This window comes from Zingiber officinale, chromosome 8A, assembly GCF_018446385.1.
Source record: "Zingiber officinale cultivar Zhangliang chromosome 8A, Zo_v1.1, whole genome shotgun sequence".
NCBI lineage: Eukaryota > Viridiplantae > Streptophyta > Magnoliopsida > Zingiberales > Zingiberaceae > Zingiber > Zingiber officinale.
In genome coordinates, this window is record NC_056000.1 from 7,675,822 (window position 1) to 7,747,910 (window position 72,089).

The following is a 72,089-nucleotide window of genomic DNA, read 5'->3' on the forward strand; positions in this document are numbered from 1 at the left end:
TGCGCGTCGTGCCTTCTCTTATTTTCTTGTTGTAAATTAGATTTAGACTCGAATGTAACTCGAGTTTCAAATTGTAATGTACAAATTGGAGCGGTGGAGGGTCCACACGAGACGGAGTTCCGAGGCGGGCACGAGCAACACAAGGTGGTCAAAGGGAGGAGCTTGGAGAAGCTGTTGACCCTAGGTTGACCAATCGATCTTCTCATTGGCTTGAGAAGATCGTAGTAGGGCCATGACTAAATCACAAATAGATTAATTAATTGCTTGTGTATGTGATGCATATTTAATAAGTAGTTAATTAATTAGTGCCTAACGATTAGATTAGATCTAAGTCGTGCACATGATGCACCCTTGCGATTAGATTAGATCTAAGTCGTGCACAAGATGCATCCTTTTTCGATTAGATTAGATCTCAATCGACTCAACTCTAATGCCTAACCGTGCCGTGATACCTATCACTACCTCGATCACATGTATTGTTGAATCTGCCAAAGCAGAGCAATACATATTATCTTGGTAGGGTACGGAGGGACAATCTTGGTCCCGCCTATCAACGCATGGGTGAATACAAACTCAATTAGATTGAGTATTCATAGTTACTCGGTTGGATCGAGTCAACTATAGACATTCTTCCAATAGTTGGAAAGATAGGTCAATATCACATCTATATTAACTCTCGGGCGTATTAGCCAAAGATAACTCGAGTTCTAATATAAATGCGGATATTGATTCTATAAACAAGAGTTGCATAGAGATGTAATTGGTAATCGTTACCTACCGATCATACTAAGCCTTGGGCGTATTAGCCAAAGCTAACTCAAGGGTTAGTATGATGTGGATCTTGTCCCACAAGAATTATAGAATTCAGTGGGAGCATCATTTAATTAAAGGCCTAATTAAATGATTTTAAAGAATATGATACTTATTTTTGCATTTATTTCTGTTGTAGAATTGCCATGACGTCGAATACGAACATTTTCTCCCTGCGATCTGTCCTTAAGAAGGACAAGCTCAACGGAGCAAATTTCCTGGACTGGTACAGGAACCTGAGAATAGTTCTCACTCAGGAACGTAAACTGTACGTTCTGGAGCAGCCCATTCCGGAGGCTCCTCCTGCCAATGCCCCGCGAGCTGACAAATATGCTTACAAGAAGCATCAAGATGACGCATTAGATATGTCATGTCTAATGCTCGCGACCATGAACTCTGAGCTTCAGAAGCAACATGAGTTAATGGGTGCTTACGATATGGTTGCACATCTTTGTCAACTATATCAAGGACAAGCAGGGCACTAGAAGAGGAACTTCACAGGATACCTGGAAGATCTTAACGAGAAGAGAAATAAGATTTCTACTTCAGGTATAAATGTTATAGAAGTCAACCTCTCTATTTCTTCGTCGTGGGTATTAGATACCGGATGTGCTTCGCACATTTGTACTAGTGTACAAGCACTGAGAAATAGCAGAGCATTGACAAAGGGCGAGATAGACCTACGAGTAGGCAATGGAGCACGGGTTGCTGTTGTTGCTGTAGGGACTTATTTTCTATCTCCACCCTCTGGGCTTATACTAGAGTTAGACGATTGTTGTTATGTGCCTGCATTGACTAAGAACATTATATCAGTTTCTTGTTTGGACAAGAAAGGATTTTCGTTTATAATAAAGAACAAATGTTGTTCTATCTATTTAAACGATATGTTCTATTGTAGTGCACCTCTGATAAACGGACTCTATATTCTAGATCTAGAGAGCCCTATCTATAACGTTAGTACCAAGAGGTTCAAATCGAACGATATGAACTACACCTATCTCTGGCATTGTCGCTTAGGTCATATAAATGACAAGCGCTTATCCCAGCTTCATAAGGATGGTTTGCTGGACTCATTTGATTTTGAATCATATGAGATATGCGAGTCATGCCTACGAGGCAAGATGACCAAGACTCTTTTTAGTGGGCACAGTGAAAGAGCGACTGATTTGTTAGGACTCATACATAGTGATGTATGTGGCCCTTTCAATGTCGCTGCTAGAGGCGGTTATAGGTGCTTCATCACATTTACTGATGACTTCAGTAGATATGGTTATGTGTATTTGATGACACATAAATCTGAATCCTTTGAAAAGTTCAAAGAATTCAAGAATGAAGTACAGAACCAGCTTGGCAAGAGTATTAAGATACTTCGATCAGATCGAGGTGGTGAATACTTAAGCCATGAGTTTCGTGACTACTTAGCTGAGTGTGGGATTTTATATCAACTCACTCCTCCTGGAACACCACAGTGGAATGGTGTATCCGAAAGGAGGAATCGTACCTTATTAGATATGGTACGATCTATGATGAGTCACACAGATCTTCCGACATATCTATGGGGATATGCTCTAGACACGGCAGCTTTCATTCTCAACCGAGTTCCATCCAAGGCCGTGATAAAGACACCATATAGGATATGAACTGGGAGAGATGCCCAGGTGTCTTTCATGAGGATTTGGGGTTGTGAGGCTTACGTACGATGTCAAGTCTCAGACAAATTAGGACCCAAATCCGACAAGTGCTATTTCATCGGATATCCCAAGGAAACTAAGGGATATTACTTCTACATTCCCAGTCAGCACAAGGTAGTTGTGGCAAAGACTGGGGTCTTTCTAGAAAGGGACTTTGTTTCTAGAAAGACTAGTGGGAGCGCGTTCGATCTTGAAGAAGTTCAAGATGCGAACAATAGCACTGATGCCTCGATGGAAGTTGAACTGGAACCACAAAGTGTTGTGGATGATGTTGTTCCACAAAGAGTTGAGGAACAACAACCAGTTCAAGTAGACATACCTCTTCGCAGGTCTGATAGGGTACGTCGTCAGTCTGAGAGATATTCATTTCTCTTGTCTGACCATGATGACGTTATGCTCATAGAGGATGAGCCTATCACCTATCAGGAAGCTGTGATGAGACCAGATTCCTATAAATGGCTAGAGGTCATGAGATCCGAAATGGAGTCCATGTACACCAACCAAGTATGGACTTTGGTTGATCCACCTGAAGGGGTAAAACCCATTGGGTGTAAGTGGGTCTTTAAGAGAAAGACTGACATGGATGGACTTATTTATAAGGGTCGCTTAGTAGCTAAAGGTTTTAAGCAGATTCATGGTATTAACTATGATGAAACCTTTTCTCCAGTAGCGATGTTTAAGTCTATTCGGATCATGCTTGCTATTGCAGCCTACCATGACTATGAGATATGGCAGATGGATGTCAAAACTGCGTTTCTGAATGGAAACCTACTCGAGGATGTGTACATGACACAACCTGAGGGTTTTGTAGATTCACAGCATACTAGTAGAGTATGCAAGCTGCATATGTCCATTTATGGACTAAAGCAAGCTTCTCGGAGCTGGAATCTTCGATTTGATGATGCAATCAAACAGTTTGGTTTCATCAAGAACAAAGATGAACCTTGTGTCTACAAGAAGGTTGTAGGGGATATAGTTGTCTTCCTCACATTGTATGTGGATGACATACTACTCATTGGGAAGGACATCCCTATGCTTCAGTCTGTCAAGACCTGGCTAGGGAGTTACTTCTCAATGAAGGACTTAGGTGAGGCATCCCGCATTCTAGGGATACAGATCTATAGAGATAGATCTAAGAGATTGCTTGGCCTAAGTCAGAGTACATATATTGACAAGGTACTCCTTCGGTTTGCCATGCAGAACTCCAAGAAGGGATTTCTGCCGATGTCACATGGCGTGAGTCTTTCGAAGACTCAAAGTCCCTCTTCTAGAGAGGAGAGAGACCGCATGGATCAGATCCCTTATGCCTCAGCCATAGGATCGATCATGTACGTCATGCTATGTACTCGACCTGATGTCTCGTATGCTTTGAGCATGACGAGCAGATACCAGTCAGATCCAGGTGAAAGTCACTGGATAGCGGTCAAGAATATTCTTAAGTACTTAAGAAGGACTAAAGAATATTTCTTGATATATGGAGGCAATGATGAGCTAGCTGTAAAGGGTTACAGTGATGCTAGCTTCCAGACCGACCAGGATGACTATAGATCGCAGATCGGGTTCGTATTTTGCATTAATGGTGGCGTTGAGGTGGAAGAGTTCGAAGCGGGATACGATGGCGATTCTACAAGCCGAGTACATTCTTGCATCGAGGCAGAAGGAGGCGGTTGGATCCGCAAGTTCATCACGAACTTGGGGTGGCTCCATCTTGACCCCATTGAGCTCTATTGTGACAACAATGGAGCTATAGCACAGGCGAAGGAACCTCGCTCATACCAGCGGACCAAGCATATACTACGGCGCTTACATCTCATTCGAGAGATTATCGATAGAGGAGATGTGAAGATTTGCAGAGTACCTACAGAGGCTAACATCGCAGATCCCTTGACTAAGGCTTTGGCACAGAGGAAGCATGATGGTCACACTAGGTCTTTAGGCCTTAGAGCCTATACTGATTGGCACTAGTGCTAGTGGGAGATTGTTAGTTAGAGCCCTAGAGCCAATCATTTGATGATTGTATGGACTCATGTATATCATATTCTTAATAAAGACATTGGTTTTTGGTTATTATGCTTATTTATATTAGTGTCAGATAAAATAAGTATAGTAACGTCCTTGAATAGAACGTTCATACCTATATCAATCGATTAGTTGAATCGATAGTGAGATGATATAGGGAACACTACTCTAAATCATTCCTAGTCGAGTATTAACATTCAGGGACAATGTTAATGCAATAAGACTAGCATGTAGGTCAGTTCGATGACTTGATCTCACAATTCATGGATATAGAGATATAAAGCTGACACATGGGTATGCATTAGAGAATGTATACTGAATGACCCGCCATGAGAAAGTATCATGGATCGTTATATGAGTGTCATATACTTTCTCATGTGGCTATTAGTATGACTATTAGTCCTTTGACCTGAAGTCACCATGGATCCCTACATAAGGAGTTATGTACTTTGGTTTCGTCAAACGTCACCCGTAACTGGGTGGACTATAAAGGCGATTACCGGGTATGTAACAAATTATGCAGAGGGATGTGAGTGATGTAGATGTGATCTATCCCTCCCATATGACGGGAGCGACATCAATATTCTTGATAGAGTGAGACCACTAAGTGCATGGCCATGCCCAAATGAGTCAACATTAGATGTTGAGCTCATTTGATCGAGTGAGTCTACTTGGAGTTCAAGATTTAGATTGATTAGAGGATGACACGGTCTATGCCTCATATTGATCAATCTAGATGTCTAGGATAGAAGGAAAATGTCACATATTGTGAGGAGTCACAATTAGTAGTCACAAGGTGATGTTGGATCTTAACATTTCTTGTAACTTGGGTAGCAATAATGTATTGCTAGATGCCGCTCATTGCTTATGTTTCTAAAAGAGTTTAGAAACATTGCCAACGTTACAAGAACCTATTGGGTCACACACAAAGAACATGTGGATGGAGATTAGGTTCATATGATGAACCAATTGGATTAGGTTCATATGATGAACCAATTGGATTAGGTTCATATGATGCACCAAAGATTGGATTCAAAATTAGACTTATTGAGTTAAACTCAATTAGATTCAAATGTTGAATGAGTCTAATTTAAATTTGATTCATTGGGTCAATTTATATTAATGAATTAGATTCATTAAATTAAAATTGACTTGAATCAAAGGTTGGATTTAACTCAACAAGGAAGAGAATTGATCAAGTTTGACTTGACCAAATGGAAGTTGAAACATCAAGTTTGACTTGATGTCTTGCCACATCATCATGAAGGTTGACTCATCCTACTTGGCATGACCAACCTAGCCACATCATTAGCCACATCACCACCTCATAATGGTATGCCACCTCATTGGAGGTTACACATCCAATTGGTTTTAATGTGATCGGCCACATTAATGAGGGGCTTTATGGTGTGGCCGGCCACACATTAGATGGTGTGGAGGTTTTTGTTTTGGGTATTGATGTGGTGTCATTATTTCTTCTTCTTCCTTGGGTTCTCCTCTCCTCTTGAGTTGCTGTGGTCGTGGCTATCATGGTGAGGAGAAGATGTTGAGTTGTTTCCAAGAGCACAAGGGAAAGTGAAGGTCATAAAGGAGGGTACTAAAGGAGTGTATGTGATTCTCTCTTCTATTTCTCTCTTTTCTCCTTTTTGTTCCCATCCGAGAGCTCTAGAAAAGTGCTAGCACACTTGGGGCTCTCTTCTCCATCTTTGAGTGGTAGAAGACCACTCCTTGTTCGTGTGGATATCACTAGAGGAGTGTCTACATTGACACTCTCGAGATCCAACGCTTCCTTGGACGAGCGGGACTATACGAAGGGCACGCTTCAAGGGTAAACTCTTAACATATAGATCTAGGAGTAGATCTAAAATTATGAAACTCGTACTCGTATTTTTCGTTTGGTTTTCCTTGCACGAGATCCGTGGCTTGGGCGATTCGGGGTTTCCGCGACGCGAAAAGCGGTTTTCGCGGCCCGAAGAACCCAACACTACTACAACTAAGTTGTCACATAGTTATAATAGTTATGGTTCCATAGCTGTTACATTATGGAAAAAAAATTTAAGAGAAATTATTCGGAGCTTCTGAAAATAATTTAAATGACACTTTTTTAACTTGAAATTTTGTTGTTACGGGTCCCACCTTATAACAAGTTGTAAATATCTGAATAAGTTTCAATTTGATATATTATACGCTATGTGGTTCAATCCAAGTTAAAAATTATGACCTCTCAATATTTATCCAGTATAGACATTGTATCGACTATAAAATTATAATTGCTACAATTATATAACAACTTAATTGTAACAACTATAAAATTGTACCTTCTACAACTGTGTGACAACTCAGTTATAGTAGTTATGAAATTGTAATTGATATAATTATAAGTTCAATTTTAAAATATCGTAACTTTTGATTCAGATTAAACTACGATACGTATAATATATAAAATCGAAATTTATTCAGATATATACATCATGTAGCTCAACTCGCGTAAAAAATTATAACCTTTCAAAATTATCTCTTGAGCGCAGGCCTTTAGATTTGTTGAAAATTATAAGGATTAAGGGACCAACTTGTCAGGGACTTACTATTTGGTTATTCTTTCTGTTTGTTGGTAGCGATTTAATTATGTTCGTATGGATCCTTCAATGAACAAACACATGACAGTGTGAGGTTAAGTACAGATAGTTGCTTCTCGAATTCATTGTTTAATGCTTATACATCACACTAGTCGAATTCTGACCAACAAACAATAGACATTAAATCAACCAAGTTTAGGTCCCCATGGATTAATATCACTTTAATACCATTAATACTAATATCGCTTTAACATCGATACTCAATATCAATGAAGTGGATGCATGAATCCGCTGCTTCAAACATTCATAGATCATATTTAATAACCTTTCGATCGAGTTAAACTTAATTTGGACTACGATTTGACAAAAAGAGTCAAAGTTAGCTGGTGGGTGGGCATCGTAATCCAAGAATAAAGACATAAGAAGACTATATATATTTAACTACACCTTTGTCAAATCAAAGTTTGAGTATTGAATGCTTTATTTGCTTTAAAGATAGCTTTTATGTGGTGTTAAGGCAGTAGATCTCTTTGCATCGTATCTTCTTTATTAAAATCATGACTTTCCTATTGTTTCAAGTGTTGGGTCGATTGATTTAATAATTTTTGCCAACCAAATGAAGTTTTAACTTGATCGAAAGGTTATTAAATATGATCTATGAATGTTTGAAGCAGCGGATTCATGCATGATGCATCCACTTCATTGATATTGAGATACCCATGTTAAAGCGATATTAGTATTAATGGTATTAGAGTGATATTAATTCATGGGGACCTAAACTTGGTTGATTTAATGTCTATTGTTTGTTGGGTCAAAATTCGACTAGTGTGATCTATAAACATTTAAACTTAAAATTCAAGAAGCAACTATTTGCACTTAAGCATGCACTGTTGTGTGTGTTCATTGAAGGATATGTAAGAGGTTCCCAAGGCATAGCATAACGGGGTGCATGATTTCGTGATCGAGAGATTCAAGATTTGATCTTCGGGATGTCATTACCTGAGATTAACGTCTCGACCATGCGTTTTCATCTGTGTATCTACATTTACTTTCCTCCATATTCATGAGACCGGCTCTAGAGGGACCGCTGATATGATAGTTCCACATTTATTGAAGGATATGTAAAAGGCCCACGAGATGACACATAGACCTCACTCTCAGATCGATTCTCAATGAATACAAAATATCTTGTAGATTATCTCAATCCTTCTCAATTCTTAACTAATAATCAGATTCCTATCTTGCCTCATACATCATTGCTCGGGTTAGTAATCATCTATGATTAACAGACTATGAGAGATATTTCAAATGAACATTATCACCTTTTACCACCAAGAGATTTGTAAGAACTCTGTGATTTAGCTCTTTTTCAAAAACCACCCTAGAGAAAAGCCTATGAGATAACAATTTCACCTTTTTTTTATTGCCAATTAAAGGATCTATAAGAAAGAAGATAATGAAATCACCACCAACAAACAGAGAGAATAACTAAATACTAAGTCCCTGACCACTTGGTCCCTTAATCCTTATAATTTTCAACAAATCTAAACCCCTATGCTTTGTACTTGTTGGGGCATTCCCAAAACATGCTAAATAAGATTCATTAAAATCAATAAACAGGTAAATCCATATCTACTATGGTTTGCCTCTGAACTTTCATCTCATTCGGACATACCAAAATTTGTGAACAAGCAGCTACAATTCTACAAACATGCACAGAATAACTTATCCTAGAGCACAATGATTGTACAGGACTATTGCAAAGGAGAAGGAAAAAATGCAGATGATCCAGGCTGTAGTTCGGTGTGCAGCTGCATGGATCTGGTGTATTATGTGTCATGGTTCTTGGCTGTTCACACGTTTATGGAGCTCCAGCATTTCCTGGTGGTTGGGATCTAATGAAAGTGCAGCACGGCAGTCTCGGAGGGCACTGGCAATATCCCCAATATGTTCGTAAAATGCAGCGCGGAGGTGCAAGAGGTGGAGGTCGGCCTTGAAAGCTATAGCTTGAGTCAACTCAGCTATTGCTTCTTTTTCCTTGTGGTTGTCCATCAGCACTGGAGACCATTGATAGATAAGATTCAGATGTGAGCAGAATAAGTTAGCACGGTAGGGACACAGAGATACTGGTGATAGAACCCAAAGCGCTATCAATTGCCAATATGATGCAAAAATGAGTGGACGAGCTAGAAACAAAAAATTATGCAAAATAAATGGGACCATGAGGGCAGAATAACCATGATGAGAATCTTATATCTGAACACAGAAAACAAAACAATATTATTCTTGCTAATTATTCTCACCTATCATTAATTGTTCTTAATCTAAATCAATCTAATATAGATGCTGACTTGCTAAGCAAATTTTCTCTCTCTCTAAATCTCTTGTAATAATAGTATGAGGCTAAAAAAACTCTCTACAAAATTAATGTGCTGACCAGTGACCACCCTTAGATATTGTCATCTGTCAGTTAATTTACCTATACAAACTAAGCACAGAAATGGTGATGTCTATCTAAATAATGGTTATGTATAAAAACAACAATTGCACAATGGTATTGTTTGGATAAACACAAAAATTAATTGTACTTAAATAAATAAAATGATGTATGCATGTGTGCAGCACATTTGGTTTAAATTCCTGGATATCTCCTTTTCCTAACAGCCCCGTCAGGACACCTACAGACCAACATCATGTGAGATGAGATACAATCCACCCAAATGGAGCCAACCACCAGTCCTGATCTTCAGTACCCATATCAATGCAAATGCCATTTTTCCTATCTATTGATAAAAAAAAGTAAATAGCACCATGAGTCATATTTGGCCTTGAACAATAAATATCGAACCGGTGATGTGTGTTTCCAGCACAATAGGTTCATTGGTGCCTTGATTTTTTTCATCAAAACATGTCCTCCCTTTAAATCTCTACGAACACCTGTTTAAGATGGTACCTCTTGGTATATAGCACATAAACTAGATGAAGGATGCCACCAAATATGAAGCATGTCAAACATCAATGACAGTTCACACAATGCTAGTACTTTGGCTCTCACGTGGTATCATGGAAATAAATTCAAAAAGGTCCAATCAATAACCACAAATGTTTTAAAGTCGCCAAGTTATGCTAGAAAAACATTACCTGTTAATTATCAATTAATTGATTAGCCTAGATTTAACAGTTAAATGTTCTTCCACAAGATTTAGCCTCCTTTAACTAAATAATTTATTTACTATCCATTTAGTATTTTTCTTTAGATGCTGATTACTCGTTTCAAGCTAGATAATCACACTAATTCCAAAGATGCATGATGCTTATGGATAAATTTTCTTATTTATTTGTTGTATAAAGATTTTCATGAAGAAAATGTTTGCAAGAGATTTTTTTAAAAAGCAAGATCATAAGAAAAGAAAACAAATGAATGTGGAAGAATCTAACCTGCTGCTCTGTATCTATAAGGATAAACACGCAAAGGATCCAACTGAGTCACCATTTGCAGATCCTCTTTAGTATGTTCACGTTCACAATATTCAGACCTTTTCTCATATGCTGATGCATTGTTTCTAGCCTTCTCTATTAATTTGGTCATTTCCTCATATGCAGCCTTTCTGTCATTCTTAAGGAAATGAACTCGAGCAAGGCCTTGATGTGCCCGAGTGTGCTGGATTTTAAGGGCACTGATGTAACAATCGGCTGCCATATCTATATTCCCAGAGTCAACATATACACTGCCAAGATTGTTCAATGCCTGCAAAATGAGTGAATGAATTAGAAGGGCAATAATAAACCCTGAGTGACTAAATTATTCAATCCATTAAGTGAACAAAAATTTTATTAAAAAATGCTAGATAATTCAGAATACAAGGGTGTTACCTGGCCCTTCCGAAGCCTATCCGAAGGGCACTTTAATGCATCTTCTAGAAGTGAAACAACAGTGGCAGAACACGAAGGATCAAGACTTGAATCTGCCAAAGCATAGGCCTTCAGAAAGAAAGCCTCAAATGATCTTTGAATGGAAATTGACTCCTCAGCTTTACGAAGTCCTTCTTCACAGTGACCAGTATCATATAATATCCAACCTTCATAAACCAAGCGTTCGTGTTCTGTTGCAGCATGTTGGCGTGCTAGCTGCAAGCTGCGCATTGCAGCCTCAGGGCAGTTCAACCTGATTGATTAGAAATGTGAGTTGGCTATATGAAAGAAATCAAGTTTGCCAGAAAGAGTTATAGAAAATGAGTGAAAATTTAGTTGCAATATTAGATACGAATAACAAAATTTACCTAAGCAGGAGCAAAGACTGCCTGAAGTATAACACTCCTTTTGCAGCATCGGATTCAAGCATCTGATAGATTACTGAAAGGGAGCCTATGTCATCTACAGATGACCATCGGTCATATAATTGAAGCCAACAATCAGCAGTAGTCCACTGATCCACATGCTCTCTAACAAGCGTCCGCAGCTGGGAAGCAGGAGCACGTCCTTCAAACATCCGATATTCAGGGGAAAGTGTCAGGATGGCTTGAACATCACAAAGTGCAGATTTATAATCTTCAAGTGCCAGATAGAAGCAAAATCGCAGTTCTAAACATTCTAAAGACAGTTTGAACCCTAATAGCCGATTTATTTCAGCCAGAGCAAGTTTGGCATCTTGTTTTCTCATGAAAGATGCTGCTCGATACATGTATGGGTGAGTGAGAGTAGGATCCAATTCTGTCGCCTTATCAAGGTCTTCAAGCTTCCTATCACCTTCACAATATAAAGCTCTCTCCTGATACATCCATCCTAGTGGTTGATAGGAAGATATTACAGAGCTAAGTTTCTCATGAGAAGAAAGCTTGTCACCTCTGATGTAAGCCAATCTAGCCAAACCAGCAACTGAATAGACATGACCAGCAGTCAAAGCAGCACTAAAGTAGTGTTCTGCTTCACTGTACTCTTTTCTCAACAGTTTCACACAGCCAAGCTGATGAAAGGCGAGTTGCTTCTGCCTAGTACTTGCTGCCGATTCCACCAACTTCTCTAAAAAACATACTGTGACATCCGACTTTGGATTGATATTCATCGTGACTTGACATAACAAACAGTATAGTGCAAATGAAGCATGACCAGCCATGGTTGCCCTTTGTTGCTTGTTGACATTCAAGAAGGTTTTGATAACTTGCTCATCATTCAAACATTGAGGAAGCTCTCTCAAAAGCACTTGCAAGCATGAAGCAGCAAGCACGGGAGCATCTTCTTCCATTGCACATTCCATAAGCTCTACAGCATCTTGCCGTGAAGAAACTAATGATGCCAATTGCCTATCACAAGCATCTTTAAGTTTTTCACAACAGAATGTATTAGCAAATACCATGATCTCCAACAATATTTCAACTGACAAATCATCTAAGTGCTCTTCAACACTGAAGTTAGAGACTGCTCTCATTCCTACTGGTGATATGCCATTCTCTGACAAATCAATAACTTCAAGTATTGACTCTGTGAAGGATCCATTCAGCATTGTATTAAATGGAGCAGACAATGCTGCAATTTTCTGTCTCTCACAAGCTATCATCTCACCCCTGATCTGAAAAAATACCATAGTAGAAATCTGATCAATTTGATAACTACATCGACTGATTGTGTCAACAGTCTTAGAAGGAAACTGAGAGGCAACATTCAGAAGTCCAAATTCTTGTGAGCACTTTCCGCAGGAAGCAAGGAGGTCAGAAATAACTTCTTCCCCTTGTTTCTCGTACCGTAACCATGACGCATATATAAGTTTCTCATGAACTGTAGTAGCATTCTGCCAAGCAGAATGAAGACTTCTTTGGAGCAATTTAGCTTCCCCAAGTCCACGAAATACCTGAAACTGGAGCAAATACAGGTTTGACATTTCTTGTGGAGCGCACCCCTCAAGTTCTTCATGGATCTGAGCTAAGACTTCGACATAATCTACAGGCTTGAATAGAGTGAGAACAGGAGGCTCAGCGACTTTAATAAGAGATTCGCTGTGTAAAAAAATAACAATCAAGCAACTTTTTATTATTTAACTAAAAGACAATAAGAATCAATCTAAGAACAACACCAATAGAGAGAGTGACATAGAACACGATCTTACATGGAGGACGGAGAATATGAAGTAGATTTGTAGAGTTTGCCTCTTTCCACCTGAAGCCACGACTGGGGATTAAGAGCGTGAAGTTGTGTCTCTTTGTAGGACTGTGAGAGGAAGAAATTCCTCATTCTGCATAAGTGAGAAAATATTTCCCAGATCTCCACACTATCCGGATTCTATTTACCAAAAACAAGGAAAAGAAGATTGGATAAAATAGGCAAAAGGAAAACCTTTGACCCACTCACGACAAGCTCTATCGAAGAGGACCTCTATCCAACACTCACGAGCTCGAAAATTGAGCACCTACGTCTAACAAGAAAAAAGGGAAAAGTATTCACAATAAATAAACCCTAGGATTTACAGAACCGAAAAGAAGCTGAGGCAAGACGCCAAATTTTCCCTAATCCCAATTACAAACCCTAGTTCATCACCATAAACCGCCTCGAATCCTTAACGCGAAGCGGAAGTTGTCTCCAAGAATAAGAAAACGAAGCAAAGATGCCTCTTAGTCGATCTAATTCCCAGCGAAAGAAGAAAAATCAGAGCTTGAATGAAGAAGAACGACGAACAGACAGAGAGGGGCCCCGACTGCCGAACATCCTATGAAACCAGACAGAAACAAAGATTTTACGAGATCAATACCCCAAAATGAAGCACCGTTACAGGCAAACAAGAGGCGAATGAAGAGGGGAACCCCACGGACCTTGTTTGGTTCTGACAGCTTCAAGGACACGCTCTCGCGCGCGCAGACCTACAAATATCGAGATCAGAGCCGAATTCAGCGAGGTTGGTGGTGAGAGAAGGGATCCAAGGCCAACCAGCAAATCCCCAATCTGAGCCGAGATTTCGTTGCCGCTTGAGGAAAGAGGAAAAGGTAGCAGCGGCGAGAGTCAGAGAGGGCTAGTGACGAAGGAAAAGATGAATTTATGTTTTATATAGAAAAATAAAATAAAAACAAAGGCATGCTGGTTTTACATATATACCCTTAAATATATAGATACAATAACATATTCAACCTTGTAAGCAATGATTCTCTTTCCAGAATTCTTAAAATTTTTGATAAACCACAAATACTTTTGAGTAGTCATTTTAAAGTATTTTTCCTTTCCAATAATTTGCTTAAAATAAGTGCAAACAATTGGGAAATATTTTTCAAAAATCGATAATTATTAGATGAAATATGATTAAGTCAATAAAAATATACAATTTTCAATTTTGCATCAGTTTTGGATAAACTTTATTTTCCACTGTATTATTTTGACAGCTTATTTAAATTCTGTATTCAATTACAAACCTTCCTATATTAGAATTAAAAAATTAATGAAATAAATAAATTTTATATTTTTTTTATCCTATTATAGAAAATGTTAAATTATCAACGACAAAGTATTATTTTTTATATATTCAAATAACAAACTAAACTAATAACAACACAGTAATGTAATTATTTATAATCAAGGGTGGCCTTCAAATTTATATATATAATTAATTATTATCTTAAATTCAATATCAAAATATTATTAGAATCACCGTTTAGGTATGATTTATTGTCATGATAATTTTAGTTTGATCCGTATTAGTTTTAAAAATTAAAAAGATACCCTTTATTTTTAATGTCGTCAAAAGGTGTTTCATTTTAAAAATATTTTTATTTCAGTATTATTAAAGGCTATAAGTATAACCAGTAGAATATAAAATAAAATTATTTTTAAATTTATCAAAATTATTATAAATGAAGTTTTATTATACTAAAATATTCTTTATCAATTTTAAATCACTTTAAATTAATCAAATTTACTTCAATATTAAAATTATTATAGAAATTATGTTCACTTTAAATTAACAGAATATCTTTTGGTTAAAAAAAAAATCAAATCTGTTTACTTTAACAATAACCGTAATAACAATTATTTTCAAATTTAAATAATATATTTAAATGACGTGTTTTTTTAATAATAATGCAAATAAAATATGCTCTTTTAGTTTTTATCTTAAATCATAAATAAAAAAAAATGCCTCGACGATGAGTCCTTGTTAGCCGACTCAGTTTCTACCAACACTTCACATGGACACTTTTTTTATTTAATTAATTTTCTCCGTCGTTTAATTTATTTTGTCCGCAGTCCACGTCATTGATAATGAAACAAAACTATAAAAAATGATAATGATAATTACGAAATCATGCACAAAATGCGGATATGGCACGGACCAAACCACGCACCTCATTTAATTTTGGATAGCACATCGCTATTTCTGATCGCTTTGGTTGGCTTGCCCTTGTCCATGAGGTTTTTTCGAGTACGTCAGTTTGCAATTTAATGTCCAATATTTGGGAAACATATCACCCTATCTCAATTTTTTTTTTAATGTTCTGCCAACATGTTCATCATCGTATCCGTGCCGCTATGCAAGACTGGACCAATTTTTTATGGTCCAATCTTTATATTGGTGAGGAACAATGACCCTCCACTTATTAACAGGTGGGAATCATTATCTTCCATCAATTCCTTTGTCCCGGTCCAAGAACAGACCAGGATAAGGGGACCAGAGGATCATGTCCTCATACAGGGTACCCACGAGCCACTGTTGACCGCACGTTGCCACGTGGATAGCACGTGACAACTCAATCACTGACGTGTGTGTATATTTTTTGATCTGTTCGAAAATTGTGAAGAACGTTGGTTGAGATGTGGCTCCTCGATTGATTTCGTGAAGACTTGGCTTCGAACTGTAACACAAGAACACATGAGTGTCGGGTCAGGGAAAGGAGTCTCCGGTGTTGGTCCTCCAACGCTCAAGTCAATCAGCAAAATAGTAGAAGAAGATGGAGCAACTGCACCGAAAGCACAAGCGTGAATAATGAATAGTACATACCTCCGTCAGTGTATGGACCCCCTTTATATAGTTCTACAGTATGCGACGTGCATGCTCCTTAAGGCGCGGACACGTTTTTCCAACCATCTTATGAAAGAATATGCTAGAAAAGTGTCTCTGACATTATACCTTATCAACCATGCAAATCTCTGACGTGACCGTAGAAACTTCCGTTGTAGCATGCTGTATTGTCAGCGGCATTACTTCCCAAAGGGATATTATGAGATATGGAAAGGGCCCCACTGTTCGACCGAACGGGGTAGCCGCTCGGCCGAGACTCTCCACCCCAGTCGATCTCAGCTACTCTTCTTCATTGTAGTTTAGTTCGGTCGATCGTCTCTAACCCGACTGGACATGAGCTCCAGTCAGGTCGGTACTCATTTGGTCAGTTGTGCATCATCTGATACTCTTTCTATATGCCGCTATCCGGGAGAGCTGTCTAATTCAATTAGCTTCTAGCCGATTGGGCCTTCAAGCTCGATCGACAGCTGAAGTCGACCTCCTATCGGTCTACTTTTAGTGCACTCGTTGGTTTTCTAATGTTGATCATTTTGACTTTAACCTCTATATTGATCTTAACTTTAGCTTCCACATCCATCTTAGACACGCACTCGATGGGTCCCCTTGTCACCGCATAGCATTATATAATCCTTGCAACATTTTTCATTGGAGTAGGTTTTGGTCATAATAATCTATCGACTTGATGATGTTGAGGTGAGCTTCGTTTTTCCAAACAATGACCATAATTTTCTGAGTTTTAAATAAAATAAAAGCGAAGTGGTTAAAGGCCAAGGTGGTTGGATTATGTGGTTTTGATGTACATTAAAGTAAATTAGGTAGACCAGAACCCTAACTAACATGCAATGCCTTGTCCCAATGATTAGTAGAGTTGTAGTTGGTGACCGAAATTAAGTTTGTGGGTTTTTTTTTTTAAATAATAATGTATTATCTATGATTAAAAATGGCTAAAATTAATGATTTAATAAATGTTTGGCTTAGTCAAGGAAAATAATGACTGTGATTAAAATTCGAATTGCATATAAGGGCAGAGCTGAAGGCTTGTTTCTCAAACGAATAGATAAATTAACATGAGTTGATAGATACAGTCTTATTTATTTTATTTATGTATGAAAAAAAAAGAATGAAAAATGAAGTGATAGGTCTAACTGTTCGTTTGTTCTATTTTTCTCGTCTATCTAACTCACTTATCTTGCTCAATTTGATTTGTTTGTTCGATTCACCTGCACGAGATTTTAAGGTTGAAATTCAACACGTCTAAATATGTATTCCCCCTATGTGCTATGTCTTAGCTATCTATATTAATAATTAATAATCATTCATATTTTTTTTTCGTATTAATCTAGGGATGGATTGGCGGGACTAGAGGCGAGTGAATCATCTTTTATCACATGTTCAGACTCATCTAGTATCTTCAGGGCGATACGATGGTTAAGACATGAGGTGTTGGTATATGAGATCTTAGAGTTAAAACTCGGTGCGTCCGAGTATACCTTTCCTCATGCCTTAGTCACATGTACTAATGGCTAATAGCCACCTGTGATTTATCTTCTTTGTGTTGACCTAAGAACGGGTTGACGGGGGCGCTGGGGACGAGCGAATCACCTTTTGTCACATGTTTAGACCCATCTAGGTTTACTCGGAGCGGTGCGATGGTTGAAATATGGGGTGTTGCCACATGAGATCTTGTGGTCGAAACTCGGCACGTCTGAGCATGTCTTCCCTCATGCCTTGGCCACATGCACTAATGGCTAGTAGTCACATGTGATTTACCTCCTCCGTGTTAGCCTAGGAATGAATTGGCAAGAGACACTACGGGCGAGCGAAGCGCCTTTTACCACATGATCAGACCCATCTAGTCCCCGGAGATATGGTACAGTACTACAGTAGCAGGGTATACAAATTATCACTCAGGTACCCACGATTCAATCCCCAACTATGATAAATTTCTATGAATTATTTTAACAAAATTCATATTCTCAGATTTAAAAATATCTTACAGTGTTATTTTTTGTAAAATTTATTTTTTTGTAAAATTTTATCATTTTCTCTATCTAAGAAATTTTTTCTGAAATTTATTGAAATTTTATAACTGTTGGTGAAATTTCTATGAATTATTTATCCAAATATAAAATTTTAATATTATTTATTTTTAATTTAATTTTTTAAAATTTAATTTTTATGAAAAATTACTTACGATTATACATTCTCATGATTTTTCAAAGTTAATAACTATTTTTATTTATTTTTTTTAAATATGTTTTTATGCCGAAAAGAATTTATTTCCACTTAAAATAATTTTAATCTTTTGTAAAAAATTTTATATCTACTTAAATATATTTGTTCAACCGTTATAAATTTTTTTGAATTTTTCAAGTCTAAAAACACTTTTTAAATTATCTGCTATTTTAAAAAAAAATTTGTCTTTATCCCGAATTCATTTTTTTTTATATTAATTCACGTTTTTTTTTACCCCTTCCACGTTACTTTTTCAAAATTGTATTTTTACTTTACCTTTATTTTTCTTGGGATCAAAATGGAAGAATTAAAGGTTATAACATTGATATTTTTTTAATAAAAAATACTGTTATTTATGTTTGATTTACCCTAATTACTTTAGTATTATTTATGTTTGATTTATCCTAATTTAATCTTACTGTTATTCATTCCCCCCTCTAACCGACAACGAAGGGGCCAATATAAGTCTTATCAATTTGTGGTCTGATCGACTATATGCTAATTGTCTGAACATAAGTGGAGCATTAGAACTCTCCCATCTGATCGACTCTTAGGTTAGTCGTCCTTATATTGAGGGCCTGAGCATTGAGAAGTGATGAGCTAATCCCTGTTGAAAGTGATACTTTGGCTACTGTCTCATTTTGATTCTAATTATCATTTCATCTTGATTTTAACTGTTACATCACCTCTGGATCCACTCGCAATATATCATATTCCATATACTTGACCAAATTGGCAGCTTGGTTAATCCATATCCCGAACTGCCTAACTCACCCAATTCAATCCATCCATTTAACTTGCTCAGCCTACCTAAACTACCAAACTAGCTTTACTACTATTACATTAGACTACTTATGGGTGGTCCTAGTTGGTCGAAGCTAACTTTAACTGTACATTAGGAGGTGGATGAGGGACCTGATCACGATCGTGCCTATAATTTTCATACTTCCTCTCTTTTGAGCAGTTGGCTCGCGGTCCAAGCACCCCTTCTCCTTTCCAAAAGTATTTTAAAAGTGTTTGAATTTATTTAATAAGATAATTGCATCAAATCAAATTAAATTAAATTTAAAATAAATTAATTGTTCAAATTTGATTTAATTATTTATATTTTAAATTTATTTAGTTAATTATTAAATTTAATAATATAAATTTATTTTTTTATTTTTATTTTTATTTTTATTTATTTAACATATTAATAAAAATTATTGATCAATATTATTTATAAATATTATTCACGTACTTTCTGTTTAGGAACGTTATTCATACATAGATGTGCTTAAATTTATTTATTTCGTTTAATAATTTATTTAAATTTATTTATTTAATTAATCATTCTTTATGTATTAAACGAACTAACGAAGGACTCGTATGACCGTCCAATCGAACAACTGCGGCTCAGAATCGTTGGATCTGTTATTAATCCTCTGCGCGTTCTATTCCAGCCGTATAATATATCTTACGGTGGTTTTTTTCCATTCAGAAGCGGCCCCGCAACAAAATTGAATGCACATAGTTTTCCTGTTTTCTGTTCTGAGTAAAACACGAACTCGCGATGGATGCGCCGGTTATAAATATCGCTCCGCCCAAATTTTGAACCTTCGCGCCGAGGACGACAGCGAAACTTTTGATCGATCGGCCGGCAGCAGGAAACCTAGATGAAGCGTCCAGACTCATGAATTTTTGCCCCGGAATATGTGGAAGTGGGAGATCCCGGGGGTTTCGAAGGCAGGGGACTCGGAGTTCGGCACGCAGCCGCTCTACTCGAGGATGCACGGGAGCACTGATCTCCGCCGAGCTCGTCAGTCGCCTCCGTCGACGCTGTTGTCCGTCCCATCTTTCGATTCCTTGTCTCGTCGAGCGCCGGATTGGCAGTTTTATGTGCTCCTCCTCGTCCTCCCGTTCATTAGTAATCTTCGAAATCTTTCACTCAGGTTACTTATTTACTTAGTTCCCTTGTTATGCTCTGTTCTTACATCGTTTGCCTAAGGATTTTAGCTTGTAATTCCTTGAAAAGACTCTTGGTAGAAATAGTTTTGACAAATATTTGCGGTTGAGAATTCCAGTGCTACTTTTCTTAGTATATTAATTTAACAAAATATAACTGATCCGGTTTGAAATCGATGGAGATAGCACGTTAGATAGATAATTATGTTGTTTGTTGATTGAGAGGAGATTCTGATATGGAGAAAAGATGACACTTAACACTCCTTCCTACACATACCGTAAAGAGAGCAACGGGAAACATTAGAGGTAGAACCAGGGGTGGGGTCCCTGATACATGCACTTCAACGCTCAAGTCAGTACAGTAGTCGAGCGAAAAGTCGAGAAGAAAATGAACAGTAGAACAATAATATTGATATTGTAGGGATCTTATGCGTAAAAAAAATAACGCATGCAGCAAAAAAAGGATTTTTCCAAAGATCCAAGCAAATATCGTATACTACGTTTTGCTACTCTATCAGATAGAATAGTTACCTTTAATGCGTGAACAATACTTCTAATAACAACTTTGATTTGAATGCAGATCTCAGCGCGATCAATTGGCCACACGAACAAGCTCCTTGTTTGTCACACGAACTTGGTATCGAAGAAGAACCACCTTTTGAGTGTTAGTAACAAAAAGGGGTTCAGCCATGATGCGGCGATAAAAGGGGTCCACCAAGCGCGAGTCAAATACAGAGATAGCAGTCGACGTGGAAGTCAAAGTTCAGGTGGTTAACGTGGTCGACGGTGGTCAACGATCCCACCAAAATTGTTCAATCGAAAATCAACTCCAACCGTCGATTGAGCCTGAAGTGTCTGATCTGCCAAGCGGCTTGTTTGAGCAGATCATCCGTTTGGCCAGGAGCATTACGGCAAGAACATCAGATGCTCATTACGGATCAGAGGAACGCTAAGGTGACCTGGGCGATGGTTCGGTCAGGTGAAAATAATCTACCGAGCCGAGGGATTACAGAGAAGAACGGTTGAGGTTGATCGGGTAGGGATCTCCGGCCGAGCGGCTCTCTCGCTCTGCCAAACAGTGGGACCCCTCCCATATTTCTCAATATCCCTTTGGGATGTAATGCCGTTGACAATAGGACATGGTCAACTGGCAAATCGTACAATGAAAATTTTTATGGTCATGTCAGGGATTTGCATGTTCTGTTAAGGTATAGTGTCAGAGACACTTTTTTGACATGTCCTTTCATAAGGTAATTGGAAAAATATGCTCGTACCTTGAGGAGCGTGCATGTCGTCTATTGTAGCACTATATAAAGGGGTTCCATGCACCGGTAGAGGTATGTGTTATTCACTGTTCACGCTTGTGCTTTCACTGTTGTTACGCTGCTCCGTTTTCTACTGTTCTGGTGACTGACTTGAGAGTCGGAGGGTCAACGTCGATGACTCTTTCCCTGGCCCGACACTGACGTTTCTTGTGTTGCAGAGCGGAGCGAAGTCTTCACGGGGTCAACCGAGCAGTCACATCCTCAGCAAGCCTTCTTCACATTTGTGGATAGGATTATGTCAAATAAGAGAAGACTAACAGGTTCACAGAAGCAAAAAATACATTGTAAAATTTTTTTTATATTCATCCAATGAATACCAAGGGTTTTTGCTCTTTAATTTTTCTTCTTCAATGTATGATTAATCCAAATTAATTATCATTATTCTTCTTTAATGAATGGATTAAATTGAATCTAACTCAGATTAAGCTTAATCCAACCTAATGAGTCTAACTTGGATTAGATTCAATCCAATGATTAGATTCATTTGAGTCTAACTTAATAGTCTAATTTGTATTGGACTTAACCCAATAATCTTGAGGCCCATAATAATTTAGTCAAACTAAATTAAACCTATGTTCAAATTAACATGTTCTTTGTGTGTGATGTTGAGATGTATACTATAAGCCTAACTTTTGTATGAACATCTGTTTTTGAGATATTTTGAAATGAGAATTAATTTGGTCAAATGTCTGCATGTTATATTTATATATATGTCGATGCAGTTGCCCATATAATTTGTATTATAGATAACATGGTGTGTGGTGCCACATAGAAGATCATGTTATCGGTTCCTTATAAATTATAAATAGTAGCTCACAACCAAGATAGATAGGGACAAACTATTGGAACGATTGTAGTGTAATTTGATATTAGTTTGTCATGACTATATAATTACATAAGTACACTATGTGTGTATTGAGTAGGACCATTTGAGGTTGTTTGATTTATACTGACTATATAAAAGAACAGAACCTCTATTATTATGAATGTGCGTACTCTTCATCCCGATATAATAACAAACACATATACTTAGTATTTATTTCTTTAACTTATCAATGTGTGAGATTTATTCGTTAAATCAATAGGCCCGATAAGTTGGGAGATAGTACCATTTATATTATGTGTTGTTGATTATAAAGGGAAACTATTGTTGGATCGAAGCGTTCGATAGAAGGGGGAGGAGTGAATATCGATTAAAAAAAATCGAGTGAGTAAATACGCAGCGGAAAGAGTAAAACAAAAAGAATGACACAAGTAATTTTTTACTTGGTTCGGAGCCTGTGTTAACTCCTACTCCAAGGACCGCACACAATGGTGCTTTCGATGGGTGATCCGGTGATGACCTAGGGGGGCCTACCGCCGAGGAGGTTCAACGTTCGGATGGTCGTCATGTTGGTTGGGTTAGCACTAACGGTCTAACTCAGGTTTTGATGAATGACAAATCAGGTTAAGTTAGGTTTGTTGTGATCTAACACTCTGACCGAGTGTGCAGACGAAGTCCAAGCGGGTCGACGGGCTGACCGGACGCTTGGCGAGAAGTCCAAGCGGGTCGATGGGCTACCGGACGCTTGGCGAGAAGTCCAAGCGGGTCGACGGGCTGACCGGACGCTTGGCGAGAAGTCCAGTTAGGTCGACAGGCTGACTGGATAGCTGGCGAGAAGTCCAGCTAGGTCGACGGGCTGACCGGATAGCTGGCGAGAAGTCCAAGCGGGTCGACGGGCTGACCGGACACTTGGCAAGAAGTCTAGACGGGTCGAAGGGCTGACCGGACGTCTGGCAGGTAAGTAAGGTAAGTCACTGGAGGGGAGTGACTGTGAGGACGTGTTCTCGGGAAGGGAACATTAGGTGTCGATCCGGCTTAGATCCATTTCGGATATCTAAGTCGAGATCGTGACTAGATTCCGGTCTCGGAAAGACGGAATCTAAGTCATACTCTTTTTGCTAAATTCATACTCACTTTGCTTTTCTATAAAACTGTGCTAGCAATCTGTGTTGCAGGGTATATTGTCTCGGACTAACCTTTTCTTGCAGGAGAAGGACTTTCTGGAGAAGAGGGGTCCAGGCGCCTGGAGGCAAGTTTTATCCAAGCCGAGTCGTCGCCACGTGGAGTTCGCTGATTAGACTTGTCACGTCGCACCAAGGCGCCCGGAAGGGATCCAGGCGCCCGGAGCAGCATATAAAAGAAGCCCCAGGGGTGGAGCTTCAGAATCAACTGAGAATCTATTGCTTGCTCTGCTGCTCTACGCTCCTGCGACGTCGCGAGGCTATTCCGACAAAGCGCTTTCTTAAGTCTAATTCTTCTTCTCTTGTCGGTATTTTATTTCTGTCAATTCTTGTACTTAATTATTTTGTAATCATCATTCGAATTGATAGTGATTGCCCAACGAAAGTACTCACGGAGTACGGGCCTTCGAGTAGGAGTCGTCACAGACTCCGAACGAAGTAAAATTACTGTGTCTGTTCTTTTAAATTCCGTTGTGCTTAACTCTTTTCAACATTGTTTTTTTCGAATCGATATTCATCCCCCTCTATCGACACTTCACGATCCAACAAGTGGTATCAGAGTAGGTACCGCTCTGATTTGGTGCAACCACCAATCAACCAAAGGGGGGTCGTTTTAAAGAAAAAAATTAGATATTGTTTGTCTTTTAAATAAAACCTTACGCCTTTCATTTTTTCTCCAAAATGGTTTTTGAAAAATACATCGCCATCTTTTCACCATTGTTTAGTATTTAAAAAATATTACATTTTTAAAATTTCGAAATAATATTTTTTTTCAAATATTTTATTAATATTTTAATAATATTTTATTATTTTTCCGAAAATAGTGAAATATTATTTTTTTTTCAGCACTGCTAATCCAAGACCAAGTCTTGGGATTTTTTTTCTGTTTTTCTGTGTGCAAGAATAATAACTCTTCAAGAAGGACGGAACCCCCACGAACTACCACCATACGATCAAGATTTCAACTATTGGAAGCGATTAATGGAATGCTTCTTCGGAAGCGTAAACTTTGATTATTGGCTGATATTGAGAAAGCCTTCTCAGAACTCAGAACTAAACACAAATGTAAGTAAAATCATTTGTAATGTTTTACCTAACAATGTTTTATGCAGACTAGAAAAGTACAAAGATGCACATGAGCTTTGGACCCAATTGATTAAACTTCACGAGGAGCCGATGGAGCTCGAGGATCAAGTAAAAATTGAATCCGAACTCGGGTTAAATCCAATCGAAAAGTCTACTGAATTAGGAGTTGCGCTCAAGGTTAGTGATATTTACCAAAATACTTCTGCTAATAGTAGTTTAAAAAATATGAGCATTGATCTGGTTATTTCTGAAAATATATGTGAAAATAATGTAGTTGACAATAATTACAAAAATACCCCTAGGATATTATCTGATAAAACAAATCCAATTAATTTAAAAAATTCAAACTTAAACCTAAACAGATCTGAAAACTCAAATAATAGAGATGACAAGGTCAATATTGATCTAGATAAAATTAATAAATTATTTAATAATCTAGACAATATTAATCTAGAAAATCCTATCCAAACCCAAGAAAATTTAATTAATAAAAAATTAAATTTTAATGATAAGAATAATCTAATAAATTCCATTAATTATATCAACTTAAAAAATAAAGAAAAATATAAGAATAAAATCAAACACTTTGATAAAATCAAAACTAAATTTAACAAAATTAAAATTAAATGTTAAAAATAACATATTAAATAAAGATAATTTGAAAAATTCAAAATTAACGATTAATAAAAGGTTAAAAGATAAACCTTTAAGGAAATATAATTCAAACAATTTAATTAATTCAAATTTAAAAATGAATAAAAACTTAAACTTTAAAAATAAGCTATTAAAGAAAGATAATTCAATTAACCTAATAAAAGTGAAATTGAAAGAAAATTTAAATATTAAATATATTCTCTTAAGGAAAGATAATTTGACTAATTTAATTAATTCAAAATTAAAAACTTGAATCTAAATTATAAAGTAAACATTAAATTTTAACCAAAACTTAACTATAATAAACCCAGAACTAAAAAGTAAATTAATGGCCAATAATTCAGGGGGAGGCTCCAGAATAGCTGGCACCTCCAAAACTAACCTACCCGACAGGGTAACCCTAACTAACCTACCCGAAATGGGTAACCCCAACCAACCTACCTGACAGGGTAATTAGGACAAGTTAAAGAGGGTTCAAGTTTAACTTGAAAAATGGTACTGGTGAAGTTTTGGATGATAGTACGTTAGGGAAGCTTAGTCTATGTATGTCTAGGAAGATATGACTTCGACCTGGTGCATCTGGCTAAGTGGAACTGACCGAAGCTACCCTTAATAAATCCTAACCAGTTAGACCAAGGTTTTGTACTAAGTCCAGTGGATAGGACTACTTGGAAAACCTCGAAAGCATGGTTACTTTAATGAAGTCCGATTGACTCACCATAGCTCAGAAGTTTATCCAGAGAACGCCTATTTGTTGAACTTAAAGCTAAACCTGAATCTAACACAAGTTAAAAACAAACCTTAAAGTTGAACTTAATTCATCTCACAAAATTATAGGATTCCCTGATTAACAACATAGATCGGGTGAGATGACTATTAAATTAAAATTAAATTAAATTAAATTAAAATTAAAATTTTTTAACTTAAAAATCTATTTTAAAAATTAAACTTATTTTTTTTTAACTTAAAAATTTATTTTAAAAATTAAAATGAAATTTATTTTTAACTTAAAAATTTATTTTCAAAATTAAACTTAAAATTTATTTTAAACTTAATTTTTTTTAACTTAAAAATTTATTTTAAAAATTAAACTTAATTTTTTAACTTAAAAATTTATTTTAACCTAAAAATCTATTTTAACCTAAAAATGATTTTAACTTAAAAATTTATTTTAACCTAAAAATTATTTTAAATTAAAAATTTATTTTAACCTAAAAATTATTTTAACTTAATTATTTTTTAAAAAAACTTTTAAAAATCATTTTAAAATTTTATTTAAAAAAATTATTAAAAAAAAACCTTTTAAAAAATCATTTAAAAAAATTCTTTTACAAATTCTTTTAAAAACTTTTAAAACTTATTTTAAAAATTATTTTAAAAAAAATTATTTTAAAAAAAATTATTTTAAAAAACCTTTTAAAAATCATTTTAAAAATTCTTTTAAAAATTATTTTCAAAAACTTTTAAAAATTCTTTTTAAAACTTTTTTTAAAAATTATTTTAAAAAATTATTTTAAACTTTTAAAAATCATTTTAAAAATTCTTTTAAAAATTCTTTTTTAACTTTTAAAACTTATTTTAAAAATTCTTTTAAAAAAAAACTTTTAAAAATCATTTAAAAAATTCTTTTAAAAATTATTTAAAAAAAACTTTTAAAAATCATTTTAAAAATTCTTTTAAAAAAAAATTATTTAAAAAAAAACTTTTAAAAAATCATTTTAAAAAATTCTTTTAAAACTTAATTTAAAAATTCTTTAAAATTTATTTTAAAAATTCTTTAAAAACTATTTTAAAAATTCTTTAAAAACTATTTTAAAAAATTCTTTAAAAACTATTTTAAAATTCTTTTAAAAAAAATTCATTTAAAAAATTATTTAAAAACTCTTTTAAAAAAATATTTTAATAATGTTTTAAAAATTATTTTAAAAACTCTTTTAGAAATTATTTTAACATAAAAATTATTTTAACTTAAAAATTATTTTTTTTTATTTTAACTTAAAAAATATTTTTAAAATCATTTTAACTTAAAAATTATTAAAACATAAAAATTATTTTAACTTAAAAATTATTTTAACTTAATTTTTTTTTAAAAAAATTATGTTTAAAAATTGTTTAAAAAATTATTTTAACATAAAAATTATTTTATCTTAAAAATTATTAACTTAAAAATTATTTTAACTTAAAAATTATGTTAACTTAAAATTATTTTAATATAAAAATTATTTTAATTAACTTAAAAAATATTTTTAAAATTATTTTAACTTAAAAATTATTTCGAAAATTATTTTAGAAACTTTTAAAAATAATTTAAAAAAAAACTATTTTAAAAATCATTTTAAAACTATTTTAAAAATTATGTATCATTTTAAAAAATTCTTCTTAGTTTTTCACTATAATAAAATTCTGTTAACTTAAAAAAATAGTAATAATAATAAATTATTTCTATAGATTATTTTCACTTTAAAAATTATTATTTTGACTTTAAACGCATTTTTAATCTTAAACATCATTTTAACCTTAAAATTATTTTTTAATTTAACTTAACTGAAAATTAAATCTTAAATTAAAACTTAATATTGAAATTACAATTAAAATTAAAAATTTTAACTTAAACTTAAAATTAAACTTAAATTTAAATTAACCACTAATATTAATTTAAATCTAAAATCAAAATTGAATCAAACGTATGTTAATTGACATAAAACACATTATAAAAATCATTTGAAATTACTTTTAAATGATGTTTTAGAAATCCCATTAGAAATCCCTTTAAAAAAATTTAATAAATAAATAAAAATAAAAATAATAATTATAACTAACACTTTCATTGACCAACTCAATCAAGTAATATGAAATTTAAATTATTTCACTAAGTATTAAATTATTAAATCAAGTAAAAACTAATCAATAAATTATTGATAATGCTTAACTGTTATTGAATTAATAAAATCTTATCTTATTTAACCTTAAACTAAAGTTAAGCGTCTGAATATAAAATTAATTAATAATTGAATAATCAAATTCAAATAAACAGTTATACCAAGGATACAGAGATAATAATATAAGTGTTACTAAATTAGACGAATGTGTTAGGGTTTTGAAATTTAACACAATCAAACCTTAGTATTAACTTAAGAGGGAGATATTAAATTAAGGGGAGTAACCAATTCAGGGGGAGGTTCAATTTTTTCATTTTAAATCCCCTAGAAAAATTAATAAATTAAAGGAGAGTAATAAATTAAAGGAGTATCAAATTCAGGGGGAGGTTTTTTTAATCTCCTTAAGTGTTATTTTTTCTCTTTAAAATCTCTTTAGAAAATTCTACCCCAATTACTTTGAAAATCTTATATTAAAAATTCTTAGCAAATATTTTCAAAAGCTTTATTTTAGATATCAGGTTTAGGGGGAGGATTAAATCAACACTTAGCACCTAAATTATTTTCTCCACCTTAAACATAAAGTTTTTACAAACTTAGTCAGTATTGAAAAGTAGATTTTTTTTCAAACTTAGTTTTGAAATCCTTAATCTTGAAAACTTATCCTTATAAACCTATTCTTGAAAACTAGTTTCTATAAAACTAAATTCTTCAATTTGATTTTATAAACTGAGGTTCTGAAAATTGAATCCTTCGCAAACTCAGTCTTGAAAAGTAAATTTATTCAAACTCAGTCTTAAAACTTTGATTTTGAAAACTCATGGTTGAAAAGTGTTTCAAAGTTGAAACACATTTTGAAAATCTAAACCTTGAAATTTTGGTTTTAAAAACACATGTTTCAAAAGTGTTTTTAAAGTTGAAACTTACTTTGAAAATTTTATCTTAAAATTCTCTTTCTTAAGTTTTGCAAAGTCAATTTATTTTGCAAAAATTATCTTTCAAAATTACTCAAAATGTACTAAATACTAAGTTATGTTACTAAATTAGCTATTTTACAAAAGTTAAGAAACGAAAGCTAAATTACTCCCCCAAGTTAACCTAAATTTCCTACGATTTTTTATGCATTCTGTATTGTTGAATGGTTAATTTGTCTTCCTTATTTGATGAATGCCAAAGGGGGAGGGATAGGTGGTTAAGTTAGAAAAATAAAATAAAATTAAAAACTAACTTAAACCTCATACTAGAACAAAATGTTTAAACTCTTTTTCGCATATTATTTTTCGAATAATGTTTACTAACTTAACCAGGTTGTCATTCCATCAAAAAGGGGGAGATTGTCGGTGCGGTTAGCACTAACGGTCTAACTCAGGTTTTGATGAATGACAAATCAGATTAAGTTAGGTTTGTTGTGATCTAATACTCTGACCGAGTGTGCAGACGAAATCCAAGCGGATCGACGGGCTGACCGGACGCTTGGCGAGAAGTCTAACACTACAACAAAAACCTTCATAGACATCGGTTTTCCACCGGTGTCTATTTCATTTTCATCAAAACTTGAGTTAGACCGTTAGTGCTAACCGCACCAACAATCTCCCCCTTTTTGATGCAATGACAACCTGCTTAAGTTAGTAAAAAGTATGTAAGTAAAAAAATATTGGGTTTTAAGTTAGTTTTGAAATTTTGTTGTTTTTGTTATTTAGTTGACTAACTTAACCACCTAACCCTCCCCTTGGCATTCATCAAAAAATAAACCTAGAACAACTTGTAATTAAAAATGAAAAATTTCTTAGAAATGTAAGTCAGATCTTCTTGGGGGAGTTTAAGCTAAAAACATAGAAATATAATTTAAGCTTTTAATTTTATCTTTTTCAAAAAGTAACTACGTTTAACATTAGAAAGATAATTGTAATTTTAACTTAATCTTATAATTTGTAAACATAATTTGCAAAGATAGTAAAAAAAAATTTAGGGTTAAGTTCAATTTACAAGCCAAGATTTTAAAACTAAGTAAAATCAAGTTTCAGTTTATAAAACATTAACGAAGTAAAATTTATTTTTAAATCTGACTTTGTAACCTTTTAGATAAATTTTTAAAAATATGTTTTGAAACCCAAATATAATTTTCAAAATTGAAGAATCTAATTTTCAAAACCAACTTTTTAAAACTAAGTTTGGAAGGTTTAAATCAAAAACTAAATTTAGAAGGTGTCATTTTCAAAATTAAATTTGAAAAGTTTAAAATTTGAAAATAAAGTTAATTTTCAAAAATAATTTTAACTTTCAAAACTAATTTTGAAAAATCCAAAGAAATTTTTAGAACACTTAGTTTTGACTTGATTTTAAAAAAATTAAAAATTAGTATAAAAATAATTAACCTCTCTTTGAACCTGTCATTACAAAATCTGTCTAACCAGTTAGCTACTCACTGACTATTAGAGGATAGCAGCTTTCACTTGGTTAGTCAAGTTAAGTCTAAGCATCAGACAGTGTTTGACTAAATTGAATGACGTAACTTGATTAATATCTGTTTAGTATTTAACGCCCAGACTTATGTCGATGCACTGAAATAAGCATCTTAAGTCAAGGCAATTTGCCTATGCATCTCACCCCTTTCTATGTATGGCAATCACAAACAAGGGAATCCTAGGATGTTGGTGAGATGCTCAAGTACTAGCCCTAGGGGAACATACTTTCTAAGGGATTGTCCTAGTTTAAGGCTAAAACTGTTTTTGAAATTCTAAAAATAGGAAATTTTGAAAACATAAAAGTATTTTACCTTAGAATTTGAAAATAACCATTTTTTAAAACAATTTTAAAATTCCTAATCTATTAGACACATCCCTAGTTTTCTATGTAGATTGCTAAACTCACTTTCAGGGAGGGGTTTAGTAAATATGTCAGTTAAATTAGTTTTTGAATCAATATACTTGAGTTCAATGTCTCCTTTAGTGACATGATCTCTGATAAAGTGATGCTTAATTTCAATGTGTTTTGTTCTGAAATGATGCACTGGTTTTTTTGTTAAATTAATTGAACTAATATTGTCAATTAATATTTTACTTTGTAAGGTTTAAGTTAAAATCTTTTAAAGTGTGCATCATTTATAATAGTTGTGTAACACATTCTCCTATGGCTATATATTCTGATTTGGTTGTAGATAGAGCAACATAGTGTTACTTTCTACTAAATCAGCTAACAAGTAATTGACCTAATAGTTGACATCTATCGCTTGTGCTTTTGCGGTGTAATTTTTAAGTTAGTTTTAAAATAAATTTCAAGTTAATTTAAAATAAATTTTTAAAAGTTTTTAAAAGAATTTTAAAAATATTTTTTTAAAGTTTTAAAACAATTATTTAAAATAATTTTTTAAAGTTTCAAAAGAATTTTTAAAATTTTTTAAAAGATTTTTTTTTAAAAATAATTTTTTAAAGTTTTTAAAATAATTTTTAAAAGTTTTATTTAAAAGAATTTTTAAAATAATTTTTTAAAGTTGTAAATGAATTTTTAAAAATAATTTTTTTAAGTTTTTAAAACAATTTTTAAAAGTTTTTAAAAGAATTTAAAGTTTTTAAAATAATTTTTGTTAAAATTTTTAGAATAATTTTTTAAAGTTTTTAGAAGAATTTTTAAAAGTTTTTAAAAGAATTTTTAAAATAATTTTTTTAAAGTTTTAAAAGTTTTTTTAAAGAATTTTTAAAATAATTGTTTAAAAGTTTTTAAAAGAGTTTTTTAAAAGTTTTTAAAATAATTTTTTAAAATAATTTTTTAAAGTTTTAAGAGAATTTTTTAAAATAATTTTTTAAAGTTTTAAAAGAATTTTTTAAATAATTTTTTTTTAAGTTTTGAAAATAATTTTTAAAAGTTTTTAAAAGAATTTTTAAAATAAATTTTTAAAGTTTTTAGAAAATTTTTTAAAAGTTTTTAAAAGATTTTTTAAAATATATATTTTTTTAAGTTTTAAGAGAATTTTAAAAAAAAATTTCTAAAAGAATTTTTAAAATAATTTTTTAAAGTTTTAAGAGAATTTTTTAAAATAATTTTTTAAAGTTTTAAAAGAATTTTTAAATTTTTTAAAATAATTTTTAATGGTATTTTTTAACGAATTTTTAAAATAATATTTTAAAGTTTTAAGAGAATTTTTTAAAATACTTTTTTAAAGTTTTAAAATAATTTTAAAAAGTTTTTAAAAGAATTTTTAAAAATTTTTAAAAATATTTTTAAAGTTTTAAAAGAATTTTAAAAGTTTTTTTTAAAATCATTTTAGATACATAAGTAATGAGTGACACCTAGCAATGCATCATTGCTACCTAAGTGACGAGAATGTCGAGATCTGACCTAACTTTTCTGTGTCTATTATTTTGTATAACTTGGTCCTTCTGTCTTTGATATCTAGATTGATCGATGAACATAGACCGTGTCATCTTCTTATCAATCTTTGTATTTCTTCATACCTAAATAAACACACTCAATCAAATAAGTTCAATATCTCATATTGGCTAATTTGAGCATGACCATATATTCTTGTGTCATACTTAATCAAAGGGCTCACAGATATTACTTCCGTCATATGGAAGGGATAGATTTCATCTACATCACTCACATCCCTTCGCATAACTTATTACATACCCAGTGATCGACTTTATAGTCCACCTTGTTACAAGTGATGTTTGCTAATACCAAAATACATAACTCCTTATATAGGGAACTGTTGTGACTTTACGTTTAAGGACTATTTATACCAATAGTCATTATGAGAATGTTTATGATACTTATATAACGATTTATGAAACATTTTCATGGGGGATCAATTTAGTATATATTCTTTAATATATACTCATGTGTCAACTTAATATTATATATATATATATATATATATATATATATATATATATATATATGTTGTAGACTAGAACATACTACTCTAATACATTATTAAATTTATTCATCTGACACAGATATGAAGTAAATATAATAATCATGACCTTTGCCTTTTATTAATGAAATATGATATAATATGTTCTAAGTCAATCAACTCTTGATTGGCTCTTAGGGCTTACACTAACAGATGTATGTGTGCGCGTGTAGCCTCACGTACCTAGCTTACGTAGAGGACTCTCTTTTTATATCGTTTCTTATAACCTCCGCAATAATGAAGCGGGAGGGAATGTCTGGTGTCAGAGTATATTGGATGGTGGAGTATGTACAATAGCTCTCCTCCAGGTGGAGGAAGGTTTTGTTGCGGGTACATGTCAAAGTAGTGAAACATTCACAAATTATTCTGATTCTCTAATAATGTTATCTCCTAGTGGAGATCCGATTGGTCATGGGGTTGGGCGGATGTGGGCTTGGAGCTACGTCCAGGAGAGATGAGGAATTGAATTTGGAGGTCCGACTGGCTCTGGAGCCGGGCGAATATATGCTAGGAGTTGCGCCCTAAGCAAAGAGGAACTGAGTCTGGATGTCTGACCGGCTCTGGAGCCCAATGGATGTATGTTGGGGGTTGCACCCAAGAGAGATGAAGAACTAAATCTGGATGTCTGACCGACTTTGAGACCGGGCGGCTATAGCTTGGGAGTCATGCCCAAGGAGTGGGGAGCTGGGTCCCGAATGTTCGATTGGCTTTAGGGCCAAGCAGACATAATATGTTTGACCGGCCTTGGGGTCGATCGGATTTATTCTAGGAGCTCTATCCAAGAGAAGTGGTTCGTTCAGTCACGTACATCCTGATTTGAACTGCCACATCATCTTAACTTCGACTCCAACTTCAGAGACCCTACCTCATTCGCCGCATCAATAACCAAGATAACATCTATTATTAAGAAATAAACTGTTGTAGTTTCAATTTTTCTGTGCTTGCATTTGACACGACTTTTGCTTATGGGTTTTTCATGTGAGAATTCAAACAGAAACGCCTCAAGGAAAGTTAAACTTTCACAATTGAAAGCTCTATAGATTACATACTTAGAAAACCACTTCTCAAGGTTTCCTTATAAGAGATTGCTTATAAGAAAACATGCTTCTTCTAGGAGATTAATGTGTCAGTGACTGATCATAAAACCTAAGGCCAATATCATTTATCTAACTTCAATTACCTTGGCATATTTTTTTGGTTTGGTTGGCGCAATTGTTGTCTGATATCTAGAAGATCTACAATGGAGGATGGGACAGAATCCCTAATGGGTTTGGTCCCTCCATTCAGAAACACTAGTACTAGTCTTTCACTCTCAGAAACTCTCTATCAAGACTTCATAATAGACAGTGAGGAATTTATCCTTAAAATTAAACAGTGTTTTGCTTACAACATAGATGTGAAGAAATCAAGCACAGCAAGGTTACATTACTTCAGGGTAACACTGGCATTTTGTTTGTGGCCATGATAGTAGCTTTTGAAAATGAGGATCTTCTTCTTCATTGTTGCTGAACTCAATTCTACCCTATTATTTTTGCTTTCATCTCAGTTTAATTATTCTCACCATACTATTCTACATTATTATACCTTATTTTGCACAATATGGTTAATTTTTAGATTAGTGATAATATATCATGCAGTATGGCATGTCTGAAAAAAAATAAAGGAAAGATTCAGTCAAAGGTTTCCTCCCACAAATGACACTGCACACTTCACTTTATCCAATTAGCAGACAGTACTGGCAGAAGCTGTAAGACCCACATCACATGAAAACCAGAAATAATAACAAAAAAAACAAACAAACAAAGTTCCCTTCCTAATCTGATAATGACAACGCAAACCCAACTTGAATAATTATACAATCTCGATTCCCAGGGAGGAATCTACTACAGGCAGCAATTTGTATTGGTCATTCATGTTCACGAGAGGTGCTTCTTGTCATTGACGATGTTAAGAAGGCGATACACACCTCGAGTCCACATATCGTACTCTCTCAAGCTCCGGCATTCGAATTCTATGACTCGTTGCTCGGCCGTCCGCAGCCCAAAGTAGCGGCGCAGCTCACCGCCTTCGAGCAAGTGCCGGCCGGGCCAGGCTTGAATGTCCTTGCACACATCTACGATAACATCTGCGAGGGGGAAAAAAAACTCCATGTGAATTGGAACAGAGGATCTCAAATAGCGCGCGCAGCACTCACTTTTCTTCTTCTTGGTGAAAGTCCCTGCGACGTGCTTGCTCTTCATCTTAAGCATAACCTACACCACGTACAACAGAACTATATAACTCCGACTGAATTGATTGGATTATGAAATACTGTCAATTAACGATGCTCAAATTACCTGACCCATTTTGTTGATGTAAACTGAGACGACCTTCCAATGCAGTGCGCCTGCAAAATTGGGAGTGTTGGAAATGGAAGTTACAAATGGTAGATAGGGTTATGGATGCCTCACCTTTCCGTGTTCGTTTGAGGAGCTCGGTCCCTCGAGCAAGGAGCTCTTGGCTACAGAGCCCTAAGAAGTTCTCCTCGGGAACAAACTCGTCGGTGAAGCTGCTGCCGTTGTTATCTAACTCTTTATCTTGTTTACAGTGGCGATGGTTGTGGTGGTTCGCCACCGCGCTCCGCTCGACTGGTATCACGGCCGCAATGTTCCACACCTCCTTCAGCGCTCTCGCCTTCAGCGTAGCTGCGCCTCTCAGCGCTGCAAGAGAACAAGAACTCACTCATATTAAAGCAAAAATGGCAAGGTATGCGCAAGTGTTAATATACTTTACCCGTCGCAGCGGCGGCCGTGAGAGTGACAATATCGCCTGGAGTCCTGACGTTGACGGCGGAGCTCACCACGGATGCCAATTGCTCACGCTCGGCCCCCATGCTCTCGGCGGTCTCGACGCACTGAGCGGCGACGAGGGTGGCCGCGGAGGCCACCGCCATGTCAGTTCTAGCGGCCCGGTCGTCCTTGCCGGAGCCAGACGCCCCGGCGGTGGCAGCGGCAATTGCAGCGATGGCAGCCGCCACCCCGGCCACCGAGATTACAGCGTGGAGCTGTGCATTGTGGGCTCGGGTTTCCTCTTTCTTCTTCTCCTTCCTGTCCTTCAGCCACCTCCCCACCGTCTTGCTGGTGCCTCTGTAAGGTTGGGGCTTGAGCGCGTTACCACCAGTAGCGCAATACTGCAATAAAATCGTGACAAATTTCAGTGGAAATTTGAATCTCTTAATAGAAAAAGTAAAAAAAAAAAAACTAGTGCTGGTAACAACACAAGCAACAGAGTAGAATTAAGGGCGTGGTGGTTCTTGCAGGACTAGCATTTTGGACAGGACTGCGAGAATGTAACGTGCCGAGTACTAATCATGCATGGCCGGAAGCAAACTCTGCGAGGTTGTTTTTTTAGTCGTTTTCCTGAGCAGAGCTGCTTTAATCAGAAGGACTGAAGGGGGAGGAGCCGACAAGCTCTGCAGAGGGAACCAGAGCTTCTTTGATCTCAAACAAAACCAGCAGGCTCAGCAGAGCAAGAAGACAAAAGAAGTGATCACAGTCAAATAAGCGGGTAAATTTAACTCGAATCGTGCCCAATAAAATAATCATTAGATGCTCTTATCGTATTTTCTATCTGCCCTGAGTGAAAGAGAAAGTAGAGGTTTGTCAGCTGGTCATTACACTCTCCACTGACTATCTCTCCAGTTTACGAGGAAGTCATTGTTTTCTATTAAAAAATATCGATATTATCAGTCCCTAAGCGATGAACTGGAGTGCAGGCAGCAGCAGCTGCGACGAAGTCGAGAGTTTCTGAAAAGATGGAGAGAATGAGGGATGACCTTGACGTCGTCCATGTCGGAGGGGGAGACCGGAGGGCTATCGGAGAGTGATCCACCGCCGTTCAGAGGCCCGCTGCTGTGAGATAGCCGACCTGATGTGAGAGGCGATACTTCCTGCCGTAGCAACACAAAAAAAAAGGAAAAAAAACTGAGGATTAGAAACGGAATCATCAAACTTGGACTTTAGCCAAGAGGCGAAACAAATCCACGAAAGAGCCAGGAGGGAGCAATCGATAAAACAGATGAAAAAACAGAAAAATCTTCTAAATTTGCAGAAGTTATTGGACATTTCTCAGGTTTACTTGAGAACTGATGTGCTGCGACTCAAAACATCAGAATTTGAGCAAGCAAACAAGAAATCCCGCAGCAAAAAAGGATTTTTCCGAAGAAGAAGAAGAAGAAAAAGAACATAATCTTGGAGCCGGCGGCTCACCGACTGCGACATGATCCGCTCCATGACGAGCTGTGAGGTGGCGGAGGAAGCGAAGGAGAAGGGGTTCCCTATGACCGTCGACGCAGGAGCGCCGGTTTCCTCAACCTCCCCCGCAGCGTCCTCTGGGTTCGCAGCGGTTGGCAGGAAGGGAGGCAGCGGCGGTGGAGGTGGCGCAAGGGCCTTGGAGGCCTCCAGCGAGGAGGCGGTCCACGAACGAGAGAGGAACTCCATGGGAAGCTCCGGGGGTCGGGGCAGCTCCGGAAGCCTAGTCTCGCCGAATTCCTCCATCGCCGCCGGCAATGGGGTAGTTGCCGTCTTGCAGAAGGAGTAGTGTGGCCTGCTTTCAAAGAACCCGTCTTTTAGATGGGCGCTTTTATAGAAAGAACATAAATGTTATAAGTTGATTAAATTGCTCTGTGCCAGGTTTGTAAACAGAACAAAATACTAAAGAAACTTCCAATCAAAGTTTTAAAATTAAGAATAAATAGCAGTAAATCACTAAAATAAAATAAATTTGAGGTTCAATACATCTAAATAGCTCTATTTTGTGGCGTGGGAGGATGACCCCACAAGTAGCATCACTTGGGTTTGATTGTCCTATGAATTGATTCTCTAGCTCGATTAGAATTCAAATGCCTGGCCCCGCCATCAAAATTGACTAGTTTGGTCCACTCAAGACAAAAACATAATACATTGAGTAAGCTATATGGCATACAAAATAGTCCATCACGTCTCTGTACCAACAATACTATCGAGATGGTTGGTGTCATCCTGACGAACTACAAACTCAATTGCAATCTAGTGTTTCTAAGCCAATATCGCTAGTTGAATTCTTACTCCATCGAAATGATGATAAAGATCATTGGACAACGTGAATTAAGCACTAACCATCACTCCGACGCGTCGTACGACGGTCAAGTGGACCCGCGAGACCACGACACGGCGAGTGGCGCAGTTGTGCTTCCCCTGTTGGGCTCCACCTACCTGGCGTCTATGGCTTCGCCACTTCCTGTCCAAATCCTCCACCTGCCGCTGCCGTGCGTCTTGTGCCCTGTTTGGGATAAGCACTCTCTTGCTTGAGGCGCATCCTGTGTGGCTCGGAGTTTGGTCCCCGTAGATAATTCCTGATGATGCAGAGGGAAGGCGTTTCCAGCTTTTTACCTTTTGATTTTAAACTCTCCTTATGTGGATTCTGAACTTTTACCATCTCGATCGATGATAGTTATCTTTTCCCTGTCTAAGGGGAGAATATTTCTTTCACTGCTGCTAACAGCCACTGTAGTTTTATCTTTACCGAAGCATTTCAGCTAGTTTTATTATTATTTGTTTCTCTTCGCGCGTTTAAGGGAACAAGAAAAGTAACATGGCTCAAGGTTCCAAGAGAGGAGAGAATCCATTGAAAATTAGGGGAGGACAATAGATGATTGCAACGAGCCTCGCAAGCCACGGGAGGCAGGTGGTCGTCAATCCTTACAGCTGCAGAAAAGGATTGGGAAACACCCAAAGTGAACTCTTAGAGAGTGACAGAGGGTGAAATAACATAAGCAAGAAGGATAATGATAATTACGTCCCTAAAGCAGAGGAAAAGAGGAAAAGGGAAGTTGATGGTTATTCGAGAATTCTGAAGGCTTAAATTTAAGCCAGTGAGTGGATTGGTTTGGAGAGATTGTGGAGACAAAAGGTATCTGGCGATCATGATGAGCCTGCTCAAGGTAGGTCCTGTCTTCTGAAAAAATATGTCAAGTAAAAAAAGAAGAATCACAGGTTCCACTCGCTCGCTGCCACAGAGAATGTTGCGACAGGATTACGAGCACACCCCTTGACCTCCACTGTCTTTTCTGTTGGCGAGGACAATGAATACAGATGGGTAAATACCACGGATGGAACCATCAAATCCTTGTCAATTCTTTAATGATGCTAAGGCAGCTCAGTTCGCAGCACAAGGGATGTTTCAACAGGTAATGGTGGAATTAATGGAAGGGACATCAACTGATAGACTTTCATTTTTGTTTCCCACCATCTCCTTCGGGTTGGATGGGAGCCACTTGCCACGCCCAAGCTTCGACACGACCCCAGTGAGAGGGGATATCAATTCATGGTAGATATGAGATCGAGCTCCAATATTAGACTCAGTGGGGGTGTGGCCATGGATGGGCTGCTACTCACTATCACCATGTGTGATGGGAACAATGTGGCACCTGTCTAACTACGATTCTATCGGGTAGATCCCTTGTCGAGGTAGAATACCAGACTTGTGGTAACAACACAAACGCATGCCGAAGAGAGTGAGTTCGCGTTCAGGGAAGGTGCAGCTGCCAATCACCATCACATGCAGGGAAAAGACTACTAATTAGTAATGATTCAAATCCGTGCTAGAGCTTTGGAGGCGTATACTAAAGATTGATGCTAAAAGTGGGCATTGGAAGCAGTGACTGAAACAGTGAACAAGGTGAGATCCATCAAGATCTAAAGTGACCCAGTTTTGAGCAACGGAGTTGGCCTTTACTTCACCATCTCTGCTTTGCTCTTCCAGTTTGCCCTAGTCACTATTATATGGATTTTTACAATCTAGGGGCTCCATTTGCATGATTGGCGTGCAGGCACAACTTACGAGCTTTTCAAATGTCAAACCGACGAAGTAACAGGTTATTTTTTTTTTAGTTGCATCCTTACATCTGACGACAAATAAATGAACACTAATTCCCTAATTGGAGAAAAATCAGGCTATTTATTCATCAGAGTTTGTCTGATTCAAACAAAGAATTCATGGAGCGATCGATAGAAGCATCATCTAAACTCAGAGGACCACAACAAAGGATCACATCAAGGTCATGTGATCCTGTCCAACCACAGTTTTCTGATCCAAGAACCAACGTAACTCTCCCGATTCAACAATATAAACAGCTGGTAGCAATCAGTCGGTCACAGATGGCCCATCATCTCGGACATCACTCCCTCACCTAACAGTAAATGTTAAGCTACAGGAACACCCAGATGGTATCAAGTAAACGAGTAGCAATAGGACCATGTAAAAGTTAAAAGAAGCAAGAGGGCATGGTAAGTAAAGGAGAAAGTGAAACAAGCAGGAAGCAGATATCACTGATCAAGCCTGTGCCGTTTGAAAGCTGTCCATCTCCGTGGCTTGCATACGCCGTCGCAAAGACCGATAAAGCAAAAGGTAGTAAAAAAAGTGTACAAGGGCAGTGGCGAGGACTGAATAAAGAGGAGACAGACAAATAACAAGGCTGATATTGTTCTGCAGCACTGCCTTAGCGACGCAGATCCCATCAAAATAAAGAAACGGATGGGGCAGCAGATCCGGCGATGGGCATCGGGTCGCCATCCTCTTCAAAGAGGACGTCCCTACGCAGCAGTAGGGATTTTTATGAAACAGGGAGATAAATAGGGAGTTGAATGGTGCAGTAAACGACTGCTCAATTCTAGACCGATGATCATGGTGATGTAGTACGAACAACTATACGAGCCACAGGGAAGAGACTTAATGCAGCGTCCGGCGCAAGCGATTAGGATATTTAATGTGACACGATCGATTCACATTAAATGTAACGTGACTGAATGTTTTTATTACGTCTCATCCTCAAACAATTGATACTTAATGCTTAGAGTCGTCAATTTAGGTTAGACTTGTCGGATTGACCCGTCCTGTCAAACAATTTAAATGAATTGGGTTAGAATTTTATCAATCCAAGTTCATCGCGGATCGACTCACCTAGGCCTACGACCCACGATGGTCGGCCCGCGATGGATTTGAGTTGGCCCGCGGGTTGAGAAACACATATAAGCAGTTTATATCAGTAGTCAATGCTGTAATTACGAGAGTACTAAGGGTTAAATTGTAGTATTTCATTATCTTCTTCGTTGAGAGGAATACTAATTAGGAAAAACTCATACTTGTGAAGTTGAGTGTGATAGACAAAAGTTACATAAATATATATGCACACAAAGTCGATTAATCATAAAAGTAGATGACCTTCTTATTTAATTCATTTATGGGATAAATCTAAAACATACATTATGCACAATGAAGAGCTTGGTGTGTGTACCCAAACTAGATGACCTTCTTAAAAGTAGATGACCTTCTTATTTGATTCGTTTATGCACGTATAGCCAGGGTACCACTGATCTAAACTGCTCGATGCACAACCAGGAGTCTAAGTACTATTCCTCTTCGTTGCATAATTTTATGTTAGTTTATTATCTCTTTGTTATAATTTAAAAATAAAAATAGTACTTTTAATCCAACATAAATACTTGTTTATGTCTATTTATATTTAAAATACTTGTTTATGAATACATTTGATTGGTAAAATATTTTCGAAGTAAAACATTGAAGATATGAACTATTTTTTTTATTTTTTTTTAAAAAATTTGATAGGCACGCGGGTTGGCCCGCCAAACCCGCGACCCGCCTTGGATTGGGTTGAGTTGAAAATTTTCTAATCCGTCAAGTTGACGGCCCGCCTCATCCTATCCCGCCAAATGGTTGGTCCGCTACGGGTCGACCCGTCACGTCATGGGTTGACCCCTCTGATATCTCTATTAATGCCTTAGACCTAAATAAATAGGGTAGTAAATAAATTGAATTTAAATTTATTTGATAAAATAATAAAGTCAAATTAAAAAAAAATTAAATCTTTCAAATGATTGTTTAAATTTATTTTGATTTATTTTTTTATAAGTTTGAATTTATTTGAACTCGATTCATTTAGATATTATCAAATTCTTAATTTAAACTTAGCTTGAGTTTAGTTCAAATTTTATTCGTTTAGATGTTATCAAGTTCTAAATTTAAGTTTATTTGATTATTTAAAATTTTTACTTATTTGATTTAATTATTGAATTTAATAATTTAAATTTATTTATTTATTTTATTTATTTAACATATTAATAATAATTTTATTAATGAACATAATTTGTGAATGTTATTCAGTAACATTAATGAGTTAAACATATACATATTCAAGTTTGATTGTTTAATTTAATGAGTTGTTCAAGCTTATTTATTTAATTGATCTTGTGTATATTTAACGAATATAAATAAACTCTTACCAAAATGAATATCAAATTTATTTAAAGTATTTTAAATAAGTAAAAACATAAGTGAAAATTGTAAATCATTCTTAAATTTAACGAATTTTTAAAAATACCCTAAAAACATGTTTAAAATGTCAAAACAAAATGATTTAATGCCTTGTCGTCAGTTAATATGTCACCAATTATTGAAATTATGAGTGCACAATTGATACTTATGAATTTATGTAGTTATGATTGAAACAAAAAATATTAGCAGGATGAGTTGCTTCCCAGGCTAGTAATGGGGTTTGACATATTTCAATAACAAATAATTATAAAACTAATATAAACATTTGATCAAAATATTCTGAACCAAATCTAAAATGCATTTACGAAAGATTGAATGAAGATTGAGAATATCCAATTATATAATTGGACACAAATAAACTCATTTTCAGAGATAACTAATATGACGCAATATAAAATTACTTTTGAAATATAATTATTTTATTATATTTTATTAAAAAAAGGTGATACTATTTATCTATTATATAATTGATTGACATAAGAGCGAGACAAATTATAATTGACATGATGGAAACAACTTTAGCCACTATAATTATACTATGAATAAACAATCTCCAACCCAGCTACATGATTAAAAAATTTTTTTTATAAAGCTAACACCTAGAGACAATGTATTTAGTAAAAAAAAATTCAAAGATTTTAATGCTGACGTTGAAATTCAAGATCAATAGAAAATTTTCCTTATTTATATTTTCCACTCGCACCATTTTTCCAACTATCAGCAAGTCTGGAATCCACTCCCACCTTCGTTTGTAGCGACATGGAGAAGGATTCTCAGCGAAATCCTGATATAGCAGAATTCATAACTCCCTCAAATGTTTCCATGATTATTGTCTAAAGTTACTGTTGTCCTCCAATTATAGTAAAAGATGATTAGATTCGTATCAAATGGACTAGAAAATAAGATGATTAGGGCGTGAAAGGTTTTTTTTCTAGCCATTGATGCTTCAATGATGATTTACAATATACCAAGTATAGAAATTAAGAAAGGAAAAAATTAATTATATTATTAGATGTTCAAATTGATACAGAGTATAAAGTCTTATATAGTTAAGTTAAGAAATCCTGAACTCTATAAAAAAACAAAAAAGTCCAAATTGCTCTAAAAAATATAAACAAATAAATATATAATCTAACATTTCTCCTCAAATTCACGATGCTACAGCTAGAAGCATTGAGAGTTTGTCAGATAAGACGAAAACGTGAAACGGAATGTGCCTTGGTAAACATATCAGCAATTTGTAACTTTGAAGGAACAAAAGGCAATGTGATGGTGTCAATCTGAATATGATGACAAGTAATGTGATAATCAATTTCAATATATTTCATCTCCTTATGAAAAATTGAATTACGTATAATTTGAATAACACTCTGATTATCACAATATAACGAAGTAGGTTGATGAACAGAGACACCCATATTCACAAGCAACCAACGCAACCAAATTATTTCACAAGTAGTTGAGTTCATGACATGATACTCAGCTTCTGTGGAAAATTTAGAAATAACATATTACTTTTTACTCCTCCAAGAAATGAGGGAATCACCAAGAAAAATGTAAAAGTGGTAGATTTGTCATCCGTAGGATCACCAGCCTAATCCGCATCAGAGTATGCACGCAGCTCAAGAAATGAAATATAAGGAAATAAAAGGCTTTAAAATTGAGTGTCCCGAAGATACCTGAGAATACGAAGAACAACAACCCAATGGACTATAGTTGGTGTAGTGATAAATTGACTAACCACATGAACAACATACATAATATTTGGACAAGTCACGGTAAGATAAACCAAGCTTCCAACAATATAATAGTTATGTACAAACTAGGATCCAGCAAAGGTGAGCCATCAGATGGAGAATATCGAGCATTAGTCTCAATAGGAGCATTAACAACTCTATAATCAGTAAGACGAGCACGCTCAAACAAATTAGATATATACTTTGACTGAGATAAAAGATAATCTTTTGGGAAATAAGCAACCTCAATGGCCAGAAAGTAGCATAGTATACCTAAGTCTTTCATAGCAAAACAATGAGTCAATTCAGACTTCAAGAAAGCAATTCCATCAGAATCATCACTAGTAATAATCATGTCATCAACATATAATGATAAAAGAATACGACCTGTACTCGTATATCTGACAAACAATCCTGAATTATGATTACTAGGATGAAAACAAAACGAAGTAATCACTGTAGAGAACTTCTCAAACCAAGCACGAGGTGCTTGTTTGAGACCATAAAGCACTTTACGAAGCCTGCAAACTTCACCAAGTTTGTATGAAATACCAGGAGGAGGTGCCATATAAACTTCTTCATGAAGATCACCATTTAGAAATGCATTCTTGACATCTATCTGAGATATTCTCCATCGACAAATGGAAGTAACAACAATCAGAGTACAAACAGTTGTCATTTTTACAATAGGAGTAAATGTTTCTTCATAATTCATGTCATACTCCTGAGAATAACCTTTATCAATAAGACGAGCTTTGTATCGTTCAATAGATCCATCAGATTTAATTTTGATCTTATATATCCAATGAGAACTAATAGTATGTTTTCCTTGTGGCAATGGAACCAAATCTCATGTATGACTCTGATGCAAAGCAATTAGTTTCTTAGCCATAGGACTCTGCCAAAGTGGGTTACAAACAGCTTATCTATAGGATTCAGGCTTAGAAAGATAATGAATAGATATAACAAATGAAGCAAACGAACGAGAATAACAAGAGTAAGCAAAATCTGATAGTTTAGTACACTTACGAACACAAGTGGATTGACGACGGTAGAGAGAAGAATCATCCACAACCTCAGGAGATAATTGGATAGTGGCAGAGGGAGGAACATGTGGAGCAGATATCTCGGAAATTAAAGTATCAGATTCAGTTGAACTACCAGTAGGATTTGTGGGTGAATCTTCTTCAATATCGGTATTGAAAGGATCAATGCAAAGCAGATCTAACTTTGTCATATTATGCGAACTAGCCGAAATATAAAAGAAAGGAATATGCTCAAGAAACATAATATGACGAGAGACATACAATTTTTGACTAATGAGATCAAAGCAATGATATCCTTTTTGACTAACACTATAACCCAGAAAGACACAAAGAGCAGCCCGAGAGACTAATTTATTACGCTCTGCATGTGGACAAAGGACAAAACAAGTACAACCAGAAACACGCAAAGAGGATTAGACAGGAGCATACCCATACAAGTTTTTAAAAGGTGACAAACCTGAATTGTGCGAGGTTGGAATTCTATTAATGACATGAGCAGTAGTAAGGATTGCTTCCCCCAAAAGGCACTATGAATACTGGTAGACAATAAAAATGAACGGGCTATTTCAACAAGATGTCCATGTTTCCGTTCAACCATGTCATTTTGTTCTGGAGTATTTATACACGAGGTTTTATGAATAGTACCATCAGAAGCAAGTAAATGTGAAAATTGATTCGAAGTGTATTCACTCCCAAATCACAACGAAAACACTTTATGCCACTAGAATGTTAAGTTTTCACAAGAGCTCTAAAGTTATTAAAAATTGTAAGATAATAAGATCTGTGTTTCATAAGATAGACCCAAGAGTAACAAGTGTAATCATCAATAAACGAAACATAATACCTTGACCCCCCCTTTTGTAGGAATAGGAGAGGATCCTCACACATCAGAATGGATAAGATCAAATGAAGCAGAAGAAAAAGAAAGACTTTTAGAAAATGATAAGGTAGAAAATTGGCCAGTTTATAACCACTACAATCAGAAATATTAGAACTTTTTAAAGGTCCTCATGCTCCTGTAGAGGTTAAAAACTGCAAACGAGACGTTGAAACATGACCTAAGGGAGAGTGCCACAAATAAAATTAGAAGATAAACGACTCAGATAAAAAGATGATAAATCCATACTCAAAGCTACAACTTCTGATAATTTGAGTTGATTTAAAACATAGAGTCCTCCTTGCTTATGACCTGTTCCAATCGGCCTCTGAGATTATGGGCCCTGAACATAACAATTAGGTGAAGAAAAAGAGACTAGATTTCCAGACTCACATAATTGACTAACAGAAATAAGATTTAAAGTAAGACTTGAAATATAATAAACATTAGTAAAAGATAAAGAAAATGTAACAATTGAACCAATACCTATTAATGACATAGGAGCACCATTAGCAGTCACAATAGATATAGATGAACTGAGAGAAAAAGAAACAAAAGATGACAAATTGAATGACATATGATGACAGACACCAGAGTTCAAAATCTACAAGGATAAAGATATACTTGAAATACAAACAACGACAAGCCTATATGAGAGGAAGTTGACATGGCAGATGATTGTGAAACAAGGAACTGTTGAAACCGCTCAAACATATATGAATAAGATTTCTATGAAGCATCTGCACGACCAGGTATGATGACATAATGAATAATTCTCAGAATAACCAAACTGTAAGGATACATATTTGTATGATCCGCAAAAATTGATGTCAGGATGACCCGTCGTCACACAAAGAATTTGAGGCAGAAAAGGATGTCAAATATAGAAATCTGTAGCACAGGGCGTCGGTGTCAAAATCAATAGAAAAGGATGTTAGTGTCGAAATCGGCAACATAGGACTTCGACACCGAAATCAGTAGAAAAGAGCGTTGGCGTCGAAATTGACAGCACAAGACATCAGTGCCGAAATCGGTAGAAAATAGCATCGGCGCCGAAATAAACAGAAAATAATGTTGGCGCCAAAATCGGTAGGATAGGACGTCGATGCTGAAATCGATAGAAAATAGATGTCGGTAATGAAATCAATAATAGCATGACAGAAAATAGATGTTGACGTCGAAATCAATAGCAGCAATAGGAGATGACAGCGGTCATAGGAAGCAATAATAGGAGGTGGTAGAAAAAATTAGGTCAGAGAAGGAGAACCGTTTTGATACCATATAAAAATTAAGAGAAGGAAAAATTAATCATATTATTAGATCTTGATATAGAGTATAAGGTCTTATACAGTTAAATTAAGAAATTATAAATTCTATAAAAAAAAGAAAAAAAAACATTCAAATTATCTTAAAACCAATAAATAAATAAATATATAATCTAACACACCAACACCAAGTTGATAACGCGTTGCAACATATAGAAATGTGGCCTGAAAAGGCATGAGTGAGTTAAGGATATCAATTTATATAATGTTTCAACATTTCCATCTTTCAATTCAACCGAGCGTCATCGTCCAGTTTACACACTTGTTATCATTATTTTAAATAAGAAATCCATTTCCAACAGGCTCGATGAATCCTTGAGTACGACATATAACAAGGCACATAATGAAACGTTCATATTTCAAGAATAATATCCCATAACATTACAAGGATAACTACACATATATATTCACTGAACAATTTATTTCGAAAACAAATGAATATAACCAAAAATTTGACCTTAACAAAAGATTTAAATCTTATGCACTGCAACAAAAAAACAAACAAGTATTGAAAATTTTAAAATATATTTTACAGCTCTTTCTTGCAAAAGAGTGCCTGTTAATCCCAAATAGATTTTTGTTGATATTTGTTTTTCTAAAAAAAAAGGCATGTGTAGCATAATTGATGTCTGCCCGTTGTCTGCAATGAATTTCAATATATTATCGGAAATTAAAAAACACCATTAATCAATAAAAGTAGTTAAGCTGGTGCCTAGTTTCAGATTACTAAACTTACCCCTCCGGACCTCGATGCTTCAGGTCATTGATACTCTCATGTAGGGTAATCTATCAACAAATAGTCCATCAGACCTGAAATGGAAGCATATACTCCTCCAGCTTTTTATTAAACTCATTTGTATTTTTTTGAGTGACTTTGCCTTCTTCCTCAATCCAGTTCCTCAAGAACGAACACTGGTTTGGATTTGCTCAAATCCAATCATTTATTCGGCTGTCTTTTACTTTTGAATCGTCATTTAAAACACTGCAGACATGGCCAATTGGCCATGCACAACTTTTCTTTGTGTCTGCCTATAAAGAGGGCTTTAGGCATACAGACTGAACTTGCAATGCATCTGATCCTTTGTTGGCCGACTTCCTTGTCTCTCAAATCAATTCATAGGGACCTTTCAAACAGGAGAGTTGATAAGGCAGGTCCTCCAAGCAATGGAATCAAGGTATCCTCATTAGTGGCGGTTAGTTTATCACAAATCTATGATGTGTATATGATTATATATTGTGCAGGACAATCACTCTTTCAACCCTTTTTCATCTGCTTCAACAATCTCTGGCTCTTTGAAGGGTGATAGAAGGCTAGTCATTCATCAACTTGAAATTAGTCATTCATCAACTTTGCACATAAATTAGCAAATATTCTTATGACCAATGATAAGTCAACAAAAACAATAGCTGAGTTCACTCAGGAATTTATATGAAAAAAACATGAGCATGGATTAAACCTATAGGACAATGTCATGTAACCAATGAGCACATCACAACTAAAAGAAAAATTAATCAACCAATGTTTAATGACAGTATAAGTACTAAACAATCTCCAACTGAACATTCATAGAAGCGAAACTAAATGATAAGCTCTAAAATCAAAGTTAGAGTTACCACATCAGTAAGGAAAACTACATTTATCTCGATACAAGCAATAGAGAATTTAGTATGAGCAATGTATTAAACATAAGGAAGACTAAAAGCCAATAGATCAAATTTCAGATAAGAAAATTAAATAAAAAATTGATCACTCAATCAAATCAATAAAACTAGTTAGTCAAATCTCAAAATACAAGATCCAGTTATAAAACGATTGATCACTTTCAACAACTTGAGTCATATATCATATATCAACTACTTAAATCATAGATTGTAGATCATAGATGGTATATATTAAATCGGCCCAGATTTTACAAAGAACTCAATGACTCATAGTCAGCATGGGGTTCAAGGAATCAATAAAAGGTGGAATAGATACAGAACCCCAAACAAAATTGCTACCGACGATAAAATCAACAGCACTATCTCTTATAAGCTGTAGTACATCATCACCTCACCGCATCTTCGAATTAGGTGTATTGAACAAATCACAAAACCAACCCTACTACTTCAAGGTTCAATCACCAACTACCACAATTCAAAAGACATTAAATCAGTATATTCCAACCTAAACTGCTATCTTTACAATCATTTCAAAGATTTTCTAATGTTACTCAAAACATACCAACATAATATTCTTGGATTTATAGCATCAAGTCCACTAGCACCACACTACACTAGATAAACAAGCACCTCACTAATCAATACATTAAACCAATTGAACCATATAGCATGTCATACAACTAAATCAATTCATAGGTCAATTCGACATTAATAAGATCAACTAAAACTTAAAAATGTCAACCCACATAATATAAGAAAAGTCAGGATTCAAAACATCAGGACACTCCCATTTTTACTCTAAAAAATGTCAACCCATATAATATCATATGAATAAGTTTCTACACCCCATGAGAATAAGTCAGCATTCAAAACATCAAATCACTCCCATTTTATCCTCTAGATGCTCTTCAAACAACACCTTCGCTATGAGGATTCCTGACTATAAGCTTCAATAAACAATTGATAATCTCACCAAGGGCTAACTCTATCCACAAGTAGATATCACCTAGACCCATGTAATCTTGATGAAACTGTTAGAGTGTATACTAAAGGCCTAGCTTTTTGTAAACATTTACTTTCGAAATAAATAATCACATTGGTCATATGTCTACATTTACATGCTAAGTGTAGTTGTTCAATTAATTTATATTGTAGATAACATGGTGTGTGGTGTCACATACAGAAGATTATGTTATCAATTCCTTATAAATTATAAATAGTAGCTCACGACTAAGATGAAAAGGAACAAACTATTGGAATAGTCGTAGTGTAATTTGGTATTAGTTTATATAACACTCAGAGTGTGTTGAGCTGGACCATTTAAAGTAAGTTCTTTTATACTGACTTAATAAAAAAACTAGACCTTTGTTATTATGGAAGTGTGTGCTCTTAATCCCGATATAGTAACAAGCACGTGTACTTAGTATTTATTTCTTTGACTTATCAAAGGGTGAGATTTAGCTCGATAAATCAAGAGGCCCGATAAGTTGGGAAATGATATTATTTATAGTGTGTGTTGTTGATTATATAAGTAAACTATGTCCTAGTAATCTAAATTGATAATGTCTCCAAGAGGAGCTCATAAGGATTGTCATGTAAACCCTATAGGTGGACTTAGTACGACATGACGATAAGGTTGAGTAGTACTACTCTTGGAACTAGATATTAATTAAGTGAGTTGTCAATAACTTATTTAATTAGTGGACATTCGATATATTAAATATAGGGAGATTAACACACTCATAATAAGAAGGAGCTCAAAATATAATTTGGGATTGGTGCGGTAGTTCAATAATAATTCTTTAGTGGTATAAATTATTATTGATGAAATTAAGTTGGGTGTTCGGGGCGAACACGGGAAGCATAATTTCATCGGGAGACCAAAACCAATTCCTCCTCTTGGTCTCTATCGTAGCCTCTTATTTATAAAGTATTATACTCACCCATACCCACCTTCTTACCCACCTTATGGTGGTCGGCCAAGCCTAGCTTGGAGCCTAAGCTAGGGCCGACCAAACCAAGGTGAGTTGGTTTCATTAGGTGGCCGACCCTAGCTTGAACCCAAGCTTGGTGTGGCCGGCCACATTAAAATAAAAAGGGTTTTATTTTTAAAATCTTTTCTTATGTGGAAGCCATGGTTTTAAAAGAGAGTTTAAAATTTAAATATTTTCTTTTATAGTTTTCTACAAAAAATTAAATGAAAGGTTTGATATCTTTCCTTATTTGTAGTTAAAAGGAAAATTTTAATTTTTGATAAAACTTTCCTTTTTTATAACTATCCTCATGATTTAAAAGAGAGTTTCAAAATTAAATCTTTTCTTTTATAGTTTCTACAAAAGATTAGGAAAAGATTTGATATCTTTCCTTATTTATAGATTGAAAGGAAGATTTTAATTTTAGAGAAAACTTTCCTTTTTGTAAATCATCCATATGTTTTAATAGAGAGATTTTAATTTATAAAAGTTGTAACGACCACCCTTCTTACTACTATTCTCTAAGGGCGACCGTTACCTAACTATTACTCTACTTACTAGTGTCACTTATGCTAATATTAACAACACTTAGATTTATCACAGCCCCAGAGGAAGTCCTACTGAAAAATTTCGACAGAGTCTCCCCTGTACCGGTGACCAAATCAATTATACAGGCACTATATACACAGCCACAGGCGGCTGGAACATACTTTTTTCACAACCACGCAGTATAATAACACAATAAGAAGAAGGAAACTACTCTAGCAATAGCAAACAACTATATCACTCCAACAATAGGGCCCAACTACAAGTGCGGAATAAACTTAATTACAATCTCAACTCATAATAATATTTAAAGAAACTAAAAGAACTCTAAACAGAAGAGTGTTGACAATTTGCCAGCAAACTCTGGATCTCTCCATAGTCCAGTCATCACACACCTTTATCACCACCACCTTGTCGCCTTCCTTTCATATTTTAGTTTTTCCTTTATCTGCAGTAGGAGGAAAAATAGATCTATAAGCGAAACGCTTAGTAAGTACTATACTATCTCACAAAAACTCGAAGTGCATAAAAATGCAAACGATACTGAAACTGAAAGGCTAAAAGAAATCTACTCATGCTCATCTAATAGCAAAATACTCAAATAAACTGCATACTCATGATATACCAGAATAAAGCTGAATACTGAAAATAAAACTAATCATGCTCACTAAACTGATAAGAAAAGTAATGAAACTCATGCTGTATGCTTAGAATTAAAGGAACTAAACTTCTGCAAATTCTAAACATAGGTGATACTTGTTTCATTTACTTATAGCTTTATACTTGAAATTAATCTTTTAATTTCTTCTTCTTTTCTTGGGCCCGGGCTTAGTACCATCTTATGCGCGCTCCCTAATAGAGACTTAAGTCCCAAGGTAAAGACCTCGGTCTTACCAGGGCCGAGACCTCGGAAGCGATCACCGGATCTGTTTAATGACAACCTCGGAAGTCGGTACTAGCCTCTTACTTTAATTTACTTGTTATCTCTTTTAACTAGACCTTGGTCTTTTCTTACTTATAGCTGCTCATTATAGCAAGGAAAGTCCAAACTAAATGCTATGTGCATACATGTATATGCTAAAATCTGTTCATGCATATCTTAAAGCAAAGGGAAACAAAAATCAGCATACTATTATATGTTATAATCTGTTTATGCACATCTTAAAGCAAAGGGAAATAAAAATCAGCATGCTATTATATGCTAAAATCTGTTCTTATGAATACTAAAAATCTGCACATGTGAATAACAAAAATCTGCACACGTGAATCATTAAAAATCTACGAATGAAACAGAATTAAAAACTAATACTGCTCATGCTATTCTAATACTGCATACTTTAAATAAGGCTGCCATTCTAACTAAATAAAGGTTGTTCTTTCCCTTTGAGTTGCAAGGAAGATACTAATCCCATTCTTATACATGACAGCGAGATAAAACACTAATACTACAAAGTTAACAGCCGAAATTCTCAAAAAGTTTAATGGATCACATAAAATTCTGCCAAAAATCAAGGCTACTCCTACTCATCTAATAGCAAGTAAAAATACAAGCCGCATGCTTAATTAACAAAGTTTGTTCATGTTTAGAAACATGGAAATCCAAGGCTGAAATACCAACTTAAACCTAATCAGGTGCATGGTATTAGCAAGGAAAACTAAGCTACAATGTAAAAAAATGGATCTGCCTCTGCTTAAGGGAACTAAGCTGGAGTTACTCGTGCTCAAACTAATGGCAGAGTGAAAACAACTAACAGCAAAGGAACAAGAAAATTGTTCATGCTTGTAACCGGTAAAGGAAAGAAACAAGAATCAATAGTAAATGGAAACTAAACGATCTGCCCATGTATATCCATATAAACTAAGCTTGCTATGTTATTAAATAGGAAGAAAGCTAACACTATATACTTGAATTGAGGGCTGTTCGTGCCCAACTAAAAACTAGTGAAATTTAGGAAACTTGCATGCATATCTAATAGCAAGTGGTAGCTACTGGTGTTCAGCTAACAGAAACCGAGAATGACATCTCAACAAAGCAAGGAGGGAACCCTAGCACTTCAAAAATCGGCACAACAAAGTCCGGAAGCAAGGAGATAAAAACCCTAAATTCAGAGCAACTCCTACCATAGGTGAGTAGTACTTACACTTGCTTTTAGAACTTACAACCGAGAGGGAGGGAGATCTAGGGTTTCGGGAGAAGCTTGACGATCTCGGCGGCTCCTTTGAGTTCCCGAGCTCCCTTCGTCGAGATGACCCCGTACGGGTGAGGACCGGCCGGAAAAAGCCCTCGCCGGCCGCCGGAGGGAGAGAACCCTAGCTTCGTCGCTTCTTCGCCCGAGAGCAGAACCCGCCGCGCTGCGCCGCGCGTGCGTGTGAGGAGAAGAGAGTTTCCGCTCGGGAGAAAAGGAATTAGGTCTTTTTAAAACTAGGGTTTCCTATTACTAACTATACCTTAAATATCTATCTCTACTTATTTGGTTAACAAAACCCACGTAGCTCAGCTGGTTGGCTGCGCCCGGTTAGGTCGGGTTCGACCCGAGGTCATGGGTTCGAGTCTCACCTTCAAAGGTTTTTTTGTCAAAACTTCTTTCTTTTGTAAACATACTAAACGACCTCCAAAAATTACGTAAAAATACTCTAAAAATTCCTAAAAATCTCTAGAATATTTTAAAAGTATTTCCAAATATTTTTATGGACTTTTAGAACTTGAAATAGGGAAAATTGGGTCGTTACAATCCCCCATACCTTGTAAAAAGTTCGTCCTCGAACTTAGAATAGCTCTGGATACTTCTGTCTCATACTGTCCTCCCGCTCCCAAGTGACTTCCTCGTGCTTCTGGTTTTGCCAGATGACCTTCACTAGTGGTACTTCTTTATTTCTTAGTCTCTTAATTGCTCTGTCCACTATCTGTGTAGATCTACTCTCATAACTGAGATCCTCTTGGATCTGCACTGACTGAGGCTGAATCACTTGGATCGGGTCGTGGAGACACTTCTTTAGCATGGAGACATGAAATACATTGTGTATTGCTGACATGTCTTATGGTAAGTCCAACTCGTAAGCTACTTTCCCAATCCTCTCTATGATCAGGTAAGGTCCTACATAGCGAGGACTTAATTTGCCCTTCTTGCCAAATCTCATCACTCCCTTCATAGGAGCAACCTTGAGGAAGACTGACTCTCCCACTTGGAATTCCAATGGCCTACGACGTGTGTCAGCACAACTCTTCTGTCTGCTCTGGGCAGTCTCAATTCTCTGTTTGATTTTCTGGATCGCCTGAGTAGTCTCATCTATCAGCTCTGTCTGAATGCCCAACTCTACCTCCATTTCTTTTCTCTCGCCTGCTTCTTACCAACAAATGGGTGATCTGCACTTCCTGCCATACAATGCCTCATAAGGTGCCATCTTTATGGTAGCCTGATAGCTATTGTTGTAGGTAAATTCAGCTAAGCATAGATACTTGCACCAACTTCCCTTGAAATCTAATGCACAAGCCCCTGAGCATATCTTCTAAAATCTGATTTACTCGCTCGGTCTGTCCATCAGTCTGAGGATGGGAGGCTGTGCTAAACTTGAGCTTGGTGCCCAGTGCATTCTGAACACACTCCCAAAAGTGTGAGGTGAAGCGCCCATCTCTATCAGAAACGATAGATTTAGGAACTCCATGAAGTCTGATCACCTCCTTAACGTATAGTTGTGCCAACTGCTCTATGGAGTGGGACACCTTGATGGCTAGGAAATGGGCTGACTTAGTCAATCTGTCCACTACTACCTATATTGCGTCATATCCGTTTGTAGTTCTTGGAAGACCTGTTATGAAGTCCATGGATATGTCTTCCCACTTCCACTCTGGTATTGGAAGAGGCTGAAGAACTCCTCCTGGCCTCTGGTGTTCTGCTTTGACTCTCTGACATGTCAGGCAGATACTGACATTTTTAGCAACGTCTCTTTTGAGTCCAGACCACCAGAACCTCTGTTTCACATCTTGGTACATCTTGGTAGAACCAGGATGCATGGAGTATGGGGTGCTATGAGCTTCTTCTAAAATCTTCTTTCTCAGTTCTTCATCATTGGGCACACAAATGCGACTTCCCTGATAAAGAATCCCGCTATCTGTTACTCGAAACTCTGATTTGTCTTCTTTCTGTATCCCTTGCTTGATCTTCTGAATGTCTGGATCTTCACTTTGCTTTCTCTGTATGTCCTCAAGCAAGGTAGACTCTAAGGTTAATGCGGAGAGCTGTCCATAAATAATTTCAAGTCCAAAATCTGATAACTCCTTCTGCAGTGGCAGGGCTAATGATGACAAAGATATCAGGGACGCACTGGATTTTTTGCTGAGTGCATCTGCCACTTTGTTAGCTTTGCCTGGGTGGTAGAGGATTTCACAGTCATAGTCTTTGACTAACTCCAGCCACCTGCGTTGTCTCATGTTTAAGTCTTTCTGAGTGAAAAAGTACTTAAGACTCTAATGGTCAGTAAAGATTCTACACTGAACTCCATACAAATGATGTCGCCAGAGTTTCAGTGCAAAGACCACAGCTGCCAGCTCAAGATCGTGAGTGAGATAGTTCTTCTCGTAGTCTTTGAGTTGTCTGGAAGCATAAGCTATTCCTTTTCCTTCTTGCATGAGTATAGCTCCTAAGCCCATCTTGGAAGCATCACTGTAGATGTCAAAACTCTTGTCACTCTCTGGAACAGTCAGAATGGGAGCACTAGTCAGTCTCTTCTTTAGCTCTTAGAAACTCTGCTCACATTTATCTGATCATTCAAACCTCTTGTTCTCTCTGGTGAGGGCTGTTAGTGGAGAGGCTATCCTGGAAAAGTCCTTCACGAATTTCCCGTAGTACCCAGCTAAACCAAGGAAGCTTCTGATCTCCCTGGTATTTTTGGGTCTATTCCAGTTGTTGACCGCTTCTATTTTGGCTGGATCCACCTGAATGCCTTCTTTAGAAATAATGTGACCTAGAAATGCCACCTGATCTAACCAGAATTCGTACTTTGAGAATTTAGCATACAGTACTATTCTCAAGTGCGTGTCATGCTCCTCTGGGGTCCTTGAATAGACTAGAATGTCGTCGATGAACACAATGACAAATTTGTCAAGGTATTCTCTGAACACTCTGTTCATCAAGTCTATGAAAACCGTTGGTGCATTAGTCACACCAAAATGCATGACTACAAACTCGTAGTGTCCGTATCTGGTCCTAAACGTCATTCTGGGTATATCCCTTTCTTTCACCTTCAACTGATGGTACCCAGAGCGCAGGTCTATCTTTGAGAACCCTGTTGCCCCTCTTAACTGATCAAATAAGTCATCAATCCTGGGAAGGGGGTACTTGTTCTTGATGGTCACTTGATTCAGAGCTCTGTAATCTATGCACATTCGCATAGATCCGTCCTTCTTCTTGACAAACAACACGGGAGCTCCCCAAGGTGAGTGACTAGGGCGGATGAAGCCTTTGTCAAGCAACTCCTGAAGTTGCTCTTGTAACTCTTTCAGCTCTGTTGGAGACATGCGATACGGAGCCTTTGAAATTGGTCCGGTACCCGGGACCAACTCAATCTCAAACTCCACTTCTCTGTTGGGAGGTAGCCCTTCTGGAAATACCTTTGGATACTCACAGACTACCCGAACATCTTCCTGCTTGGGTATTTCTTGCTATCTTTGTCCTTCCAGTTCTGATTACTTGACTGGGGTCCCTGTTTCTCCACTGTCTTGTCTTCTATCTTGACTGGCTTGTGTTGCGTTTGTTGTGCCTTGTTGCTGTTCAGATAGTGCTCACTAATGCCCTGCTGACCAGCTCTTCACCAATCTATGGTCGGTGAGTTTCACTACTCACATTAGGTGCTATTTCTGGTCTCAGCATTCGAAGCGTCAGTCTGACTCGTTCTTTCACTGTACTTACTAACTCTAGGCAAAGACGAGCTAGCTTGTTAAATCTTTTGACCGCTTCTTCTACTGGTAGGTCACCTTGTCTGAATTCCATAAGCTCCTCATATTGTTTATTGGTGATCCGTTGACGAAAGACTTTTTCGTAAAACTCTATCTCGAAGTCAACCCAGCTCATCTGGTTGACGGCTCTCTTACTCTCCACTCGCTCCCACCACATACAAGCACCTCCAGATTGGCAGAAAGAGACACACTTAACCTTCTCGACTTCTGATCAGTCAAGAAGCTCCATTGTGCTCTCAAGTGTCTTGAACCAAGCCTGGGCATCCTAGGGCTCAGTCGTGCCTGAGAATCTTTCTGGTTTCAACTTCAGCCACTAGATGAGGTATGCTTCTTGTCTTCTCGGTGTTGTGGCGACTTCTAGGGCAACCGATAGGACTTCAGTCACCACTGGGGTCTCCACATTAATGGTCGGGGGAGTGGGAGGAGATGACTTCTGATTGGTCATTAGATTGGCAATCACTTACTGCTGCTCGCTACTTGTCTCTGAAGTTGAGCAACAACTTCAGAGAGAATAGGCCCAAGGGTTCTGGGCTCTTCGTTCTCCTGAACTCGGTCCTCAGTATGAACGGTACGGGGACGTCCTCTTCTTGACATCTAATTATGCAGAGGAAAAAGGCTTGATAGCTTCTCTAACCCTTCTAATCATACTTATATGTGAATATAGAAAAGGGAAACAAAATCTTCTATCTTACTTAAGCATTCAAAAAAAAATACTCTATACTGCAGTTAATAATAAGGAAAACAGAATAAAGAAAGAATTTAAATACTTTCTTACTTGGAGACGGCAAGGCTGATGCTGATGTGTGTGTGATGCTGGAGAATGGAACGCTGCTCTGATATCAACTGTAACGACCACCCTTCTTATTACTACTCTCTAAGGGCTACCGTTACCTAACTATTACTCTACTTACTAGTGTCACTTATGCTAATATTAGCAACACTTAGATTTATCACGGCCCTAGAGGAAGTCCTACCGAAAAATTTCGACAGAGTCTCCCCTGTACCGGTGACCAAATCAATCATACAGACACTATATACGCAGCCACAGGCGGCTGGAACATACTTTTTTCACAACCACGCAGTATAATAACACAATAAGAAGAAGGAAACTACTCTAGCAATAGCAAACAACTATATCACTCCAACAATAGGGCCCAACTACAAGTGCGGAATAAACTTAATTACAATCTCAACTCATAATAATATTTAAAGAAACTAAAAGAACTCTAAACAGAAGAGTCTTGACAATTTGCCAGCAAACTCTAGATCTCTCCATAGTCCAGTCATCACACACCTTCATCACCACCACCTTGTCGCCTTCCTTTCATATTTTAGTTTTTCCTTTATCTGCAGTAGGAGGAAAAATAGATCTATAAGCGAAACGCTTAGTAAGTACTATACTATCTCACAAAAACTCGAAGTGCATAAAAATGCAAACGATACTGAAACTGAAAAGCTAAAAGAAATCTACTCATGCTCATCTAATAGCAAAGTACTCAAATAAACTGCATACTCATGATATACTAGAATAAAGCTGAATACTGGAAATAAAACTAATCATGTTCACTAAACTGATAAGAAAAGTAATGAAACTCATGCTGTAAGCTTAGAATTAAAGGAACTAAACTTCTACAAGTTCTAAACATACGTGATACTTGTTTCATTTACTTATAGCTTTATACTTGAAATTAATCTTTTAATTTCTTTTACTTTTACTTTTATTTCTTCTTCTTTTTCTTTGGGCCCAGGCTTAGTACCATCTTATGTGCGCTCCCTAATAGAGACTGCTGTAGTCCCACAGGGTAAAGACCTCGGTCTTACCAGGGCCGAGACCTCGGAAACGATCACCTGGATCTGTTTAACGACAACCTCGGAAGTCGGGTACTAGCCTCTTACTTTAATTTACTTGTTATCTCTTTTTAACTAGACCTTGGTCTTTTCTTACTTATAGCTGCTCATTATAGCAAGGAAAGTCCAAACTAAATGCTATGTGCATACATGTATATGCTAAAATCTGTTCATGCATATCTTAAAGCAAAGGGAAACAAAAATCAGCATACTATTATATGTTATAATCTGTTTATGCACATCTTAAAGCAAAGGGAAACAAAAATCAGCATGCTATTATATGCTAAAATCTGTTCTTATGAATACTAAAAATCTGCACATGTGAATAACAAAAATCTGCACACGTGAATCATTAAAAATCTACGAATGAAACAGAATTAAAAACTAATACTGCTCATGCTATTCTAATACTGCATACTTTAAATAAGGCTGCCATTCTAACTAAATAAAGGTTGTTCTTGCCCTTTGAGTTGCAAGGAAGATACTAATCCCATTCTTATACATGACAGTGAGATAAAACACTAATACTACAAAGTTAACAACCGAAATTCTCAAAAAGTTTAATGGATCACATAAAATTCTGCCAAAAATCAAGGCTACTCCTACTCATCTAATAGCAAGTAAAAATACAAGCCGCATGCTTAATTAACAAAGTTTGTTCATGTTTAGAAACATGGAAATCCAAGGCTGAAATACCAACTTAAACCTAATCAGGTGCATGGTATTAGCAAGGAAAACTAAGCTACAATGTAAAAAAATGGATCTGCCTCTGCTTAAGGGAACTAAGCTGGAGTTACTCGTGCTCAAACTAATGGCAGAGTGAAAACAACTAACAGTAAAGGAACAAGAAAATTGTTCATGCTTGTAACCGGTAAAGGAAAGAAACAAGAATCAATAGTAAATGGAAACTAAACGATCTGCCCATGTATATCCATATAAACTAAGCTTGCTATGTTATTAAATAGGAAGAAAGCTAACACTATATACTTGAATTGAGGGCTGTTCGTGCCCAACTAAAAACTAGTGAAATTTAGGAAACTTGCATGCATATCTAATAGCAAGTGGTAGCTACTGGTGTTCAGCTAACAGAAACCGAGAATGACATCTCAACAAAGCAAGGAGGGAACCCTAGCACTTCAAAAATCGGCACAACAAAGTCCGGAAGCAAGGAGATAAAAACCCTAAATTCAGAGCAACTCCTACCACAGGTGAGTAGTACTTACTTCGTCGAGATGACCCCGTACGGGTGAGGACCGGCCGGAAAAAGCCCTCGCCGGCCGCCGGAGGGAGAGAACCCTAGCTTCGTCGCTTCTTCGCCCGAGAGCAGAACCCGCCGCGCTGCGCCGCGCGTGCGTGTGAGGAGAAGAGAGTTTCCGCTCGGGAGAAAAGGAATTAGGTCTTTTTAAAACTAGGGTTTCCTATTACTAACTATACCTTAAATATCTATCTCTACTTATTTGGTTAACAAAACCCACGTAGCTCTGCTGGTTGGCTGTGCCCGGTTAGGTCGGGTTCGACCCAAGGTCATGGGTTCGAGTCTCACCTTCAAAGGTTTTTTTGTCAAAACTTCTTTCTTTTGTAAACATACTAAACGACCTCCAAAAATTACGTAAAAATACTCTAAAAATTCCTAAAAATCTCTAGAATATTTTAAAAGTATTTCCAAATATTTTTATGGACTTTTAGAATTTGAAATAGGGAAAATTGGGTCGTTACAATCCCCCATACCTTGTAAAAAGTTCGTCCTCAAACTTAGAATAGCTCTGGATACTTCTGTCTCATACTGTCCTCCCGCTCCCAAGTGACTTCCTCGTGCTTCTGGTTTTGCCAGATGACCTTCACTAGTGGTACTTCTTTATTTCTTAGTCTCTTAATTGCTCTGTCCACTATCTGTGTAGATCTACTCTCATAACTGAGATCCTCTTGGATCTGCACTGACTGAGGCTGAATCACTTGGCTCGGGTCGTGGAGACACTTCTTTAGCATGGAGACATGAAATACATTGTGTATTGCTGACATGTCTTATGGTAAGTCCAACTCGTAAGCTACTTTCCCAATCCTCTCTATGATCAGGTAAGGTCCTACATAGCGAGGACTTAATTTGCCCTTCTTGCCAAATCTCATCACTCCCTTCATAGGAGCAACCTTGAGGAAGACTGACTCTCCCACTTGGAATTCCAATGGCCTACGACGTGTGTCAGCACAACTCTTCTGTCTGCTCTGGGCAGTCTCAATTCTCTGTTTGATTTTCTGGATCGCCTGAGTAGTCTCATCTATCAGCTCTGTCTGAATGCCCAACTCTACCTCCATTTCTTTTCTCTCGCCTGCTTCTTACCAACAAATGGGTGATCTGCACTTCCTGCCATACAATGCCTCATAAGGTGCCATCTTTATGGTAGCCTGATAGCTATTGTTGTAGGTAAATTCAGCTAAGCATAGATACTTGCACCAACTTCCCTTGAAATCTAATGCACAAGCCCCTGAGCATATCTTCTAAAATCTGATTTACTCGCTCGGTCTGTCCATCAGTCTGAGGATGGGAGGCTGTGCTAAACTTGAGCTTGGTGCCCAGTGCATTCTGAACACACTCCCAAAAGTGTGAGGTGAAGCGTCCATCTCTATCAGAAACGATAGATTTAGGAACTCCATGAAGTCTGATCACCTCCTTAACGTATAGTTGTGCCAACTGCTCTATGGAGTGGGACACCTTGATGGCTAGGAAATGGGCTGACTTAGTCAATCTGTCCACTACTACCTATATTGCGTCATATCCGTTTGTAGTTCTTGGAAGACCTGTTATGAAGTCCATGGATATGTCTTCCCACTTCCACTCTGGTATTGGAAGAGGCTGAAGAACTCCTCCTGGCCTCTGGTGTTCTGCTTTGACTCTCTGACATGTCAGGCAGATACTGACATTTTTAGCAACGTCTCTTTTGAGTCCAGACCACCAGAACCTCTGTTTCACATCTTGGTACATCTTGGTAGAACCAGGATGCATGGAGTATGGGGTGCTATGAGCTTCTTCTAAAATCTTCTTTCTCAGTTCTTCATCATTGGGCACACAAATGCGACTTCCCTGATAAAGAATCCCGCTATCTGTTACTCGAAACTCTGATTTGTCTTCTTTCTGTATCCCTTGCTTGATCTTCTGAATGTCTGGATCTTCACTTTGCTTTCTCTGTATGTCCTCAAGCAAGGTAGACTCTAAGGTTAATGCGGAGAGCTGTCCATAAATAATTTCAAGTCCAAAATCTGATAACTCCTTCTGCAGTGGCAGGGCTAATGATGACAAAGATATCAGGGACGCACTGGATTTTTTGCTGAGTGCATCTGTCACTTTGTTAGCTTTGCCTGGGTGGTAGAGGATTTCACAGTAATAGTCTTTGACTAACTCCAGCCACCTGCGTTGTCTCATGTTTAAGTCTTTCTGAGGGAAGAAGTACTTAAGACTCTAATGGTCAGTAAAGATTCTACACCGAACTCCATACAAATGATGTCGCCAGAGTTTCAGTGCAAAGACCACAGCTGCCAGCTCAAGATCGTGAGTGAGATAGTTCTTCTCGTAGTCTTTGAGTTGTCTGGAAGCATAAGCTATTCCTTTTCCTTCTTGCATGAGTATAGCTCCTAAGCCCATCTTGGAAGCATCACTGTAGATGTCAAAACTCTTGTCACTCTCTGGAACAGTCAGAATGGGAGCACTAGTCAGTCTCTTCTTTAGCTCTTAGAAACTCTGCTCACATTTATCTGACCATTCAAACCTCTTGTTCTCTCTGGTGAGGGCTGTTAGTGGAGAGGCTATCCTGGAAAAGTCCTCCACGAATTTCCCGTAGTACCCAGCTAAACCAAGGAAGCTTCTGATCTCCCTGGTATTTTTGGGTCTATTCCAGTTGTTGACCGCTTCTATTTTGGCTGGATCCACCTGAATGCCTTCTTTAGAAATAATGTGACCTAGAAATGCCACCTGATCTAACCAGAATTCATACTTTGAGAATTTAGCATACAGTACTATTCTCAAGTGCGTGTCATGCTCCTCTGGGGTCCTTGAATAGACTAGAATGTCGTCGATGAACACAATGACAAATTTGTCAAGGTATTCTCTGAACACTCTGTTCATCAAGTCTATGAAAACCGTTGGTGCATTAGTCACACCAAAATGCATGACTACAAACTCGTAGTGTCCGTATCTGGTCCTGAACGTCGTTCTGGGTATATCCCTTTCTTTCACCTTCAACTGATGGTACCCAGAGCGCAGGTCTATCTTTGAGAACCCTGTTGCCCCTCTTAACTGATCAAATAAGTCATCAATCCTGGGAAGGGGGTACTTGTTCTTGATGGTCACTTGATTCAGAGCTCTGTAATCTATGCACATTCGCATAGATCCGTCCTTCTTCTTGACAAACAACACGGGAGCTCCCCAAGGTGAGTGACTAGGGCGGATGAAGCCTTTGTCAAGCAACTCCTGAAGTTGCTCTTGTAACTCTTTCAGCTCTGTTGGAGACATGCGATACGGAGCTTTTGAAATTGGACCGGTTCTAGGAACCAATTCAATCTCAAACTCCACTTCTCTGTTGGGAGGTAGTCCAGGTAGCCCTTCTGGATATACCTTTGGATACTCACAGACTACCCGAACATCTTCCTGCTTGGGTCTTTCTTGTTATCTTTGTCCTTCCAGTTCTGATTACTTGACTGGGGTCTCTGTTTCCCCATTGTCTTGTCTTCTATCTTGACTGGCTTGTGTTGCGTTTGTTGTGCCTTGTTGCTGTTCAGATAGTGCTCACTAATGCCCTGCTGACCAGCTCTTCACCAATCTATGGTCGGTGAGTTTCACTACTCACATTAGGTGCTATTTCTGGTCTCAGCATTTGGAACGTCAGTCTGACTCGTTCTCTCACTGTACTTACTAACTCTAGGCAAAGGTGAGCTAGCCTGTTAAATCTTTTGACCGCTTCTTCTACTAGTAGGTCACCTTGTCTGAATTCCATAAGCTCCTCATATTGTTTATTGGTGATCCGTTGACGAAAGACTTCTTCGTAAAACTCTGTCTCGAAGTCAACCCAGCTCATCTGGTTGACTGCTCTCTTACTCTTAACTCGCTCCCACCACATACACGCACCTCCAGATAAGCAGAAAGAGGCACACTTACCCTTCTCGACTTCTGATCAGTCAAGAAGCTCCATTGTGCTCTCAAGTGTCTTGAACCAAGCCTGGGCATCCTAGGGCTCAGTCGTGCCTGAGAATCTTTCTGGTTTCAACTTCAAACACTGGATGAGGTATGCTTCTTGTCTTCTCGGTGTTGTGGCGACTTCTAGGGCAACCGATAGGACTTCAGTCACCACTGGGGTCTCCACATTAATGGTCGGGGGAGTGGGAGGAGATGACTTCTGATTGGTCATTAGATTGACAATCACTTACTGCTGCTCGCTACTTGTCTCTGAAGTTGAGCAACAACTTCAGAGAGAATAGGCCCAGGGGTTCTGGGCTCTTCGTTCTCCTGAACTCGGTCCTCAGTATGAACGGTACGGGGACGTCCTCTTCTTGACATCTAATTATGCAGAGGAAAAAGGCTTGATAGCTTCTCTAACCCTTCTAATCATACTTATATGTGAATATAGAAAAGGGAAACAAAATCTTCTATCTTACTTAAGCATTCAAAAACAAATACTCTATACTGCAGTTAATAATAAGGAAAACAGAATAAAGAAAGAATTTAAATACTTTCTTACTTGGAGACGGCAAGGCTGATGCTGATGTGTGTGTGATGCTGGAGAATGGAACGCTGCTCTGATACCAACTGTAACGACCACCCTTCTTACTACTACACTCTAAGGGCGACCGTTACCTAACTATTACTCTACTTACTAGTGTCACTTATGCTAATATTAGCAACACTTAGATTTATCACGGCCCCAGAGGAAGTCCTACCGAAAAATTTCGGCAGAATCTCCCCTGTACCGATGACCAAATCAGCCATACAGACACTATATACACAGCCACAGGCAGCTGGAACATACTTTTTCACAACCACGCAGTATAATAACACAATAAGAAGAAGGAAACTACTCTAGCAATAGCAAACAACTATATCACTCCAACAATAGGGCCCAACTACAAGTGCGGAATAAACTTAATTACAATCTCAACTCATAATAATATTTAAAGAAACTAAAAGAACTCTAAACAGAAGAGTCTTGACAATTTGCCAGCAAACTCTAGATCTCTCCATAGTCCAGTCATCACACACCTTCATCACCACCACCTTGTCGCCTTCCTTTCATATTTTAGTTTTTCCTTTATCTGCAGTAGGAGGAAAAATAGATCTATAAGCGAAACGCTTAGTAAGTACTATACTATCTCACAAAAACTCGAAGTGCATAAAAATGCAAACGATACTGAAACTGAAAAGCTAAAAGAAATCTACTCATGCTCATCTAATAGCAAAGTACTCAAATAAACTGCATACTCATGATATACTAGAATAAAGCTGAATACTGGAAATAAAACTAATCATGCTCAATAAACTGATAAGAAAAGTAATGAAACTCATGCTGTATGCTTAGAATTAAAGGAACTAAACTTCTGCAACTTCTAAACATACGTGATACTTGTTTCATTTACTTATAGCTTTATACTTGAAATTAATCTTTTAATTTCTTTTACTTTTACTTTTATTTCTTCTTCTTTTTCTTTCTTCTTCTTTTTCTTTGGACCCAGGCTTAGTACCATTTTATGTGCGCTCCCTAATAGAGACTGCTGTAGTCCCACAGGGTAAAGACCTCGGTCTTACCAGGGCCGAGACCTCGGAAACGATCACCTGGATCTGTTTAACGACAACCTCGGAAGTCGGGTACTAGCCTCTTACTTTAATTTACTTGTTATCTCTTTTTAACTAGATCTTGGTCTTTTCTTACTTATAGCTACTCATTATAGCAAGGAAAGTCCAAACTAAATGCTATGTGCATACATGTATATGCTAAAATCTGTTCATGCATATCTTAAAGCAAAGGGAAACAAAAATCAGTATACTATTATATGTTATAATCTGTTTATGCACATCTTAAAGCAAAGGGAAACAAAAATCAGCATGCTACTATATGCTAAAATCTGTTCTTATGAATACTAAAAATCTGCACATGTGAATAACAAAAATCTACACACGTGAATCATTAAAAATCTGTGAATGAAACAGAATTAAAAACTAATACTGCTCATGCTATTCTAATACTGCATACTTTAAATAAGGCTGCCATTCTAACTAAATAAAGGTTGTTCTTTCCCTTTGAGTTGCAAGGAAGATACTAATCCCATTCTTATACATGACAGCGAGATAAAACACTAATACTACAAAGTTAACAGCCGAAATTCTCAAAAAGTTTAATGGATCACATAAAATTCTGCCAAAAATCAAGGCTACTCCTACTCATCTAATAGCAAGTAAAAATACAAGCCGCATGCTTAATTAACAAAGTTTGTTCATGTTTAGAAACATGGAAATCCAAGGCTGAAATACCAACTTAAACCTAATCAGGTGCATGGTATTAGCAAGGAAAACTAAGCTACAATGTAAAAAAATGGATCTGCCTCTGCTTAAGGGAACTAAGCTGGAGTTACTCGTGCTCAAACTAATGGCAGAGTGAAAACAACTAACAGCAAAGGAACAAGAAAATTGTTCATGCTTGTAACCGGTAAAGGAAAGAAACAAGAATCAATAGTAAATGGAAACTAAACGATCTGCCCATGTATATCCATATAAACTAAGCTTGCTATGTTATTAAATAGGAAGAAAGCTAACACTATATACTTGAATTGAGGGCTATTCGTGCCCAACTAAAAACTAGTGAAATTTAGGAAACTTGCATGCATATCTAATAGCAAGTGGTAGCTACTGGTGTTCAGCTAACAGAAACCGAGAATGACATCTCAACAAAGCAAGGAGGGAACCCTAGCACTTCAAAAATCGGCACAACAAAGTCCGGAAGCAAGGAGATAAAAACCCTAAATTCAGAGCAACTCCTACCACAGGTGAGTAGTACTTACACTTGCTTTTAGAACTTACAACCGAGAGGGAGGGAGATCTAGGGTTTCGGGAGAAGCTTGACGATCTCGGCGGCTCCTTTGAGTTACCGAGCTCCCTTCGTCGAGATGACCCCGTACGGGTGAGGACCGGCCGGAAAAAGCCCTCGCCGGCCGCTGGAGGGAGAGAACCCTAGCTTCGTCGCTTCTTCGCCCGAGAGCAGAACCCGCCGCGCCGCGCCGCACGTGCGTGTGAGGAGAAGAGAGTTTCCGCTCGGGAGAAAAGGAATTAGGTCTTTTTAAAACTAGGGTTTCCTATTACTAACTATACCTTAAATATCTATCTCTACTTATTTGGTTAACAAAACCCGCGTAGCTCAGCTGGTTGGCTGCGCCCGGTTAGGTCGGGTTCGACCCGAGGTCATGGGTTCGAGTCTCACATTCAACGATTTTTTTGTCAAAACTTCTTTCTTTTGTAAACATACTAAACGACCTCCAAAAATTACGTAAAAATACTCTAAAAATTCCTAAAAATCTCTAAAATATTTTAAAAGTATTTCCAAATATTTTTATGGACTTTTAGAACTTGAAATAGGAAAAATTGGGTCGTTACAAAAGTTTCCTTTTATGACTAACCATGAAGGGATTTTTTTAAAGAGAAATTTTTATTTAAAAATTTCTGGAAACAAATTAGGATGTTTTAATTTTGTGTTTAAAACTTTCCTTGTTTGGAGGGATTAAGGTGGCCGACCATATAAAGTTTGAAAGGAAAATTTTATTAAACTTTCCTTTCATTGGCAAAGAGAATAAGGAAGTTTTAATAAAACTTTCCTTATTTGCCAAGACTAAGGAATATAAAAGAGAGGGTAGAGGTGCCTCACCTCATAACAATATCTCTTCTATTGGTTCCTCTCTTCCTTGATTGTTGGCCGACCCCTCTCTTCCTCTCCCTCTCCTATTCTTCTTCCTTGGCCGGCGGCATCTTCATCTCAAGGAGGTTTTGTTGGTGGCCGGATATTGTTAGAGGAAGAAGGAGAGATAGGAGGCTTTGTTTCTAGCATCCCTTGGAGCTTGGTGGTGGTGACCGAACCTCATCTTTTCTTGGAGATCTTGTGGTGGCCGAAACTTGTTGGAGAAGAAGGAAGCTTGGGTGGTTCTCGTCTCGGTAGATCGTCGCTCACATGACATCTGAGATAAGAAGAGGAATACGATAGAAGATCAAGAGGTTGTTGCTTATAAAGAAAGGTATAACTAGTAATTCTATTCCGCATCATACTAGTTTTCTTTGTATAGTTTTTGAAATACCAAACACAAGAGGCATATGATTATAGGTTTCGAATTTATGATTCGAGTTGGTGTTCTTTTCTTTTCTTTTTCGATCTTGTGATTCGATTGTTCTTATTGGTTAAACCTAGGGTTACTATAAGGATATTAAATATTAAATTTCTTTAAAAGGCTTTGTCAAGGAAGTGGTGGATGATCCCATAACCAAGAAGGTCTAGTGTCTCGTCATGTTTAACCTGGAAGCCAATTTTAGAAATAAATATTTAATCAACTTTGTAACATGGGTGAACTTGGATTAATAATATTAAACATCGTTTGTGATCCAAGTCTAAACCTCTAAGAACAGATAAGTTAAATTTGGAATCAATAATGTTAAGTTCCGCTTGTTATTCCTAATTTAATTTTTAAAGAACACAATAGGTTGTTAGGAATGGTTCAAGACTTGTATAAAATTTTTGTACAAGGGAACCAGTACGATATTCCGAGTATCAACCAATAGAAACTACTACTAAATTAATAGTATTGGTGTAAACATGACAAAATTAGTCATATCCAATATAAATTGACATGAGTTTCATCTAACTCCAAGCATTTAGATTATATAGTTAGGTAATATCTAACTAAGCTACATAGAAGTTTGTTGAAAAATAACTCCATTTGAGTAAAATATTATTGTGAGAATTTCTAAAATTTTGTCGGCTATATTTTTGATTCATTCATTAAACATTTGTCATAGTTTTAACATTAGCTGACAACCTAACACAACCCTCCTCCTTTATCCGAGCTTAGGATGGATGAATAGAAAATGAGAGTTGTAGAGCTGAGGATGTTAAGGTGGATATGTGGACATACAAGAATGGACAGAATAAGAAATGAGAACATTGGAGAGAAAGTTGAAGTTGCATTTATTGAGGAAAAACTCTGAGAGGCACGTTTAAGATGGTACAGACATGTACTTAGACGATCAATAAGTGATGTAAAACTATTTCAAACACACATATCAAACGAGGAAGAGTAAAATCAAAAAAAGACTTGATTAGCACCAATAAAACAAGATAAAATTTATTTAAGTATAGACGATGATATTGCTGGAATGTATACTAAAAGCCTAGTTTTTTTGTATAAACATTTACTTAGAAATAAGAATCATATTGTTCAATATCTATATTTATATGCTAAATGTAGTTGTTCAATTAATTTATATTGTAGATAACATGGTATGTGGTGTCACACACAGAAGATCATGTTATTAATTCCTTATAAATTATAAACAGTAGCTCACGACTGAGATGGAAAGCAACAAACCATTAGAATAGTCGTAGTGTAATTAAGTATTAGTTTATCTTGACTGATAAATTACACTAGTACACTATGAGTAATTGAGCAGGACCATTTGAGGTAGTTTCTTTTTATACTGACTAAATAAAAGAACAATACCTATGTTATTATGAAAGTGTGTGCTCTTAATCTTAATATAATAACAAGCACATATACTTAATATTTATTTCTTTGATTTATCAAAGGGTGCGATTTAGTTCGGTAAATCAATATGGCTGATAAGTTGGGAAATGATATTACTTATAGTGTGTGTTGTTTATTATAGAAGCAAACTGTGTCCTAGTAATCTAGGTTGATAATGTCCCCAAGAGGAGCTCATAAGGATTGTCATATTAAACCCTGCAGGTGGACTTAGTCCGATATGACGATAAGGTTGAGTGGTACTACTCTTGGACTAAGAAATTAATTAAAGTGAGTTGTCAGTAACTCATTTAATTAGTGGGCATTCCATTGCAGTGATGACAAAGGAGCAATTTAAGCTTCTTGAGGTCGATCATAGAAAACCCAGGAGACGAAAATGTAATTGAAAAAAAATCAGAGTAACAAGTGGAAATGCCATAATCCTATATGTCACTGCTCCTCGATAAAACCATCCCAGAATGAATAACAAAAATGAAAATATTACGAAGAGAACTAACCTTGAGCATTGATCGGTGGAGTACATAAGAAGTTCCTTTTCACCTTTTGATCGAAGCCTATATTTTCTCAACAAACCCTAAATGCACATAGCGATGGTTCACATCACTCCGAAAGGAAGGAACAAGGAAAAGAAAACGAAGACTCGACAAGAGTACGATGAATCGCTTGGCTTCATCTGAGAAACAATTGTCCATCGATCTCTCAAGTTGGCTTCGGCAAAATCGACAAATCGCTTAAGTAAAGGATAAGACGAGCAAACTCTAAATGATACCAATAATGGGAAAGCTTATTAAAACATCTTCAATAGTTAGAGTTTTAAATAAACTTCTTTGTGATTCAATTCATAACACGAGTTATATGGTTTTATGTATATTGCATCAATTTTGAGACAAAAGAACAGGTTTAAATTTTTACTACTGCTCTTAAACTACAAACCTCAAACCTCATTTTTACAATGATTCAAGGCTTTTTATTCATCTTTTTAAATTTTACAAACCTCTCACCCCTTGCATTGGAGATGCCCTAAGAGGAAACCCTAGCATAAGTAGTTAGATGGTATCTATAGAAGCACGATGGCCAAACCAAGCTAAAATTAGTACCAAGTCGAATAGTAATAGAACTATCACTGCTCCTCGGTAAAAACTTGATCCAAAAACGAATAACAAAACCCGAAAGATTACAAAGAGAACTGACCTCGAACAATGATCGGTGGAGTATAATAGATGTTTCGCTTTTCGATCCCAAAATGAATAACAAAATAGGAAAATGTATCATCGCTTTTCGATCCCAAAATGAATAACAAAAATGAATAACAATAGAATAATTCACATCACTTCGCCTGGAAATCGCAACTTCGTGTCGGCAATTTCCTCCCGACTGGTTGTTGAACGATTGCTGCGTGAACCAACGATCGAATCGTACATTGACGACTGCCTCTGTATTACGTGTTGTCAACCACGTCAGACCACCGACAACCACCAACATCGGAAAGCATCGACGACTGGCTCTTCGCAATAGAGATGGTCGTAAACATTGGCAACCAAGTCAGGAAGTGTTGCGCAAAGAAGGGGGCAAACACGTCTCAACCTCTAATGTGGAAGAAGAGGAAGAGAGAAAGATATCACGCGAACCAACAAGACAAAGACACACAAAAAGAGAGGAGCAAACACGAGGAAGGATAAGAAGAAGGGGAAGAAAAGTTATCGTGGTTCGACGACGTGCCTACTCTACAAAAACGGCCGAAACTTTATTAGAATTCTTTCTACACAAGAAAATCATATTACATGATTCTCATGATTGCTGCTGTATAATAAGTTTACAATGACCCCTATAAATAATGCATAAACCCCAGACCCGATA

The 72,089-nt window shown here is 36.5% G+C and overlaps 2 protein-coding genes across 5 annotated transcripts; both read right to left on the minus strand.

Annotated features, from left to right (window-relative positions):
• Window positions 1–8,683: 8,683 nt before the first annotated feature.
• On the minus strand, window positions 8,684–14,095 carry LOC122012209 (ETO1-like protein 1). 4 transcript variants are annotated; one of them, XM_042568670.1, is made up of 8 exons: window positions 13,897–14,095; window positions 13,612–13,793; window positions 13,424–13,502; window positions 13,197–13,322; window positions 11,377–13,086; window positions 10,970–11,261; window positions 10,535–10,844; window positions 8,684–9,153 (listed from the first exon to the last, which is right to left on the minus strand). In XM_042568670.1, exons 4-8 carry the CDS (start codon window positions 13,319–13,321, stop codon window positions 8,933–8,935), a joined length of 2,658 nt encoding a protein of 885 aa, XP_042424604.1. In that variant the 5' UTR covers window position 13,322; window positions 13,424–13,502; window positions 13,612–13,793; window positions 13,897–14,095; the 3' UTR covers window positions 8,684–8,932. The 4 variants fall into 4 exon arrangements, with proteins under 4 accessions (XP_042424604.1, XP_042424605.1, XP_042424603.1 ...); XM_042568671.1 differs by lacking the exons at window positions 13,424–13,502; window positions 13,612–13,793 and having other exon boundaries at window positions 13,197–13,369; XM_042568669.1 differs by having other exon boundaries at window positions 13,197–13,793.
• A 20,710-nt stretch (window positions 14,096–34,805) lies between these two features.
• On the minus strand, window positions 34,806–37,738 carry LOC122012211 (VAN3-binding protein-like). Its single transcript, XM_042568673.1, has 7 exons — window positions 37,372–37,738; window positions 36,939–37,052; window positions 35,897–36,293; window positions 35,575–35,823; window positions 35,461–35,510; window positions 35,319–35,376; window positions 34,806–35,249 (listed from the first exon to the last, which is right to left on the minus strand). The coding sequence occupies exons 1-7, from the start codon at window positions 37,657–37,659 to the stop codon at window positions 35,041–35,043; spliced, it is 1,365 nt and encodes a 454-aa protein (XP_042424607.1). The 5' UTR covers window positions 37,660–37,738; the 3' UTR covers window positions 34,806–35,040.
• Window positions 37,739–72,089: the final 34,351 nt, after the last annotated feature.

What these genes read in the sequence shown, in the direction of transcription:
- LOC122012209 (XM_042568671.1), bottom strand. Translation starts at nt 13,321, where the DNA reads ATGAGGAATTTCTTCCTCTCACAGTCCTACAAAGAGACACAACTTCAC. An exon ending in CAGTCTTTGCTCCTGCTTAG is followed by an intron (nt 11,262 to 11,376) that starts GTAAATTTTGTT and finishes CTAATCAATCAG; the next exon opens with GTTGAACTGCCCTGAGGCTG. An exon ending in TTATAGATACAGAGCAGCAG is followed by an intron (nt 9,154 to 10,534) that starts GTTAGATTCTTC and finishes AATGGTCTCCAG; the next exon opens with TGCTGATGGACAACCACAAG.
- LOC122012211 (XM_042568673.1), bottom strand. Translation starts at nt 37,659, where the DNA reads ATGGAGGAATTCGGCGAGACTAGGCTTCCGGAGCTGCCCCGACCCCCG. An exon ending in CACGGCCGCCGCTGCGACGG is followed by an intron (nt 35,824 to 35,896) that starts GTAAAGTATATT and finishes GTTCTCTTGCAG; the next exon opens with CGCTGAGAGGCGCAGCTACG. An exon ending in TTTCACCAAGAAGAAGAAAA is followed by an intron (nt 35,250 to 35,318) that starts GTGAGTGCTGCG and finishes TCCCCCTCGCAG; the next exon opens with ATGTTATCGTAGATGTGTGC.